The sequence below is a fragment of the Dipodomys merriami genome, unplaced genomic scaffold, assembly GCF_024711535.1.
Source record: "Dipodomys merriami isolate MVZ:Mamm:240054 unplaced genomic scaffold, mDipMer1.0.p SCAF_65, whole genome shotgun sequence".
Lineage (NCBI taxonomy): Eukaryota > Metazoa > Chordata > Mammalia > Rodentia > Heteromyidae > Dipodomys > Dipodomys merriami.
Genome location: NW_027206235.1, coordinates 6,803,044 through 6,875,132, shown reverse-complemented (window position 1 = coordinate 6,875,132; position 72,089 = coordinate 6,803,044). Strand labels below are relative to the sequence as shown.

Genomic DNA, 72,089 nt, shown 5'->3' with positions numbered 1-72,089 from the left:
CCATCAAAGCTGACCATTTAGAAGGAAAAGAGATTTAAAAAGAAACAAAGTAGAGAGTATTGACAGCAGGTTAGACCATGCAGAAGATCTAATCTCAGGGATTGAAGACAGCGTAGATATTATAGAGAAAGAACAAACAACCATAAAAGACAAGTCCTAGAAATATGATAGATCTATCCAACACCTGGAAGACACCATCAGAAGGCCTAACTTAAGGATAGTCGGTGTAGAGGAGCACCTAGAAATAGAAGTTAATGGTCTAGGAAATTTGTTTAACAGGATCCTAGCAGAGAACTTCCCAAACATACAAAAAGATAGCACTATTCAGATACAAGAAGCTTATAGAACCCCAAATAGACCAGACCAGAATAGGACATCCCACCATCACATTATAATCCACACAGGATCAACTCAGACCAAGGAAAAGATCCTTAAAGCTGTCAAGGAGAAACGGTTAACCACTTATAAAGGGAAATCACTTAGAATCACCTCAGATTTCTCAGCAGAGACAATCAAAGCAAGAAGAGCCTGGAATGATGTATGCCATGCCCTAATAACAAACAACTATCAACAAAGAATACTGTACCCAGCTAAACTCTCCTTCATAACTGAAGGCCAAATAAAAACCTTCCATAGCAAAGAAAAATTGAAACAATACATCTCCACCAAACCAGCCATACAAAAGATTCTTAAAGATGTCCTACACATAGAAAACCAACAAGACCACAATAAAGGCCAAGAAACTGCACCCAAACTGAGAATCCAAGAACCATAGGAAGAACCCAGTTTTCGCAGCCCCCAAGAAGGTGGATAACATGGCAGGAACTCCCAAATACCTCTCAGTCCTATCTCTTAACGTTATCGGACTGAACTCTCCAATTAAGCGACATAGAATGTCTAGTTGGATTAAAAAACAAGACCCTTCTATCTGCTGCCTGCAGGAGTCACATCTTGCCCGTAAAAACAAACACATTTTCAATGTTAAAGGCTGGAACAAAATCTACCAAGCAAACGGCCCCCATAAACAGGCGGGAGTTGCAATCCTAATATCAGATAAAATAGACTTCAAATTAAAATTCGTGAGAAGAGATAAAGAAGGTCGCTACATACTAATTAAAGGATCCCTCCTTCAGGAGGATATTACAATTCTAAATATCTATTCGCCAAACAAGGGAGCACCCAAATTTATCAAAGAAACACTACTTTCCCTCAAATCCCATATAGATCCAAAGACATTAAATGTTGGGGATTTTAACACACCACTCTCCCCACTAGATAGATCAACTCAGCAAAAACTCAACAGAGAAACAGCAGATCTAAACAGCTGCATAGATCAACTAGACTTAACAGACATTTACCGAACATTTCACCCAGCAGCATCAGAATACACGTTTTCTTCAGCAGCACATGGAACGTTTTCTAAAATAGACCACATTTTAGGCCACACAGCAAACTTTTCTAAATTCAGAAACATTGAAGTAATACCTTGCATTCTCTCTGAGGACAAGGGAATAAAATTAGAACTCAACACCAAAAGCCACCAAAGAAAGTCCGGTATCACATAGAGGCTGAACAACACACTGCTGAATCATGAGTGGGTCATGGAAGAGATTAGAAAGGAAATTTAAATGTTCTTGCTATTCAACAAAAATGAACACACAAATTGCCAGCTCCTCTGGGACACAGCAAAGGCAGTACTCAGAGGCAAGTTTAAAGCTCTGAGCTCCTACATCAACAAATTGGAAAGATCTGAATCTAACAATTTAATGACACATCTTAACCTCCTTGAAAAAGAGCAGCAAGATAAACCCCAATCCTGTAGACGGAAAGAAATGATTAAAATTAAATCAGAATTAAATGAATTAGAATCCAAAAAAGCTATACAAAGAATCAATAAAACAAAGAGTTGGTTCTTCGAAAAACTTAACAAAATGGACAGACCCTTTGCAAGTCTTATAAGGAAAAGAAGAGAACACACCCAAATTAATAAACTAAGAGATGAGAATGAAAACATCACCAGGGAAACAACCAAGACTTAGAACATTATAAAGGAATACTTCTCAAAACTTTATACTAATAATTTTGAGAACTTGAAAAAAATGGAGCTTTTCCTAGCAAATATTGATATGACAAAACTAAACCAAGATGAGTTAAACTATCTTAACAGGCCGATATCAAGCTTTGAAATAGAAACAGCAATAAGAGACCTCACAGCTAAGAAAAGTCCAGGACCAGATGGTTTTACAGCGGAATGTTACAAGGCCTGCTCACACCAATACTCCTCCAGCTCTTCAATGAAATTGAAAGAGAAAGCTCACTACCGAACACATTCCATGAAGCCATCAAAACACTCATCCCAAAACCAGGCAGGGACTCATCAAAGAAAGAGAACTATAGACCAATTTCTTTGATGAACTTTGATGCAAAACTTCTCAACAAAATTTTGGCCAATCGACTTCAACAATTCATCTATAAATCAGACACCACGATCAAACAGGATTCATTTCAAGGATGCAAAGCTGGTTCAATATACGCAAATCAATTAATACTATTCATCACATAAACAGGAGCAAGGATAAGAACCACATGGTTATCTCAATAGACGCAGAAAAAGCATTCAACAATATCCAACACCCCTTTATGATGAAGGTTTTGGAAAAATTAGGAATCCATGGAACATTCCTCAATACAATAAAGGCTGTATATGACAAACCTACAGCCAGCATTATACTCAATGGTGAAAAACTACAGCCATTTCCTCTTAACTCAGGAACAAGAAAAGGATGCCAATCTCTCCACTTCTCTGCTATCTGGTATTAGAATGCCTAGCCACAGCAATAAGACAAGATGCAGACATAAATGTGATCCAAAGAGGGAAAGAAGAAATAAAACTCTCCCTCTTTGCAGATGACATGATCTTGTATTTAAAGAATCCCATAGAGTCCACTCCCAAATTACTCAAGTTCATTCAAAACTTTGGCATAGTAGCAGGTTATAAAATTAACCCCCCAAAATCAATGGCTTTTCTGTATGCCAACAATGAGAAAAGTGGGGCTGAAATTAGGAAATCAAATCCATTTGTAATAGCCCCACAGAAAATAAAATACCTAGGAATTAACTTAACCAAAGAAGTGAAGGACTTCTATGATGAAAACTTTAAAACCTTGGAAAAGGAAATCAACACAGAACTTAAAAAATGGCAAAACTTCCCATTCTCCTGGATTGGAAAGAATAACATCGTGAAAATGGCAATACTTCCCAAGGCTATCTTCAAATTCAAAGCAATACCTATCAAAATTCCAACCTCATTCTTCAAGGAAATAGAAGAGGCAATCCAAAAATTCATATGAAACAATAAAAGACCCCAAATAACAAAAATGCTACTCAACGGAAAGAACACTGCTGGAGGAATATCAATACCAAATTTCATACTCTACTATAAAGCCATAGTAATCAAAACAGCTGGGTATTGGCATAAGAAGAGACCTCAGGACCAATGGAATAGAATTGAAATCCCAGAAATGAACCTACAGACCTATAGCCATCTAATCTTCGATAAAGGAGCTAAAACAATAGAATGGAAGAAAGACAGCCTCTTCAGTAAATGGTGCTGGCAATATTGGTTAACTACATGTAGAAAACTAAAGCTCGATCCTTATATTTCACCCTGCACCAGAATAAACTCCAAATGGATCAAAGACCTTGAAGTCAAAGCAGACACTCTGAAAACATTACAGGATGGAATAGGAGAAACCCCAGGTCTCCTTGGTTCAGGCCGAAATTTTCTGAATAGAGACCTGGAAACACAACAAATCAAAGAAAGGTTGGACAAATGGGATTGCATATAGTTGCAGAGCTTCTGCAGGGCCAAACAATGGACAAGGGTCTCATATCTAAAATATACTTGGAACTCAAAAAATTAAACCCTCCAACAACAAATCCTCAAAGAAAAAACTGCCCAATAAATATGTGGGTGAAAGCCTGAAAGAGAAACTTCTCTGTAGAAGAAAGAAGCATGGCCAATAGACACATGAAGAAATGTTCAACATCCCTAGCCATAAAAGAAATGCAAATCAAAACAACTTTGAGATATCTCCTCACTCCAGTTAGAATGGCAAAAATCAAGAACTCTAACAACAACAGATGCTGGAGGGGATGTGGACAGAAAGGAACCTTACTTCATTGTTGGTGAGAATGTAAACTTGTTCAACCACTTTGGAAAGCAGTATGGAGTTTCTTCAAATGACTTCATATAGAGCTCTCCTATGACCCAGCAATCCCACTTTTGGGCATTTTCCCAAATGTTTACAAACAAGACCACACTAAAGTTACCAGCACAACTATGTTTATTGCAGCATTATTTACCATAGCTAAGATATGGAACCAACCTAGATGCCCCTCAGTAGATGAATGGATCAAGAAAATGTTGTATATATACAAAATGGTATTTTATGCATCCATCAGAAAGAATGACATTGTCCCATTTGTTAGGAATTGGTAAAACTTGGAAAACATTATATTAAGTGAAGTAAGCCAGGCCCAAAGAAACATAGGTCCCATGGTTTCCTTTATTTGCAATATCTAGTATATGTATGAGTCAAGCGGAAAAGGTCAGATAATGTGATGTCAGGAAAATGAACCTTTAGATATGTATTTTAATGTTTTTTTTCTATCATGCATGTGTTTCCAACGCATTTATAAGATTATCTCTTTGTTGCATTGTATGTCCCTTCCCCACAGTATAAACCCTGTTTCACTATATTTGATGTCAGTATAACTTGTGGAGGAGATGGGGAAAAACCAGTTGTTTAAGGATACAGGTGGACCTGTTGCAACAATGAGAAGTACAAGTTGTCATGTCCAAAACGAGCTTTACAACGTCGGTGTGGTGGGGTAGATAGGGGGTAAGGAGAAGGATTGGGATTGGGTGGGGGAGGGGAAGGCTGGGAAGGGATGTTAAGTGTAAACAAAGGAGGAGGCTGCAATGCTTGGTAAGAAATGTCCGCATTATCCTGCCCATGTAATTGTAACCCCTCTGTACAGTATGTTCACATATAAAATAAAATAAAATAAATGTACTCACTATCTTGCCCATGTAATTGTCACCCCTCAGTACAGTATTTTCACAATAAATAAAAAGAATCTGTGGTATATATACACAAAAAAAATTCTTTAGTACATTTGACTTGTATGCACTGAAGCAAAGTACACTGACAATGTTGAACATTGTGGCTTCTTGTCTGTTGATCTTATAGTAAAAGATACAGCCCCTACCCTGATGTACTGTTAGTATAAGAGTGATGTGTTGAGTAATAAATAAGTAGTGCAGACTTTTTCTAGAAAAATTTGGTAGTATAGCAGCACTTCTATACTATTTCTGTCATGGAGGAGATGGGATAAGTACTGGTTTTTGGAGAAAGTCACAGTCAGGTGATATGAACTAAATGCTACAGAGGGTAGAACAAGCCAAGTACAGAAGTGAGCATCTAGAAGGAATTTAGGTAGACACACTTGAGTGACTGTCCGACTAAGTGATGGATTAAGACAGGCAGAGCTCAGGTTGTGAGATCCCAAGATGCTAGGTTTAGTCATTTGAAGTCTGCAGAGAATGAGGGAGACAATAACAAGGTCTCAAGGAGGAAAGCATGTCTGTGTCAGTCTCACTTAGGAATCAGTCTCAGTAGTCGCAAAGGCATTGGAGTCAGGGCCAGGTTCATGGTAGTGAGAATAGAGGCGATAAAATATGATGTATAAAGCAGAGTCCAAATCAAGTTGGAGATGCCATGAAGTAAGGAAGAGGCAAGAGCAGCCTGTCTCGTGCCTTTAATTCCCTCTTACTCCCTTGTCACATTGTCTTCTGATCATTCTGCAGTGCTTGCTAGCAGAGGCACCAACAGATGCTTAACTCATGTCAAAAGAGAGTCATGGGAGAAATCTCACAAATCTACCCGGGGGCTTTTGTTTGCCAAACAGCAATCATGCTAGGAACTGATTTTTGCAGTATGACATTGTCCAGGAGCTCTTTCCTGAGAATATAATTTTTTTAATAATTGTATTGTTATTATTAAGTTGTTAAGGGGTTATCATTTCATGAAAACGTCATTTATGCACTCAGTTATCAGGACAGAGCTAACTGGTCCCCAGAAGATATGTGTGGACTCTGCCCTCCTGAACAATAGATGGGAGCAGCTGTAGTGTTTGGATTGATTTTTGTGGCCCTTCTCCAAGCATTCTGTTCCATCCACTTCACACTGATCATTTCTGTCTAGGTGGAGTGAAGCCTGAAGGCCATGGAGATGACCATAAAATATTCAACATGGAGTTTACCTGTGACCACTGCCAGGGTCACAGGCCGAAGAATGAACTGCAATGTGTGTGATGACTTTGATCTTTGATATGGATGCTATGCAGCAAGGAAATATTCCTATGGGTATGTCTCAGATGACTTGCACACACTTCACATCTTCTTGATGTATATCTTTGCTTAGTAAGAAGCCTGCTGTTCAGGCACCAGTGGCTCATGCCTGTAATCCTAACTACTCTGGAGACTAAGATCTGAGGATCATGGTTAGAAGCCAGACCTGGCAGGGAAGTCCATGAGACTCTTAATTCCAAAAAAAATCTAGAACTATGGCTCAAGTGGTAGAGTACTAGCTTTGAGCAAAAAGGCCCAGGCCTGTGCTGGCTGCTGGTGGCTCACATCTACAATCCTAGTTATTCAAGGAGAATGAGATCTGAAGATCATGGTTCAAAGCCAGCCCAGGAGGAAAGTCCGTGAGACTCTTACCTCAATTTCTCAAGAAAAAGCCAGAAGCGGTGCTGTGGCTCAAGTGATAGAGGGCTAGCATTGAGCAAAAGGAACTGAGACAGTGCCCCAGGCTGACAAAAAGAAAAACGAAAGAAAGGAAAAAAGCCCAGGTCTTGAATTCAAACCCCATGACCAGCACACATATGTGCACACAAACACACACACACACACACACACACACACACACACACACACACACACACACACACATGCACGCACATGCACTAGACTTTTTTTTAAAAAGCCAAGTTCTGACCTCCACTGTCAGTTCACTTTTTCTGGGGTCTCCTATAATCCACATACCCGCACTGCACCAGTTGCTAGTGAAAAATTGTGTTTAACATGCAAATATGTTCGAAGGTGCCCCATCCTTCTTCCAGAAGCCTGTAATTTGGGTAAGCAGGCCTCAGACAAGAGTCTCACAAATTAGAGAACAGCCAGGGACATTGACTCCTGGAATACAAATCCTGAATCATTCATTCATACAACTATTCATCTTATATTTTCTGTATACCAGGCTTGGGACAAGGAGCTAGAAGAAAGAACAGTGAACCAAAAAGAAAGTCCCTGCTCTCAAGAGCCAAGAATCAACAAATAATACCAACTTTAGTATTAGGCCACGCATGGTCACATAAAGTCTATTAGGAGACAGAGGAAAAGAGGATCATGATTTGAGGCTAACTCGGGCAAAAAGCTAATGAGATTGCATCTCCAACAATAAGGTTGCTATCATGGTACACATTTGTGATCACAGTTATGTAAGAGGCTTTTAGGTAGGAAGATCACATCAGCAAAAGATGTGAGAAAAACTAAAAAAAGAGATCTGGGGATATGGCTCAAATGGAAAAGCCCAGCAAGCATGAAGCTCTGGGTTCAAATACCAAATACTGCAAAAAATAATAATAATTAAAAAATATAGCTCTGTGGTTTCTTTTTTTCCCCCAATGATAAGAATCATACCCAGGGCCTCACATGCTACACATGTATTCTACCACTTAGTTATACACTAAACCCTTCCTTTATTAAAGTAAGTTTTTGTTTTTAAAAAAATTTAAACCTAGCCAAAACTAGAGAGACCAGTTCACTGTCCCAATACCCAGATTCAGCAATTAGGAAGATTTTGTTATATGTTCTTAAGTTTATTTGAGTCTTTTTCCTCCATAAAGTTTTTTTTGTTTTGCTTTGCTTTTTTTGGGGGGGGGTACGGTTGTGGGGCCTGAACTCTGGGCCTGAGCACTGGCCCTCAGCTCTTCAGCTTAAGGCTAGCACTCTATCACTTGAACCACAGCACCACTTCCAGCTTTTTTCTTTTTGCTTATGTGGTGCTGAGGAATCGATCCTAGGGCCTCAGGCATGCAAGGCAAGTGCTCTACCACTGAGCCACCTTCCCAGCCCTTTGCTTTGCTTTTTTAAGAGAAGGTCTCATTATGTTGCCCAGTTCAACCTTGAACTCAAAATCCTCCCGCTTGAGCCTTCCAAGAACATAATTCCTTTCACCCTAGTCTCCCAAGTGCTGGGACTACAGGCTTACGCTGCTACACCTAGCTTGTTAAAAGATTTTAAACAAATTTAATATCTTAAATCATTTTGTGCTGTGTACTTTATATTTACCTCTAAGTTATGAGCATTATCTCATATTACCAAAACACTATTTGCACATCTTGTAAAATTCACAATAAGGAGTTTTTACTTAGCCTGATTTCCACAGGCAGTTTTCTATGGGGTTATGAAATCCAGAAATGGTATGCCAGTGTTGGTTCTTTGTTTCCAAGGTGCAAATCCATATCTCCCCTTAAATTTTCAATAACAACAACTTACAGGTATTAATGTTCAGTGGCAGCCAAGCCTGGGTTCCTGTTTGGAGTGACAAATCATAATAATGCCTTGCCTTTGCAGCCATTTTCCTACCCATAGCATCACAGCCTATCCCATGGTGACCATCCAGATCAGTGGCCACCAGAGGCTCATCCAGCCATATATCCACAACTACTCCTGGCTGCTCTATGCTGCCTTGGCTCTCTATAGTGCCCATGTGACCAGCACAGAGGACATGGATGGGGAAAAACTGGGTCCTCAGGCCTGCAGCAGTGTCGCCATCCTTCCGAGCCAGTGCATGCAGCTCGTCGGGGACTGTCTGGTGAAGGCTCACCAGGGCAAAGGAGATTGTTCTTTATGCACAGAGTAGACCCCAGCTAGTGGTGGAGGCAAAGCCCAGGCATCAGTGAAAGATGATGCTAGTCTCAGAAGCAGCAGGGTCTTGTGGCCTACAAGAGTGATTCACCCCAGCCTAGAATTTAAATCTCAGGCTCACTTGAGAGGACTATTGGTATAAAGTAACATTTAGTTTCTCAAAATGTTTACATGATGTTACAAAAATAATAAGTAGAATTCTTGAAGTCTGTGGATAGAATATTTAGTACTTGAATGTTCATAACTTTGCTTAGGAAAGCCAGATAGATATTGTTAACATAGAGGGCAAATCTATTTCCATATGCCAGATAAGAGTTATCTATAAAGTAATTTAGCAGGCTTTGGTGTTGCACATCTGTAATCCCCACATCCCAGAGGGAGCTTCTCCTTTTCTATTTCTAAATACCCTATGTGGTTAAAATGTATCCTTCCTCCAATCTATTTAGCAAACACTGAAACTGCCCTGGAAAGGACTGAAAAACCCCTGGTAAGTATTGTACTATAGGAATGCCTATTGCAGGTAACCATAATTCCACAATCAAACACTGGAATCCAGGGATTAAAAAAAAATCTTCACTAGCTATACAACAGAAAAGGACCTCATATCTAAAATATACTTAGAGATCCAAACATACCCCCAAAACAAATCCTCAAAAAACAACCACCCCATTAATAAGTGGACTAAAGAATTAAAAAGAACTTCTCTGAAGGGGAAATAAAAATGGGCAATAGACACATGAAAAAATGTTCAACATCTCTGGCCATGAAAGAAATGCAAATCAAAACTACATTGAGATTCTACCTCACCCCAGTTAGCATGGACCATTATCAAGAAAACTAATTTGAACAGATCCTGGAGAGGGTGTGGCCAAAAGAGAACACTACTACACTGTTGGTGGGAATGTAAACTTGTTCAACCACTCTGGAAAGCAGTATGGAGGTTTCTTAAAATACTAAACATGGAGCTCCCCTATGATCCAGCAATCCCACTCCTGGACATTTACCCAAAAGACCATAAACAGCACCTATGTTTACTACATCATTATTTACCATTGCTCAGATACTGAATCAACCAAGATGCCCCTCAGTAGATTCATGGATCAAGAAAATGTAGTATATATACACAATGGAATTCTATGCTTCCATCATAAAAAATGGCATCGCTCCATTTCCATTTCCAAATGGAAAGACATGGAAGCAATCATATGAAGTGAACTAAGTCAGACCCAAAGAACATAGTCTCCATGGTTTCTCTCATTTTTAATAGTTAGTGTGTATCTAGGATAATCCTAGCAGAGGGTCGCAATAGCTCAATAGCTATGTACATATGATGCTAATCAAAATGAACTCCAAGATATGGAAATGAGGGTTTTGTTTTGTTTGTCATTTTAGTGTACTGTTTGCAGTTATTTCTTTTTTCTTTCATTTTTCCCCCCTTTGGTTTATTCCATATGGTCACTGTCTTTGATTTCATTACCCTTTGTCTTGTATATAAGTTTACCTGATTTTGTGAAGGTAAGGGAACCATAGAAACAGTGGGACAAGGGTAAACCAATGCAACATTACATGCTATGTTGGAAATGAACTTTACAACTTGGGAGGAGGGAAAGCAGGAGAAAACAAGAGAGAGAATAACACTGTTTGAAAGAAATGTACTCATTACTTTACTTATATAACTAACTCCTCTGTACATCACCACGAAAATAAAATAAATAAATTTAATTAAAAAAATAAAAATGTACTTGTAGAGTTGGGTGCCAGTGGCTCATGCCCATAATCCTAGCTAATCAGGGAGGCTGAGATCTGAGGATTTAGGTTCAAATCCAGCCAGGCAGGAAAGTCCATAAAACTCTATATCTCCAAATAATCACCAAAAACCCACAAGTGGAGCTGAGGCTCAAATGGCAGAGTACTATTCTTGAGTGGTCAAGCTAAGGGAGAGTGCCTAGGCCCTGAGTTCAAGCCCCAATTCTGACACAAAAAAATGATGAATCATGGTTGGGCGCCGGTTGCTTACACCTGTAATCCTAGCTACTCAGGAGGCTGAGATCTGAGGATCACAGTTCAAAGTCTGCCTGGCCAGGAATGTCTGTGAGACTCTTATCTCCAGTAAACGACTGGAAAACTGGAAGTGCTCCTGTGGCTCAAGTGGTAGAACGCTTGCCTTGAGTTGAAGACCTCAGGGACAGCACCCAAGCCCAGAGTTCAAGCCCCATGACTAACAACAACAAAAAAAGATGAATCTGTGTGAAAGTCAGGCTTGGTGGCCATATCTTTTAGGAGACTGTAATAGGGAGGATTGCAGTTCTAGGCCAGCCTGACAGAATAGTTTTCTAAGGAAGTGGGCTGTAGTGGAAAATACTTGTAATTCCAGCAACAATAGGAATCCTAAAGTAAAATCTCAGCTCAAACACATACCTGGGTGGAAAATGAGAGTCTAGACTTGAGGTAACCATTGAAAAATGGTATGCTCCAGCAGTAAGGACACCTGTCTTGTCAGTACCAGGCCCTGAATTCAAATGATGGTATTATGAGAAAAGAAAGTATTAGCCATGCTTTGAGGCAAATAAAGTATCTCCAGACATAGTGGTCTTCAGATATTTTTTTCACTTGAGATATAAAGAAATGGCAACTAATAATGGTTTTTATTAAAACATGTTGGAGGGAGAAGCAAGTTCTAAAACAGGGTTTAAAACATGACACATAAAAATGGTCTCCCTTCTTATGTTCTGATGGCTAATGTCTTCAAGGTTTGTATACTCAGCACATTGGCTTCTTGTCATGTATTACCTTCTTCTTTGGAGGTGAATAGAACTACAGTACTCTTTTTAGAAGTCATTAGAATAAATCTGAATATATAGTTCAGAAAACAATTCACTTTCAGGGCTGGAAAGGTGGCTCAGTGTTAGAGCACTTGCCTTGCATGCATGAGGCCCTGGTGGCAATTCCTCAGCACCACATAACCAAAAAGAAAAAGCCGGAAGTGGTACTGTGGCTCAAGTGGTAGAGTGCTAGCCTTGAGCTGAAGAGATGAGGGACAGTGCCCAGGTCCAGAGTTCAGGCCACACGACAGGACCTTCCCCCCCAAAAAAAGAATTAACTTTCAAGAACAGCTAACATTTTAAAAAATTAACATATTGGCATATATAGTTTGTGCCAAGGAGTTTTCCAGTTTAAAGAGCTGACTGTGATCAAGTTTTGTGAACTGACAAGTCCTTCGTACACTACTTAAAGATAATAAAAAAATATTTCAAAAATCCCCCCACAAGGTCTCCCTTAACTCAAGAACAATGGATATTTAAACGTTACAGAACTCTAGACTAGGAAAACAGAAACCTGAATTTGAGACCTGATTGTAGCATGTTATCTTTTGATCTTGATAAGATCCATTCATCTCTTTAAATATCAGTGAATGAATCTCATAAATTCAAATAATAACACCTGCTTTGCCCCACTTCTCTAAATTGTCACGTGCCTATTGTAAGATGATAACATTTAAAGAAACTGAAACCGAAAAATCTTGCCAAAAGTAAATATTCTATAGATTTGTGGAATAGGAGAAACCCTAGGTCTCCTTGGCTCAGGCTGAAATTTTCTGAATAGAGACCCGGAAACACAACAAATCAAAGAAAGGTTGGACAAATGGGATGCATAAAGTTGCAGAGTTTCTGCAGGGCAAAGGACATAGCTAGCAAGATCAATAGAAAGCCCACGGATTGGGAGAAGATCTTTACTAGCCATACAACAGACATGGTCTCATATCTAAAATATACTTGGAACTCAAAAAATTAAACTCCCCAACAACAAATCCTCAAAGAAACAACTTCCAAATAAATAAGTGGGCGAAAGACTTAAAGAGAAACTTCTCTGAAGAAGAAAGAAGGATGGTCAATAGACACATGAAGAAATGTTCAACATCCCTAGCCATAAAAGAAATGCAAATCAAAACAACATTGAGATATCACCTCACTCCAGTTAGAATGGCAAAAATCAAGAACTCTAACAACAACAGATGCTGGAGGGGATGTGGACAGAAAGGAACCTTACTTCATTGTTGGTGGGAATGTAAACTTGTTCAACCACTTTGGAAAGCAGTATGGAGGTTCCTCAAAAGACTTCACATAGATCTCCCCTATGACCCAACAATCCCACGTTTGGGATTTACCCAAATGTTTACAAACAAGACCACACTAAAGCTACCAGCACAACTATGTTTATTGCAGCATTATTTACCATAGTTAAGATATGGAACCAACCCAGATGCCCCTCAGTAGATGAATGGATCAAGAAAATGTGGTATATATACAAAATGGAATTCTATGCCTCCATCAGAGAGAATGACATTGCCCCATTTGTTAGGAAATGGAAAAAATTATACTAAGTGAAGCAAGCCAGGCCCAAAGAAACATAGGTCCCATGGTTTCCTTATTTGTAATATCTATTAGATGTATGAGTCAAGTGGAAAAGGTCAGATAATGTGATGTCAGGAAAATGAACCTTTAGATATGTATTTTAATATTTTTTTTCTTTTATGCATGTGTTTCTAACGCATTTATAAGATTATCTCTTTGTTGCTTTGTATGTCCATCCCCCACAGTATAACCCCTGCTTTCACTATATTTGATGTCAGTATAACATGTGGAGGAGATGGGGGAAAACCAGTTGTTTAAGGATACAGGTGGACCTGTTGCAACAATGAGAAGTACAAGTTGTCATGTCCAAAACGAACTTTACAAAGTCGGTGCGGGGGGGGGGGAGGGGTGGAAGGAGAAGGATTAGGATTGGGATTTGGGGGGGAGGGGGGAGGCTGGGAAGGGATGTGAAGGGTAAACAAAGGAGGAGGCTTCAATGCTTGGTAAGAAATGTACGCATTATCCTGCCCATGTAATTGTAACTCCTCAGTACAGTATGTTCACAAATAAAATAAAATTAAATTTAAAAAATATATATAAGGCATGAGTTTTCTATTTTCCATATTCTAATGTATCAATGACAAACTATGAATGTGACTGAAAGCACGAAAGTGGAGATTCATGGCTCAGGGAAGGACCTTCCCCTGAGTGCTAACCAAATCATACTCCATCAACACGCTTTGGCAAGATGCTCTACACATCATTTTAGTGAGAGTTTTTCATTATTCTTTTTGCTTTTAGCATCTGTTTAACTTACGTTTCTCCCATAAGTTCCTTAATTAAATAATACATTCCTGCTTGCATAAGAAAACTGAAATGACAAGAAAAGTAACTCTGAGATATTGAATCTACTTATGGCAAAATAGAAATCATTCAGAGAACATCAGAAAGAAGTGAGAAAAATAAACAATGCAATAATACTAGGAGAACAAAAGAATAGACAGAAACTAAAAAGAAGGTGGGGCCAGTTGTTTTGTTTGTATAGTAACTAGAGAAATCAGCTAATAAAAGCAAATGAAGATGATCTCTGGTAGCTCATGCCTATAATCCCAGATACTCAGGATCAGAGGGATGAAGTTCAAAGCTTCACCGGGCAGATAAATCTGAGACTCTTATGTTTAATTAACCACCAGAAGACCAGAAGTGGAGATTCAGCTCAAGTGATGTGGCACCAGCCTTGAGTGAAAAAAATCTAAGCTAAAGAATAAAAGCCAAACAATAGTAGAAGTCCATGATTTTGAGCCCCAATACACACACACACACACACACACACACACACACACACACACACACACACACACTCACACACACACATCAACTGAGAAAGAACAAAGGTGAAAATAAACTACTTTAGAAAACTGCAATCATTGGCTAGAATAGCCAATGTTTCCAAGGAAAAATAACTGAAAACAAGTCTTGGGGACCAAAATTTTTTTAAAAATCTAAATAGAGTCTCACATTTTAAGGCTTAAGAAAAAAAGCCCATGCACCGCCTCAATCCTATAAGGCAGGGCAGTTGTCAGGCTCTTATCTCCAATTAACCACCAGATAACCAGAAGTGGCGCTGTGGCTTAAGTGATAGGGCACTAGCCTTAAGCTGAAGAACTCAGTGACAGTGCCCACGCCCATAGTTCAAGCCCCAATGACTGATGAAAACAAAACAAAAAAAAGAAGAAACCTCAAAATGCTGTTGTTCCTATTCTCTACTCTTTATTCATAGCCTCCCTACATGCCTGGTGGGTACATTTATTTTTGGTCACTAGACACCAATCAAGTAATTCAGCTGCTGAATTCCACTAGCTGTCCTTTCATTGGCTTCACTGCTGATCATATTGATCTAGAGATAGTGTCAGATCTCCAGGTTGAGGATTTAGTCAACCCCCCAAAAGAAACTATATATATTATATATATACATATATATATACATATACATGTACATATATGCACCAATACACACACACACACACACACACACACACACACACACACACACACACACACACACACACACACACAACGCTATTTGCAAGCCTCAGGTTATGATAACTAATTTCAGCCAAACAACTATAAATTGTGGTTTCATTGATTTATCGTTTGGCTGCTTTGCTAGAGCAACCCACAGTACTTGAGTATACACCTCACTTATGATTACATATTTATAAGAAAGGATATGACAAATGAACAGCCAAATTTAATATGGAGTGCCTGAGGCAAGCTATAGTAGAAGGGCCGGGAGCTTCCATATCATTTTTCAGTATGCTCCCATCCAGGAACATCCACACAGCCATCTAGAATCTCCCTAGCAAACACTCTGTAAATTAAAGAGGCAGGGTTCACTAAGTCATAGGCTATTAGTAATCAACTCTATGTTCAACTCCTCCCACCTCCAGAGTTCAAAGTATGAAGCTGAAAGTGAAATAGGCAACTTGAAAGATGCTTTTGCTGGAACATCTGAATTAACTAAACTCCCTCAACTTTGTATCTGTGCACTATGATTGGAGTTATTCCCTGCTGCAGTCACTTTACCATGCCCACCTTGCAATCTAGGAAATAGAACATTCACTGTTAAGTGTCGTGTGGAAGGCAAACTACTCCACAAGACACCCAAAAGCAAGATTCCCCAATGAGAATGAGATAACAATTCTCCAGAACTTCTCCAGAGACCTTGCTGGTGACTCAAGTCTTGGGTTAATTCTGCATTCCCCTGCCACTAGTTCTCTTTTTAACCTGAAGCCAACCTCTTTTCCTCCTAAAGATGCCTGATGATACACTTAAGTGCTTTCTTCTCATGGCTGCTATATAATAAGTATCTTTTCTCTGGTCTTCTTCATTTCTCTTTACTTGGAATATCGAACATAATTTGGGACTTCTAAATTTGGAAGAGGGAGCCTTTAGAAGACTTGAACCCCTCCCAGAAGTCATTCATTAGCATAAAAAACACTTATGAGCTGGGGATCAGTGGCTCACAGTTCCTGTTATCCTAGCCACTTAGGGGGCTGAGATCTGAGGATCAGCCTGGGCAGGAAAGTTTGTGACACTTTTATCTGCAATAAACCAGGATAAAACTGAAAGTGGCATTGTGGCTCAAAGTGCTAGAGTGCCAGCTAGCCTTGAGTGAAAAAGCTCAGGGACAACACCCAAGCCATGAGTTCAAGCCCCACAACTGACAAAAACAAAAACAAAAACAAACAAAAAATCAAGACACTCATCACTCCAGAGTCTTCAAAGGCTTAAGGAAATGATTATAATATCTAAGTACATAATTCATAATATCATACATGGTTGAATAGAAATATCTGGATTTATTAGACACCTCATTTCAGGAAAGAATAATAATTGGAAGAAGTAAAAAAAAATAATAGGAAAATTGCAAGTTAAAGTAATGTGCTAGTTATAAAGGTTTCCTGCAGGATACGAGTGACAGAATAGGCTAAACATTAGGACTCAAACAGACGTAAGTAATGAAGCCTCTTCCTCTTCTCTATTGAGCTATACTCATTCCTGAGACTAATGCTTTTGAAAAATTCACTTTATTCAATGACACCTTTTTAGAAAATTCACAGAATCGTTAATAGCTAGATACTTCAGGGTTTATTTGGCCATGGACTTGAATCCATTACACAGTATTACAGCTGAGGGCCAGTGGCTCACATCTGTAATGCCACACACTCAGAGGCTGAGATCTGAGGACCAAGGCTCAAAACTAGCCAGGCAGAGAAGTCAGTGAGACTCTTATCTTCAATTAAACATGAAAAAGCCAGAAGTCAAGCTGTCGCTCAGGTGTTAAGAGTGACAGCCTGGAGCAAAAATGCTAAGGGATGGTGCGCGGGCTCTAAGCTCAAGCTTGAGTACCAGCACAAAACAAAACAAAAGACAATAGCATTAAAGCCAACTAGGTGCCAAGCTTTACTAAAACACATCTAGAAGTAATATATTCACTACTTCCTGAAGAAACATAAGCTACACCTGGTGAATTCTGAATATGAGAAAAATCTTCCCTGGGTTTCAAGGTTGCTGCCCATCTAAGTGTTGTATTCTTTACTTTCTCATTCTAATATATTGAGCAAATATGAATAGAGACATCACATACTAATCTTCTAGAAACTCATCTCCCTGTTGGTCCTCATAGTAGTAACAAGAGTTCCTCATCAAGTTCCATGTACTGACATCACCACAAGTCCTGGTTTCTGTAACAAGCATGCTCCTTTCATTTTTCATCAGGAAGTAGTAAAGTAGGAATGGGATAAAGACATCCCTCAGCTTCCCAGTGTCGATGCAATTAACAAGAATTTGAGATCCAGGACCTCCCCCCCAAAATCTGTATTAATAGCTGAGAGAGAGAGAGAGAGAGAGAGAGAGAGAGAGAGAGAGAGAGAGAGAGAGAGAGAGAGAGAGAGAGAGAGAGAGAGAGAGAGAGAGAGAGAGAGAGAGAGAGAGAGAGAGAGAGAGCGACTCTAACAAAGTAGTTCAGCAACCACTTATTTTAGTGTAATAGGATAAAGTGCAGAAAACTAGGACAGGGAAATGAGAGTAAAGAAGACTCCAAATGTAGGTTAGTGTCTAGAGAATTTATCTGGGGGATATCATGTTGAATTCCTATCTACACACCTGCTCATCACCTAGCAACTCTTAATCATTAGAGACAATATGTTCTGGGTAGGTTTATTACATAAAACACAGCCAAAATGTTTCTTAATATACAGAAGCTGAAGATGTGGTCTCAGCTCATGAAAAACACATCAGCAAAATAGGTGCAAATTTCAGAACTTCAACTTTCAAAACTAGTCCTTCAATTTCCTGGCTATTAAAAGATTTGGCAGTTTCTTCCTATAAGTCTGTAAGGAAGCCAACTTGTCCTTTATTGTATTCTTCCTACTCTAATAACTTCCTAACATCTAAAAGGGGTGGTGAACATCAGGCTGGTGGGATATATTACATGTCTGAAATCATCTGGTACATGGCTGCCCAAGCCATCACATATATAGATAATTCTGGTTGGCCTGCAAATTCTGGATGTTACAAATATCCAAATGTGTTTGTGACTTTAACTAAGTATCACTATCCCACAATACTGTGAAATTTGTGAAATTTATATAATCACAATAAAAAATTGCAAAAAAAAGAAAGAAAGGAAAAGAACTGTCTGGATCTCCAATTCTAATGTTCAAGTTATTTTGTATATGTATGTGTTTCTGTTTCTCTCTCTCTCTCTCTTTTTCTGAGTGTGTGTGTGTGTGTGTGTGTGTGTGTGTGTGTGTGTGTGTGTGTGTGTGTGTGTGTGTGTGTGTGTGTGTGTGTGATGTCTCCCCTGGGATTTTAAGCTCATGGAAGGCAGGAAGCATTCTTAGTTATGCCAACCCTGTCAGAACTTATCACATATTTTTACATGCAGGAGCCTGAGAATGGAGCATACAAGGTAGAGGCCAGCCAACATAGAAATGTTCAGGGACTCTATCTCAGTGGAAGAACCATGGTACATTAGTGCACATCCATCATATTAGGAAGAGTAAGAATCATGAAGTAGGAGGATCCCAAATATAACCATTGCCCAAAAGGGCTTGTCATGTGCTTGAATGCCTGCCTACCATGTGCAAGGCCCTGAGTTTGAACTGTCAAAAAGGAAAACACTTGTGTGTGTGTGTGTGTGTGTGTGTGTGTGTGTGTGTGTGTGTGTGTAAGTGTGTGTGTATTTGTGTGTGTGTGTGATGCTTCACTTGGACTTTAGGCTCATGGAAGGCAGTTAGAATTTTTGGTTCTATTGTCACTCCCATGGCTTAACATGGTTTTACATTTAGAAAGGACAGTTAAATTTTCCACTACCATGTAACAAGCCCAAGCAAAATTTAGTGAGTTAAAACAACAGCAGGAAACATCAGTTCTCATGGTTCTGACTTTTGAGTTGTCGTTAGCTGCTCAGTTTAGCATCTGCTGAGGTCACATCTTCTAGGGTCTGCTGTGTTGCTGGCCAATTTGACTATGGTGGCATGACTTCTCTTTTTTCCTCTTCTCCCCCTCCTCCTCCTCCTTTTCTTACTTTCCTTTTCCTCCTCCTCCTCTTCCCTTCCCCTCCCTTCCTTCTTCCCTCCCTCTACCTTTCTTCTTCTCTCTACATCTCTTCTCTCTTCATTTAGCCTTCTAACCAAAAGCCTTTACATTCTGACCATTAGCATTCAAGAGCAAAACTAGAAGCTGCCATATTTTTTTACAAGTTACACTCAAAATGTCACAGCTTTGTTTCTGTCAATTTCTACTGGTCACAGAAAGATTAAAAAAATATACAAATGGCTTTCAACTGAAAATAAGGTGTCCTACTCTTGAAAAGGTGATGGTGTCACAATCATGTTGGATCCTCAGCTTCCAACTCTCCACACAGAAATTCCAGGCACAGGCTGGCAAGGTGGCTTCATGGTAGAGTGCTTGCATAGCATGCATGAAACCCTGGGTTCCATTCATCCATACCACATAAACAGAAAAAGCCAGAAGTGGTGCTGTGGCTCATGTGTAGAATGCTAGCCTTGAGCAAAAAGAAGCTCAAGGACAGCATCTAGGCCCTGAGTTCAAGCCCCAGGACAGGCAAAAAAAATCCAGATCCACTCATAAAAAGCAATTCAGGGCTTCACACGCATATGAGGTTGATAGGGAATTTTGACCCACACAACTTGCAGCCAAGATAAGTTGATACACCCAACCTGCCTGATGACAAAATGGGGGCAGGAGGCTGCAAAAGAAAGAAAAACGGGGAAGTAAGAAGGACAAAAGAATGAGAAAGTAAGACAGTAAATCTTTGGCATTTCAACCTCACACAAAACACAAAAGAGACCCATAAATCAGAAAGCCATCCAATTCTCAATTTAACCTGAGGCCAAACTCTGTAAGGAGGAAGACAGAACAAGACATAGGAAGACAGCTGAAGACTGTTCAAGATGGCAGATTTAGGATGAAATGCTGTCTTGCCAGTGGCATAGACATGCTTCCTGCCTGCTCTCTTTCTTTATCACATTCTCTTCCAATCATTTTTTTTTATCATACTTACATACGTTTGCATCTTGCCTGAATTGTTAATTAGTTAGCTGCCCTAAAGTTTCTGGTAACAACTTTGGTGAGTTAGCCTGGAAGTTAGGAATGAAGTAAGTATGTGTCTTTTTCTATCTTGGACTCAAGAATTTCACAAAGTGGAAGTTCTGGCATGGATTTGTTTTAGTGTACCAGGATAAACCAGGAAGAAAGAAAAAGAATATTGCTTCTTCTAACACAGGAAATGGGAGCTCCAGACTCAATGGTTTCGCCTGTTTGTATAGCTTTCTACTTTCTGAGCTAGTGGAACATAGGTAAAGTTCTCTAGCAAATCCTAATCCTTAGATAGTTCCTGGGTGGGTGAGACCTAACCAAAACACCAGTAAACCTCAAAACTTCTTTTGCCAGACAGGGCCTCTCTTTCATTTGGTTCCATTCATTCCTTGAATTTCCAGCTGTTTTCTATTTCAAACGGAGAAGGCAGATGTAGAGAGTCCCATTTCTGTGTGTGTGTGTGTGTGTGTGTGTGTGTGTGTGTGTGTGTGTGTGTGTGTGTGTGTGTGTGTATGTGTGTGTGTGTGTGTGTGTGTGTGTGTGTGTTTGGGCAACCAGGTAGCAGAGAACATAATGGACTGCTTGGCAGTACCTGTCAGAGGCTACTATAAATACAAATAGCAGCGAACAAAGCAAGACTGTAACTTTCTACCCACTAACAAGTTAGACATGTATGGATATTAGGTGGGTGAGCAACTATTTCTCTTCATCTCCCAGCTCTGATTAATTTTGAAAGAGCAAGCATAAAGTAACTCCATTTAGTAAGTAATCTCTTCTTACTCCTCTCCATAGTTTTCCATTTTCAGGACTAAAATTGTTCTGGGTGGTCTCAATGTCTGTTGCTGGGATAGGTTGTCGTAGTTGGCATTGACTGGGTTTGAACTCAAGGTCTGGGCACTTTTCCTGAGCACTTCTGCTCAAGGCTAATGCTCTATCACCAAAGAGTTCCTTGGAGGTGAGATTCTCTTGAGCTATGTCTCCAGACTGGCTCTTGGCTGATTAGCTGGGAAATACAGTTTTAGACAGATTCTTTGTGCCCAGGATGGCTTTGAACTTTGGCAAAAAGAGTCTTTGCCATAAAAGCCCTTTATATTTCCAATTCAAGAAACAAGGAGATCAATGAGATTGAGGATACCTATAACTTGTTAATAATTAACTAACAATTTAAAACCCAGTAGATATTTTAAATTACAACTGATTGACATTCTAAGTACTGGCCCTTGCCTCTGTGCAGCTTGTTAAAAGTCATATAGCATTTAACCTTTAACAAATATACAGACCCTTTCTTGGGCTATAGCAGTATATCTTGTTTAACATTTTGGTTTGTAAACGCGTTTTTCTGGTTGACTGAGGAGCCTGATCTGTAGTGGTCCCAAAAATGCCTGCCCCTGTAGGCCTTTAGACAAATCTCACTAGGGACCTAGTCTCAGGTCACAACCACTTTTCCTTAACATATAAATGAATGTGGCTGGGCCAGCTCAAAAGTCACTGCCATTTAGGACTTTGAAGCAGATACAGGGCGTTTGGGATTTCAATTATTCCTCACATTTTACAACTTTAGCTTTTAAAACCCAGTACCATAGATGACTGGCAAGTCCCTGCCAAGTCAGACAGACATGGGCATTAGGCATGCCGACAAATTATCTTCCCATGACTTCTGGACTCTGATCAAGCTTTGAAGGGCCACGCAGAAGTGACTCCAGGATCTGATACCATCTCTGCCATCCAAAGAGCAGTGGCTTACTACCTCTGCATGTTCCAACATTCCCGGGGTTCCAGGAATGCCTTTCTCCGTGGTGGCATAAATACTTGTTTAGTAGTTTCCTTCATTGCTTGCTGGACTTGAACTCAGGGTTTGAGTATTGTCCCTCAGCTCTCCAGATCAAGAAATCCCAACCAACTTCGCTTTTGAGCACTCTGCTGGGAGATTTGAGATGACAATCTCACAGGCACCTTTCTCTGCACAGCCTGGCTTCACACCACTTTTCAGCTTAATTGGCTTTACTTATGGCCACATTTACCCCAAGTAAAAGCATCAAAGATGGGCACCGTAAGGAGATTTAAAAGCATGGTCTTACCTGGAATTTATTCAGGGCCAACATTACATCTGACAAACGTGTCCTCTGTCCTTTATTGTGGGCCTTTTGGAAACTGTTATAAAAAACCTATAATGGCAAAGTAGGTTAAACAATCCTTTTGGTAATCCTAATTTTTATTTTCTACTTTGAAATCAACCTTTAGTATAATTTTTCCTTTTAAACTTTACTTTGTCTGGGAGACCTGCCATTCCCCACAATGTCACAAATTTCTGACAATGGGGAGGACATTTGTAAACTTTTTTGAAAAGTCAGTTTACTTTGAATTTAAATTCCTCATTGAAACACTGGGCAACACTCTTTACCTCTTTTTTTATTTTAATTTTCATTTTTTGTGAACATACTGTACAGAGGGGTTACAATTACATGGGCAAGATAATGAGTATATTTCTTATCAAGCATTGCAGCCTCCTCTTTTGTTTACCCTTCACATCCCTTCCGAGCCTCCCCCTGCCCCCCCCCAAACACACACACCCGCACCAAAGTTTTAAAGTTCATTTTCGACATGACAACTTCTATTTCTCATAGTTGCAACAGGTCCACCTGTATCCTTAAATCACTTGTTTTTCCCCATCTCCTCCACAAATTATACCAACATCAAATATAGTGAAAGCAGGGGTTATACTGTGGGGGATAGACATACAAAGCAACAAAGAAATAATCTTATAAATGCATTAGAAACAAATGCATGAAAGAAAAAAAACATTTAAATACATATCTATGGTTTCATTTTCCTAACATCACATTATCTGATATTTTCTGCTTGACTAATTCATATACTAGATATTGCAAATAAGGGAAATCATGGGACCTATGTTTCTGTGGGCCTGGCTTACTTCACTTAATATAATTTTTTCTAAGCCTTTCCATTTCCTAACAAATGGGGCAATGTCATTCTTTCTGATGAAGGCATAGAATTCCATTGTATATATATACCACATTTTCTTGATCCATTCATCTACCGAGGGGGTTCTGGGTTGGTTCCATATCTTAGCTATGGTAAATAATGCTGCAATAAACATAGTTGTGCTGGTAGCTTTAGTGTGGTCTTGTTTGTAAACATTTGGGAAAATGCCCAAAAGTGGGATTGCTGGGTCATAGGGGAGCTCTATGTGAAGTCCTTTGAGGAACCTCCATACTGCTTTCCAAAGTGGTTGAACAAGTTTACACTCCTACCAACAATGAAGTAATGTTCCCTTCTGTCCACATCCCCTCCAGCATCTGTTGTTGTTAGAGTTCTTGATTTTTGCCATTCTAACTGGGATGAGGTGGTATCTCAATGTTGTTTTGATTTGCATTTCTTTTATGGCTAGGGAGGTTTAGCATTTCTTCATGCGTCTATTGGCTATCCTTCTTTCTTCTTCAGAGAAGTTTCTCTTCAAGTCTTTCGCCCACTTATTTATTGGGCAGTTGTTTCTTTGAGGATTTGTTATTGGGGGATTTAATTTTTTGAGTTCCAAGTATATTTTAGATATGAGACCCTTGTCCATTGTATGGCTAGTGAAGATCTTCTCCCAGTCCGTGGGCTTTCTATTGATCTTGCTAACTATGTCCTTTGCCACGCAGAAGCTCTGCAAATTCATGCAATCCCATTTGTCCAACCTTTCTTTGATTTGTTGTGTTTCCGGGACGCTATTAGGAAAATTTGCACCTGCTCCAAGGAGACCTAGGATTTCTCCTATTCCATCCTGTAATGTTTTCAGAGTGTCTGCTTTGACTCCGAGGTCTTTGAGCCATTTGGAGTTGATTCTGGTGCAGGGTGATATATAAGGATCTAGCTTTAGTTTTCTACATGTAGTTAACCAATTTTGCCAGCACCATTTATTGAAGAGGCTGTCTTTCTTCCATTCTATTATTTTAGCTCCCTTATCAAAGATTAGTTGGCTATAGGTCTGTAGGTTCATTTCTGGGTTTTCAATTCTATTCCATTGGTCCTCAGATCTGTTCTCATGCCAGAACCAAGCTGTTTTGATTACTATGTCTTTATAATAGAATTTGAAATTTGGTATTGATATTCCACCAGCAGTGTTCTTTGCATTGAGGAGCGTTTTTGCTATTCGGGTTCTTTTTTTGTTCCATATGAATTTTTGGATTGCCTCTTCAATTTCCTTGAAGAATGAGTTTGGAATTTTGATAGGTATCGTATTGAATTTGTAGCCATCTTCCTATAATAATCCCCCATTTACCTCTTGGCTGAACGTTTAAACTGCCCATTTTTTTCTACAGTGTGAGTTACATTTAGGAAATCAACAGTTTATTTTAATGCAATAGCTCTGTACCAAGAATCTAGACTTAGTATCTCTTGCCCTTTAGAGATAAGTCAACTTAGATTTTTTGTTCACACACCCCTTATGGTGTAAGATGGTGGTGATTAACATTACAGAAACAAATTTCTTAACTGGCTTTTTTTTTATTCTTTTTGTACCCCAAATTCGCAGTCTTTTCATCATGTGTGTTTCAGCATGGCTGGAGTCTAGGCAAGGTATTGGCATCTCCCAGTGTGTATGGACTGTCCCATCTCTTGCTGGTTACCTGCAAAATTCTATATGCATTGGTTAAAGACCACTGGTGAAAGACCACACTGGCTTTTGCAGGCTGGTGTCACTGGTTTAGGCAGTTGTGACAACTTTGTTCTGTTACATGGGTATTTCCAATGCATAGGAGCAAACTGCATCTTGATGCATTGTGGTCCCTTGATCTTATAGGGAATTGATCATTGCACAGGGGACAAAACAGAGAATTAAAACCTGAGCCTTAGTTTACCAGTCATGGTCAGAGGTACAATATTTAATCTTAGCATAGATAGACATAAGAAATAACATAAATCACAGCCAACTTAATTACCAATTTCATTGACTTGGAAAGGAAACCAGCTTTTCTAACTCCTTTCCCATGGTCTTTTAAAACTGCCTTTTTAAAAAAATTTTGGCTTATAGTCATGTCACAAAGCAATTCAGATTAAACAACAGCTTCCACTGACAAAAGATTTTTAGCAAGCAGAAAAGTTGGTAACTTTGGAACCATTACTATTTACATATTTTACATATAGAAAGACAGAGATGTTTGTGCACAGATTATAGAGCATATTAAATGCTAAAATTTGCCATTTAAAACTTTTGGAATTTTAGCAGTAATACGTTGCCTAATCATGGTAGAACCACATAGTTCACAACAAAAAATTTCCAACAACAAGGAACTTGTACTAAACAGGAATCAAGACATGAACAGACATATAGCATGACATAATGGCCCCTATCCTGGTCAGGTAAGGGGGGATGTTTATGGGACCCAAAAAACAGGCAAAGAAATTTATTCTGAAAGCAATATTCACGCCCCACCACCTCTTCACTCAGCTTCCCTCAGAGCACCTTGACTAGTTCCCTCTGCACCGACACCCCTGTCATGTTACCCCAGGGACCACAAGGATCGTTTTTGTCTGTATTTTACCCTGCCAAATATATAGCACAGTCCTTCCTCTTTCTGCTTAGCTCTATAATCCCATGGATATCTGTAAGTATTCAAGCTAGCTTTTGTCCATCATTTTTTCCATGAGTCTGGTTTTTTTAATTGCTACAGAATTAAATTTAGCAAAACCATAACATAATTTGTTATAGAACTAGAAATTTGGAACTAGAAAAAGTAATATTCTCCTCTTGAGAAATTCACTTTCACCTTCCATAACAGTGAGAAAACACAGACTCTCCACAATATCCACACTAGTGTTTTATTACTGAGAAGAACAGTAGCATGGTCAACAAGTGAAAAATTCACAAGAGACTCAGTAGTAATTAAATATAAACAGCATGTAGTAAAATCATTTTGGCATTACTCATCCAAATCCAAATGCTTAAGAATCATGTATTTATTTTTCCACCAAAGAAACTAGTAATAATAAAAGTTTTACAATTTCTAGTAATAGTAATAGTGACAGTGTTATAATGCATACATAGACCACACATATACTGGAAGACTTTTGGGGAGCAGTGGAGAAATTGATGCTCTCATGTCCTTGGGTTAAAGCATGACAGTACTTCCCCATCTAGCACTAACAAAACTCTCTGGATGATCTGAGTTCAATCTCCAAGTTCCAGAGCTCATATTTCTGAGAAATGTTTATAAAATTTCCTTGAACATCCATTTATTAATATAAAAGACACAAGTCAACAATTTCACTATCTTAATTCTTTGTCAAGCCTGTAAATAATTGATACCCATTCCTTTGGTCCAACCCCTGAATAATATGAAGGGGCATCATCCCTACTCTACACAATGAGAGGATGAGAAATATTGGCTCAGTGAGTGGTTTCCCCTTACACCTAGCTTAATTCTGACATGAAGGATTTCTGTATAATTTACAGAGGTTTCTGCCAAAGGTTTCCCTATGTTGGGTTTCTTTTTTGTGTGAGTGCTCTAATGCTGGCTGAAGGTTCATTTCTGCTTGAAAGACGTCCTCTAATGTTCAGTTGACATTCTATCTTGTCTCTAGGTCTCTGAAATCTATAGAGAAACCTCTGAAACTTCTGGCTAAATATTGGTCTACATTTAGTATACTCATATTTTCTCTCCTTATTATGTTCTTGGATGTACTGAGGACTGACTTCACATTAAAAATTGCATATTTGTTAGACCTGTTAGTTTTCTTTTCTCCTATGTGATTCAGTTCTCTGATGAACACTGTGCTATGCTGTCGAAATGGGGTTTTCTACATTGGTATTATTCATTCCTTGTCTTTCTTCTGTGTGCTCTATAAACACTCATTCATGCATGATTACTAAGTGAAGGACCTTTTTGATACTTGTTTCTTATTTTATTTTATTTTATTTGTGAACATACTGTACAGAGGGGTTACAATTACATGGGCAGGATAATGCATACATTTCTTACCAAGCATTGCAGCCTCCTCCTTTGTTTACCCTTCACATCCCTTCCCAGCCTCCCCCCTCCCCACCCCACCGAATCCCAATCCTCCCCCCTCCCCGCACCGACGTTGTAAAGCTCGTTTTGGACATGACAACTTGTACTTCTCATTGTTGCAACAGGTCCACCTGTTGATACTTGTTTCATTCATAATGTTTTTCTCCTGTGTGCTTTCTGTTGAAAATTTAACTATGACTTCTTGAAAACTTTCCATATTTTTTTATTAATAAGATTTTGTTTCCGTGTTCATTCAATTTGGAACCATGAGGTATGTCTTCTGGCTAAAAGGTTGCACATTTGCTACATTCACAAGGCTTCTATCAGGTTTTGGTTCTATCATGCAAATTTATTTTTCTTTCAGGTGAGACTTTCCATAGTTATCACATTCCTTAGGTTCCTCATGTGTGTGGATTCTCTTATGCTTCCTGAGGTATGAACTCCAAATGAAGGACTTTCCACATTTGTTACATTCATAAAGTTTTTCTCCTGTGTGTGTTCTCTGATGGAGATTAAGTTATGAATTAAATCTGAAATACTTTCCACATTTGTTACATTCATAAGTGTTCTCTCCTTTGTGTGTTCTCTGATGATCTAAATGTGAAATACTTCCACATTTGATATATTCATAAGGTTTCTCTCCTGTGTGTTCTCTGGTGAACAATAAGGTGTGACTTATGTCAGAAATATTTTCCACATTTTGTAGATTCATAATTTTTCTCTCCTGTGTGTATTCTCTGATGAGCAGTAAGTTGTGACTTCACTCTGAAATACTTTCCACAGTGGTTACATTTATAAGGTTTCTCTCCTGTGTGTGTTCTCTGATGAACAGTAAGGTGTGACTTATGGGTAAAAGACTTTTCACACACATTACATTCATAACGTTTTTCTTCTGTGTGTATTCTCTGATTGAGTGTAAGGTACGATCTAAGTCTGAAATACTTTCCACATTTGTTACATTTATAAGGTTGCTCTCCTGTGTGTGTTCTCTGATGAACAGTACGGTATGACTTATGGGTGAAAGACTTTCCACACACATTACATTCATAAGATTTCTCTCCTGTGTGTGTTCTCTGATGGACAGTAAGGTGTGACTTACGTCTGAAATATTTTCCACATTTTGTACATTCATAATGTTTCTCTCTTGTGTGTATTCTGTGATGAGCAGTAAGCTGTGACTTTACTGTGAAATACTTTCCATATTGGTCACATTTATAAGGTTTTTCTCCTGTTTGTGTTCTCTGATGAACAGTAAGGTGTGACTTATGGGTGAAAGACTTTTCACACCCATTACATTCATAAGGTTTTTCTCCTGTGTGTGTTCGCTGATGGAGAGTAAGGCATGATCTAAGTCTGAAATACTTTCCACATTTGTTACATTTATAAGGTTTCTCTCCTGTGTGTGTTCTCTGATGAACAGTAAGGTATGACTTATAGGTGAAAGACTTTTCACACACATTACATTCATAAGGTTTCTCCCCTGTATGTTTTCTCTGATGGAGAGTAAGGTGTGATTTTGATCTGAAATACTTTCCACATTTGTTACACTCATAAGTGTGTGTATTTTCTGATGGACAGTAAGGTCTGACTTCTGTCTGTAATACTTTCCACATTTGTTACATTCAAATAGTTTTTCTCCTGTGTTTGTTCTCTGATGAAGATGAAGGTGTGCATTACAGGTAAAAAAAAATTTCTACGTTTGTTACATTCATAAGGTTTCTCTCCTGTATGAGTTCTCTGATGTACAGTAAGGTCTGACTTCTGTCTGAAATACTTTCCACATTTGTCACGTACATAAGATTTCTCTCCTGTGTGTATTCTCTGATGCAAAGTGATGTATGACTTCATTCTGAATGATTTTCCACATTTGTTGCATTCATCAAACTTCTGTTCTGTGTCAGTTCTGTGATGCCTCCTGAGACCTGACTTTTGAGTGGAAAATTCCCTACATTCTTCATATTCATAGGGTTTCTCTTCTGGTGTTGTTTGAGGTTGGTCAGAACTTAGTTCTGATGTCTTAGAGATTGATTTTGCATATTGCTTAATACTCATCAGGCTTCTCTGGATATTTCCTCTCAGGTTTTGTAAGGTATAAATCCTTACTAAATGATTTCTCACATTCACTACCAGACTCATTGTAGGAGAGCGTGTTCTGACACTGAATGAACTCATCCCTCCTCATTCTTAAGGAGTTCTCATCATTCCTATTCAGATCTGTCTTCTGTTTTGAGGTCAAGTTAGAAGTTGTCACTAATCTCACTCTTTGCTCTATTGTCTATTTGTGACAACTACGTCATACAGACATTCATCTGGACCTTCCTGGTAAGTCTCAGTCACATGCTCCATTTTTTTTAATATCTAAAATGAGTCATATAAAGAAGAAAAAAAACATACATAAGATCCAAATACTCCTTAATGAAAAGACATTTTTCCCATCTTAACTGTTACAAATTTTAAAATATTAAAGTAGAATTGATTTTTGAGAAATAAATTTCTTTCATCACAATGTATTGATTAAGAAAGTAATGCTGTTCCTTTTTTGTCATGGAGCCTGAACTCCAGTCCTGGTGTTGTCCTTCAGCTCTTCAGCTCAATGCTAGCTTTCTACCACGTGAGCCACAACACCACTCCCAATTGTTTCTGCTTATGTGGTGCTGAAGAATCGAACCCAGAGCCTTAGGCATGCAAGGCAAATACACTACCACTGAGCTACTATAATCAAGAACTCTAATAAGATGTTAGAGGGGATATGGACAGAAGGAAACCCTACTGCATTGTTGGTGGGAGTGTAAACTTGTCCAACCACTTGGAAAGTAGAATGGATACTCCTCAAAAGACTCCACATAGAGCTCCCCTATAACCCAGCAATTCCATATCTAGGTATTTACGCAAATGATCACAAACAAGACCATACTAAGGCTACCAGCACAATTATCTTTATTGCCGCATTATTTACCATAACTGAGATAAGGAACCAACACAAATGCCCCTCAGTAGATGAATGGATCAAGAAAATGTGGTATATATACACAATGGAATTCCATGCATTCATTGGAAAGAATGATATGGCTCCATTTGTTAGGAAATGGAAAGACTTGGGATAATTATATTAAATGAAGGAAGCCAGGCCCAAAGAAACATAGGTCCCATGGTTCCCCTTATTTGCAATAACTAATATATGTCTGAGACAAGCAGAAATGGTCAATAAGTTGATGTTAGGCAAAATGAACCCTAAGATAAGGACCCAAATGTTTTTGTTTCTTTCTTGCTATAGTTTCTAACTATATTTATAAGATATTTCTTTGTTGCTTTTATGTCCCTCCCCCACGGTATAACCCCTGTTTTTACTGTATTTGATGTAGGTATAATTTGTGGAGGGGAAGGAGGACCCATTCCAACAATGAGATGTACAAGACGTTATGTCGAAAAACGAACTTTACAACTTTGGCGAGGGGGGAGGGTGGGGGGAATGATGGGAAGAGATGGTAACGGGAAACAAAGGAGGAGGCAAAAATGCTTGATAAGAAATGTACTCATTACCTTGCCCATGTAGTTGTAAGTTCTCTGTAGAGTATTTTCACAATAAAAAAAGAGTAAAACTGGTAGTTTATGATGGAAATTTTTTTTCTGTGTTTCAGGTTTTTCTTCTTTTTTATGTCAAAGGAATTATTTACACAATTTACTAAACTATTTACTGGTAGACTTTTAACCTGTATATTTTAATATTTAGCATTCCTCTTTTTTCCCAAAAACTGTTTTGATTGATCTTATTTTCTTAAAACAATTTTATATTGTGCTACTTTACTTCTCAAACATTAGGAGAAGAGTATTATCTAACTTTGGAGATTGTAACATTTTTATACAAACCTTTGTCTTTCACCTAAGAATAAGGTTTTATAACCACATTTCTTCAGTTATAAGTTCTCACTGTGAATTATTTTAAGTATCTTTGGAAATTTTAAAATTTGTTCCCCTCCATCTTAGACAGAAACTCATCAGACTTTTATTTTTTTTAATTAATTAATTTATTTATTTTTTGGTCGGTCGTGGGGCTTGAACTCTGGGCCTGGGTGCTGTCCCTCAGTTCTTCAGCTCAAGGCGAGTACTCTACCACTTGAGCTACAGCGCCACTTCCAGTTTTCTGGTGGTTTATTGGAGATAGGAGTCTCACAGTCTCTCCTGCCCGGGCTGGCTTTGAACCGCGATCCTCAGATCTCAGCCTCCTGAGTAGCTAGGATTACAGGCGTGAACCACCAGCGCCCAGCTCATCAGACTTTTAAACCCTCAGACTCATGAATTAAAGCCACATCAGCTCACCACCTAGTTAATCATTCTCTCTAGACTGAAAGCTTTGGTTCTGTATCTTGGCCTCTACCTTCCTTATCCTTATCAGAGGATAGCAGCCTTGGCATAGTCATTTGCTATACCTGCCTAGTCCTAGTTTCAAAGAAAACTAAATCGCATTTTTGACATTTCTAATTTTCTTTTTTCAAAACAATTTCCACAAAGAGAAAGAATTGCTAACTTTACCTTTACTGCCATACACAGTTCAGTGGGCATCTACAAGCATTTTTGATTCACAAGTCTAATACAAAGATCACCTAGTTCTCTGCCACACATGGGACTCAGGGGAACTAGGAATATTATTGGTCAGTACAGAGCAAGATGAATTTATCAATTTGGTTCTGGATCCAAGATCACTATGCAAGATGCCTTAACTCACCTGGTAAATTCTTGTCTGAGGCTTCTGCCATATATGGCTTTTCATCTTGCTCCAGCTTGATAATCAATTGAGGTTTAGGACCGGTGTGCCCTGTTAATAAGAGTGAAGAACTATTGCTCATGCTGTGTCAAAATTGTTGTAAGATTTCAGATATCCTGTTAACAAGGTTGGTCCCAAATCTTCTTTCATTTCTCCCTGGCTCCATGGTTGACTTTCCACGAGGCTTGATTTAATTTTGCAGGTTGTGTGACTTGAACGCAATTCTGTTTCTCAAGGTTAGCATTCTATTAGTTTGAGTCCTAACTCCACTTCCAGTTTAAGAGTGGTTATCTTGACATAAGAATCTCTTGGAGATTTCACTGGCAGTTTTTGCTTCAAACTGAAAGCCTCAGATTTCAGACTCCTAAGAATTACAGGCATGAACCACTGCATCTAGTACTAGGTTTGGATTATAAATAAGTACTCCCTCTAAACTAGTGATTTCCAGTACATATTTCCAATAGTGATAAATAGGTATGTATGTATGTAAGTATGTATGTATGTATTTTCTAGATTGAATATCCACCCACAATAATCATCTCAAGTTTGGGAAGACAGTCTTCTCTTTACGGAAGAAATTTTGGAATTTTTTAATTAATTTTTTAAAATATTTTGTGAACAAACTGTACAGAGGGGTTACAATGACATGGGCAAGATAATGAGTACATTTCTTATCATGCATTGCAGCCTCCTCCTTTGTTTACCCTTCACATACCTTCCGAGCCTCCCCCAGCGCCCCCAACCAATTCTCCCCCCGCACACCCCTCCCCCCCAAACCAAAGTTGAAAATTCGTTTTCGACATGAAAACTTGTACTTCTCATTGTTGCAATGGATCAACCTGTATCCTTAAACGACTTGTTTTTCCCCATCTCCTCCATAAATTATACCGACATCAAATATAGTGGAAACAGGGGTTATACTGTAGGGGACGGACATACAAAGCAACAAAGAAATAATCTTATAAATGCGTTAGAAACAAATGAATGAAAGAAAAAAAAATATTTAAATACATATCTATGGGTTCATTTTCTTAACATCACATTATCTGACCTTTTCTGCTTGACTCATACATATACTAGATATTGCAAGTAAGGGATACCATGGGACCTAAGTTTCTTTGGGCCTGGCTTACTTCACTTAATATAATGTTTTCCAAGCCTTTCCATTTCCTAAAAATTGGGCAATGTCATTCTTTCTGATGGAGGCATAGAATTCCATTGTGTATATATATCACATTTTCTTGATCCATTCATCTACTAAGGGGCAGCTGGTTGGTTCCATCTGGGTTGGTTCCATATCTTAGCTATGGTAAATAATGCTGCAATAAACATAGTTGTACTGGTAGCTTTAGTGTGGTCTTGTTTGTAATCATTTGTTTACAAACATTTGTTTGTAAACAATCCCCCAAAAGTGGGATTGCTGGTTCATAGGGGAGCTCTATTTGAAGTCTTTTGAGGAACCTCCATACTGCTGTCCAAAGTGGTTGAACAAGTTTACACTCCCACCAACAATGAAGTAAGGTTCCCTTCTGTCCACATCCCCTCCAGCATCTGTTGTTGTTAGAGTTCTTGATTTTGCCATTCTAACTGGGATGAGGTGGTATCTCAATGTTGTTTTGATTTGCATTTCTTTTGTGGCAAGGGAGGTTGAGCATTTCTTCATGTGTCTATTGGCCATCCTTACTTCTTCTTCAGAGAAGTTTCTCTTCAAGTCTTTAGCCCACTTATTTATTGGGCAGTTGTTTCTTTGAGGATTTGTTGTTGGGGGATTTAATTTTTTGAGTTCCAAGTATATTTTAGATATGAGACCTTTGTCCATTGTATGGCTAGTGAAGATCTTCTTCCAATTCTTGGGTTTCTATTGATCTTGCTAGCTATGTCCTTTGCCATGCAGAAGCTCTACAACTTCATGCAATCCCATTTGTCCAACCTTTCTTTGATTTGTTGTGCTTCCGGTTCTCTATTAAGAAAATATCCGCCTGCTCCAAGGAGACCTAGGGTTTCTCCTATTCCATCCTGTAATGTTTTCAGAGTGTCTGCTTTGACTCCGAGGTCTTTGAGCCTTTTGGAGTTGATTCTGGTGCAGGGTGATATATAAGGATCTAGCTTTAGTTTTCTACAAGTAATTAACCAATTTTTCCAGCACCATTTATTGAAGAGGCTGTCTTTCTTCCATTCTATTATTTTAGCTCCCTTATCGAATATTAGTTGGCTATAGGTCTAGAGGTTCTTTCTGGGTTTTCAATTCTATTCCTTTGGTCCTGAGTTCTGTTCTTATGCCAGTACCAAGCTGTTTTGATTACTATGGCTTTATAGTAGAGTTTGAAATTTGGTATTGATATTCCTCCACCAATGTTCTTTCCATTGAGGAGCGTTTTTTCTATTTGGGTCTTTTATTGTTCCATGTGAATGTTTGGATTGCCTCTTCTATTTCCTTGCAGGATAAGGTTGGAATTTTGATAGGGATTCATCAAAGAAAGAGAACTATGAACCCATTTCTTTGATGAACATTGATGAAAACTTCTCACCAAAATTTTTGCCAATCGACTTCAACAATTCATCCAAAAAATTATAAAATACGATCAAACAGGATTCATTTCAGGGATGCAAAGCTGGTTCAATATACGCAAATTCAATTAATATTATTCATCACATAAACAGGAGCAAGGATAAGAACCACATGGTTATCTCAATAGACGCAGAAAAAGCATTCGACAAGATCCAACACCCCTTTATGATGAAGGTTTTGGAAAAATTAGGAATCCATGGAACATTCCTCAATACAATAAAGGCTGTTTATGACAAACCTATAGCCAGAATTATACTTAATGGTGAAAAACTAAAACCATTTCCTCTGAACTCAGGAACAAGACAAGGATGTCCACTCTCTCCACTTCTCTTCAATCTAGTATTAGAATGCCTAGCTACAGCAATAAGACAAGATGTAGACATAAAGGAGATCCAAATAGGGAAAGAAGAAATAAAACTCTCCCTCTTTGCAGATGACATGATCTTGTAGTTAAAGAATCCCATAGACTCCACTCCCAAATTACTCAAGCTGATTCAAACTTTGGCAAAGTAGCAGGGTATAAAATTAACCCCCCAAAATCAATGGCTTTTCAGTATTTCAACAATGAGAAAAGTGTGACTGAAAGGAAATCAACTCCATTTGTAATAGCCTCACAAAAAATAAAATACCTAGGAATAAACTTAACCAAAGAAGTGAAGGACCTCTATGATGAAAACTTTAAAATCTTGAAAAACGAAATCAAAACAGAACTTAGAAAATGGCAAAACCACCCATGCTCCTCGATTTAGAAGATTAACATCGTGAAAATGGCAATACTTCCCAAGGCTATCTACAAATTCAATGGGATACCTATAAGTTTGGAACTTTTGTCAAACTGCTTTTTTTAATTCTTGAACAATGAAAATAAAATTGCCTCAGAATGTACATAATCTACCTGAAGATTTCATTCCAAACAAATGACATTCCCACAGACTGGAATTTTACATCCAAATAGCATTGAAATTTCGATAAATATTCACATAGCTACTGAAAACAAATCATTTTCCTGGCACCAATGGTTCATGCCTATATTCCTTGCTACTCATTAGGCTGAGATCTGAGGATTGCCATACAAAGCCAGCCCTAGTAAGAAAGCTGTGAGATACTTATCTCCAAATTAACCACCAGAAAGCTTGAAGAGGAGCTGTTGCTCAAGTGATAGAGTGCTCACCTTGAACTGAAGAGCTGAGGCACTGCACCAACGCCCAGAGGTCAAGCCCCACTTAACTTTTCAAGTTAATGTGTTATTTTTGGCTCACCTAAGGACACCAGCATTCTATAGGTTTCTAGCATCACATCTCTATACAGGGTACTCTGAGAAATATCTAATTCCTGCCACTCCTCACAGCTAAATTCCACAGCCACATTATCAAATGACACCAGATTCTCTAAGGGCACATTCTATCAATTTATTATCCCTGAATCATGAGAACACCAAAGCTAGACTTTCATTCTTCTACATGTATGCTTTTGTATTACAGATTGTGGTTGGTACTTTCTGTGTTATGTATAAAATGAGAGAAAATATAATCAAAGTAGAAACATTTGCCTCCATATTAACTTGGTAATTACACATACAAAGTTTTTCTAATACATCAGAACACACTTCTGGTTCCAGCAATAAAGACAAGAAAACAGTTCTAAGAAGCTAATAACCTAGCAAGACAACAATAAGTATGAGTCTGAAAGTGTGTTTTTAGCTTATTTTGGTAATATTTACTACATATCTGGGTAACAATGAAGTAAACAAATATGTTTTCTGTATTTTCATATTCTGCCTCATTAACAATATTATTTAGATTTTCTATTAAATAGTGCTCTCATAAACAGTCACAACATAGTCATTACATCATATGGAATACATAACACATTAGTAGATCTATGAAAAGCACAGCATCCAGGTGAATGTTAAAAGGAATAAAATTACTCAAAAAATAGTAAATGAATGATTTGGCTCTCATAAGATTTGACTAAGTTCTCACAATAAAATACCCAATGTTAATCATTTTTGTTATTAAATTTCTAGATATAAAATATGGTCATAGATATCCATATGTTTCCTTCATATGTAAAAACGAACTTCCAGCATGAACATTTCTGAACATCGACTACTTCCTACCACATCAAATACTTACTTATTACCATAAAATGTTTCTTAATCAGCTTTGCATTTTAGTAGGCCTTAATGGAAGGATGGATGTAAATGGATAAAGGCTTAAGGAATGCTCAAGATGATCCCCCAAAATGTGAAATATGACCACCACAAGAAGGATAGAGAAAAAAAAACTATGAATTGGCACATGATCTAAAAAATATAGAAGTTTTAAAAATTGGAATTAAATATGGCACTAATTTGATGTACAGTGTCTAAAAGGAATACAGTCATTCTTGACAATATCAGAGGTGAATGATGACTAACACACAAAAAGAAAATATATTTATAAAGTGTTGAAAGAAAATAGACTTCAATACACAATCCATCGGGCAAAGGGCCTCTTCTAACAATATAGATTGAAGGTATTCCTAGGGAAAGATAATGCATCATTTACCCATCTTCATTTTAAGTGCTATAAAAATTATTCTGTGGGACTGGGAAGGTGGCTGGCTCAGTGATAGAGGGCTTGCCTTGCATGCCTGTGGCCCAGGGTTCGATTCCTCAGCACCACATAAGCAAAAAAGGAAAAACCGGAAGTGGCACTGTGGCTCAACTGGTAGAGCCCTAGACTTGAGCTGAAGAGCTGAGGGACAGGGCTCAGGGCCAGAATCCAGGCCCAACAATCAGATAAAAAGAATTATTCTACATCAAGAGAAAAATTAAAATTGCTAACGTAGATCTACACAGACGACAAGATTATTATTTTATTATTTATTTCTATGAAGAGAAGATTCTGATGCATGGCTTAGAGAAAAGGCAATTGACATAGTCAGGAAAGAACCTGTGTGATTATGTCCGAGATTTTCCTGCTCAAAACATTATACATGGAATGAAAAAAGCACAAAGTCTTCTTATGGGAGAAAAATCTTCGATGTCTCCAGTAGAGTATTAAATGCTCCGCTGAAGATGACTCCACAATCCATTAGTTGGTAGACAGTATTCTAGGTTAATATACATGCAGAATTCATAAAAACTAAGGTTCCTAAAAATAATTGAATATTAAAACAAAAATCCACCACTTTAATACCACTAGTTATTAAGGAAATACGTTGTATGAATTATTTTTCTATTCATTAAAATGGATCCTAAGACTCCATTGAGCTTTTGGACTCTTATTCATTTATATATTTAAACTCCATGGAGAGAATATAGGTTATAACCCAATTCTATCTCACCCAAAATTATACAGGGAAATGTATAATACTTATTACTTTTATTATAATATTTCAGTAATGGTTTTCAAATGGCACATTTCCCTGCATCCAAATACTTGAAGCACCCTTGAGCAATAACTTGAAATTTGTCATTTAACCTGCTTAACATAATCAGTAAAGATTATGTAAATACAGGTTTGAGAATTCCCAAATGCTCATATTCCTAAACAATTCTATGAAGAATTGTGGCCATCCTCCATGAGATAAAGGGCTTAATAAAGATGAAACATGAAATATTAGTCATAGGAGTGACAGAACACCAACCACCCAATCACAGCCAAAGAACCAGAAGATTAAAATCTTATGTTGCACAAATAATACTAACACAAAATTCTAAGCTGAGGACACCCTAAAATGCAGACTTATAAAAATAAAAAATAATTTAAATATCCATATGCTTTTCTTATATTTATTGTTTAGATTATACACAGGAATGCTACTATCCAGAGGTTTTTTTCTTATTTTTTTTTACATAACTACGTGGAATAGAATTCTTAATATAAAATAACATAAACTTTACAGTGATATGTACGAAATATGAAAATCTACTCTGTAAATTTCAGTTCGGTTGTATGTGCTAAGAAACAATATGAATTACTTAAAAGCAACATTTGTACATTCATTTTGGATTGTTCCACAAGAATGATTTCATACTTTTAAAAAGTTACAAAGAAATTTCTGTAGGCTAATTATCCATATTCCAATACTCAAAATCAAAAGTGTTGTAGATTTCAGGGTGGGATATTTTCTTTTTGTTTTGGGATTTAGAGTATCCTCCTTAAATTTAAAGTTTTCTATTCCATATTATTTTTTTTACAAACATAATCTATATTTAATAGAGTTTATTGTGTAACTGGGCTCTGGTGGCTCATGGTTGTAATCTTAGCTAATCAGAAGGCTGAGATCTGAGCACCACAGATTGAAGCCAGCTGGGGCAGGAAAGTGTAAGAGACTCTAATCTCCAATAAACTACTAAAATACCTAGAAGTGGAGATGTGGTTTAAGTGGTAGAACATTAGGCTGGAACAAAAGAAGCTCAGGGTCAATGTCCAGTGCTTGAGTCCAAGAACCAGGTCTAGCACACAAAAAAGAGCATTTTATTTTATTGTATTTAAATTCTATTGAACAATTTCTTTGGAATACAGATTTAGGCAGTCTCTCATTTTAAATGATGTAAATTAGGCTCATTTATCTAGTGGAAAAATTGTAACATGTCAAGAACAGATAAGATAGAGAATACCCATGCTAGTAACATTTTAAGCTAAGAAACTCCGTAGGAAGTGCAAAGGATAAAAAGGGATCAACATGTTTCACTAACATCTTTTAAAGGAATGTTCAAGCTTTATTGACTTCAATTTCCATGAAGAATTTCTTAAGTGAAATAATACTTTTTCGAGCAGATTGAGACAAAATAGAGAACATTACCTAAAACCAAGAAATTCTGAAAAACCAAAACTGATTAGGAAGCATAGAATTTACAGTTAATGCTATCCAATGTCATATGGGCAGATTTTCCACTCCTCAAAGGAGAAAAAAAACACTTTTGTTTTTGAGATGAGGAGAGAATGCGGAATATGGGAGGTGTTTGGTGGTTACATTAGTATTTTTGTTGTTATGATAAACTTTGCAATTTAACTCGGTAAAAGCCTATTACCTGCCAAAAGTGACTAAGGAACAATTTTCTAATAATGTACAATTTTCTTAGAGGAGATTCAAACTCAAAAAAATGATTTACATGAAAAATAATAGAGAAAGTAGTTGAAAAGTCCATTCAAAAATGTTTTATTCCACTCAAATGAACTTAATACATGTGTTCTTTACAATTATGCTTGGATTGTTCATGAAAATTTCAAAAGATATTAAACAAAGCAGGCCATCATCTTATTTCCCTGTTAACTAGTTTTTTTATTTTGCAACACATGTGTTTGAGGCACATAGCAAAAAAGAAAAAAATCACAGAAGGAAAAAGAATCTAAAAACAAGTTAAATACATAGAGTTTTTTTATTGTGAAAATACTGTACAGAGGGGTTCAATTACATGGGCAAGATAATGAGTACATTTCTTATCAAGCATTGTAGCCTCCTCTTTTGTTTCCCCTTCCTATTCCTTCCCATCCTCCTCCCAGCCCCCCAACCCAATCCTGCTCCCTCCCACCAAAGTTGTAAAGTTCATTTTTCCACATAACATCTTCCACATAACCTCTCATTGTTGCAATGTATCCACCTGTATCCCTATTTAAACAATTTTTTTTCCCTTCCCCTCTACAAATTATACCAACCTCAAATACAGTGAAAGCAGGGGATATACTATGGGGTAGGGACATACAAAGCAACAAAGAAATGATCTTTTAAATGTGTTAGAAACAATCATCTGAAAGAAAAAAAAACATTTGAATACATATCTTAGGGTTCATTTCCCTAACATCAACTTATCTGACCTTTTCTGCTTGACTCAGACATATACTAGTTATTGCAAATAAGGGAAACGATGGGACCTAAGTTTCTTTGGGCTTAATATAATTTTTAATATAATAACTTAACATAATTTTTTCCAAGTCTTTTCATTTCCTAAACATAGGGTTTCTTTGTTTATGGCTTTGCTGAATATACATGAATTGTCAATACCAAGCAGTTCATTTTTACTACACCTTTACTTTTACATCAGTTCTTAGGTTGTCTAAAACATTGAAATACAAATAAAACGTGTAGCAAAAATAATTTGAGCAAACAGCAGGTAATTTCACAAATAATGGAATGTGAACCATTTCTGCCCTTAATTGGGTTACAACTTTGTCTGAAAGAACACTTCTGGTGCTGTAGTCAAATGTGTGCTCACTGAAATAGATTCTTCCACAGAAATACATGATTGCACCTTGGAATAGCCATGGAATATTTGAGCCACAGCCCTACAAGTGCTCCAAAACTTTATAATACCCACAATAACCACACCTTGACTGGAACCAATTTCCCTCTTAATCTCCACCAGGACAAATCAATATGTAGGAAGATTTCTTCGCTTAGACATGGAATCAGTTTCAACACTGGCTCTTGTGAAGTCACCATGAACCAAAGCACATGCCAAACATTTATACCTTGTTTAAAAATTCCACATCATCATACTGGCCATCTCATGATGAAAACGGATAACTCACTAAATGTTAACGGGCTTTACTCTTCTAATAAGAAACAAACTAACAGAAAACACATGGGAAATACAGAAATTAAAATAGAAGTAACATAACCCACATAAAGTATAAAGTTCAGCAATGATTTCATCAAAAGCTGTCTTTTCAAGAAAAGAAACTTCCTCTGTGGAGTTCAGAATCTCATAATTGAACACTGAGAATTTAGGGGCCAGACACAATCTGATAGGATGCATTGGTTGCATTTCCTTTTTGCTGACTTAAAAAACTTCTTGGTATGCTTGGTGTGCCTGATTCACAATTCATGTCATTACCAGCAGCAACCTCAGCCATGATGTGATAGAAGTTTTTCTTTATTTTCAAATAGAAAACTTTTCTCTTTGCTTGTGGAGCACTAGGGGTCAAGAACTTTTCCAAAAGAGATAGTATATCATTGCAGATATCTCTTAGCTTGTTCTCAATTCTTCCTGTGTTCTCACACGATTTGCTGCTTTTTCTCAGAACTTTCTGTCTTTTGCTCAATACTTGAAACTACACTCCAAGATGACCTATGGGTTCCAATAAGCAGCTGAGAGAAGATTCCTTTCCTCATTAGGTAATTCAGCTTCTTGCTCCTTTCCAGACTTGATGCAGGCTGCCATATCACCATATTGCTCAGCTTGCTTGGCCACTTTGGCCCTATGGCACCATCTCATTTCTATCCATGACTGCATGTCCTGTGTCCTGAATAGGTGGTGGAGGAAAGACAGGGGGTCATTGGTCTCTGGACGATGGCAGAAGCAGCGGTGAGGCTGAGATTTTGTCCCTGGATCTCACAGCTCACAGGCTCCAGCCCCTCTGCAGCCCCATTGGGCTTCTTCACATTCAATTTTATTGTTATTCCATGTGACGAATATCCGTAATTCTCCCTGAAAATTTCAAAATTAAAGTACATTTTGCTTGCTGCTCATTTTTTGTCATGTTAAAATGATTTCATATGCAGCATTATAGTAACGTGTGATTGTGGGTTTTATTTTTTGAAACAATATGGCCTATGGCAGTGTGTATGGTGCCAGGTGTTCAATGTGCACAATCTAGGATGACCTCGCACCATGATGATATGATGAGCAAAACCTTGCCTTCTACTCCAAGTGTCACTCAGAGTCAAGAGTTTCACAATTTTGAACAGTTGGGACATGATCAAGTTTCTGTCTAAATTCCTGAGAAATGGGAAAAAGGAGCTATTGGTATGGAGCTATCTTCATACAGAGTTTCTGAATGCTACTTTTACACATGAGACTGCTCAATGTTACTTGATATATATTCCTCATCTTTTAAAAAATTCTGCAATATTTTACTGTTGTTTAAATGTGCAAGAAAATTCCATTAAATTACTTTTTTTTATTTAAGTTCTGAGATAAAACCACTTTTTAAAACATCTTTCTAGGGCTTGGAATGTGGTTCATTGGTAGAGTGCTTGTCTTGCATGCATGAGGCCATGGGTTTGACTCAGCATCACATGAACAGAAAAAGCCAGAAGCAGTACTGTGGAACAAATAGTAGAGCATGAGCCTTGAGATGAACAGCTGAAGGACAACACCCAGGCCCAGAGTTCATGCCCCACGATCTACAAAAATATATATGCATATTTTTAATTTAAAATATCAAGACACATTTAATAAAAAGCAAAGTTGCTGTTCAGACAAAAATTGCTGTTATCAGCCAAGAGAGAAATAAGCCAGGAAGGTTTGATTACCAGAGGAGACATACCATGGTACCTGGCTCCTGTCATCCTGGAGGTGGGAGGTAAGACTTTTTCCACTTTAGGATTACAGTAGCCAGAGGAGGTTGCAGAGATATTTAAAGGTACCAGAGTCAACAGGTGTCATGGGTTCTTTTGGCTACTTCCTGCTGGGGAGGTGAAGGAGTCACTGGAGCTGGGGATATTAGGGTCCAGCAGGGCAATGTAAATGATGTCTCCAGTTGCCTGTAGTATTAGGATAGCCATGACTTGCTCCCAGGTGGTGTCCTGGGTTGGGACTGTTAACCTGTTAAAGGAGACTTTTGGATAGATCAGGCAAAAAGATGACAAGGTACCAAGGTCAGTTAACATGAATGGCATAGGATAACACACATTAGCCATGGGCCAGAAAAGTAATATTTGAAGCATAAGCCCCTACTAAGGGAAGTAGGGAGAAAGGGGGTGTCTAGTGTCTTTAGGACAACTAGGTAAGGGAGAAGAAAATGCACTAGTTGAGAATACCAGTCAGAGGCTACTATAAATACAAATAGCAAGTAACAAAAACAAGACTGGAACTTTCTGTCCAGATAGAAGATAGGCAGGTATGGACATTTAGGTGGGCAAGCAACTGTTTCTCTTGTTCTTCCAGTTCTGATTAATTTTGAAAAGGCAAGCATAAAGTGACTCCATTTAGGATGTCATCTCCTCTTATTGCTCTCCATGGTTTTCCATTGTCAGGACTAATTTTGTCCTAGATGGTGCAGGGCGGGGGTAGTGGAAGGGGGTGTCTTAGAGTCTGTTGCTCGGAGAGCTTCTCCTACTTGGCATTGTCTGGTTTGAACTCAAGGTCTGGGCACTCTCCCTGAGCACTTCTGCAAGGCTAGTACTCTACCACCTAAGAGAGTTGCTTGGAGGTGAGATTCTTTTGAGCCATGCCTCCAGACTGGCACATGGCTGATTAGCTGGGAAATTGAGTTTTAGAGAGATTCTTTGTGTTTAGGATAGCTTTGAACTGTGGCAAAAGGAATCTTTGTCACAAAAGCCCTTTTTATTTCCAATAAAAGCAACAAGGAAATCAACGAGATTGAGGTTACCTATAACTTGTAAACAATTGACTAACAATTATTTGCCAGGGTTTTGTAGTAAATCCCAGTAGATGTTTATAAACTCCATCTGATTGGCATTCTAAGTACCACCCCTTGCATCTGGGCAGCCTGTTTAAAGTCACTTATATACAACATTTAACCTTTAACAGATGTACAGACACTTTTTTAGGCTCTAGCATCATATCTTTTTTAACATTTTGGTTTGTAAAAATTTTTTCTGGTTGGATGAGGAGCCTGATCTGTAATGGTTGCAGCAATGTCTGCCTCTGTAGGCAGTTAGATCTAAATGGGGACCTAATCTCAAGTCCACACAACTTTCTTTCCTTAGCAGATGAATTAATGTGGATGGGCCAGCTCAAAACTCACTGCCAATTGGGACTTTGAGCTGATACAGGTGGGTTGGGATTTAAATTATCCCTCATATTTTACATCTTTAGCTTTCACTAAACACTATCATAGATGACTGGGAAGTCCATGCTGAGTTAGCCAGACATGGGCATTAAGCATGCCTACAAACTCTCTTCCCATGACCTCTGTACTCTGTTCAAGCTTTGAAGAGACAAGCACAAGTGACTTCAGGATCTGATACCATCTCTGCCATCCAATGAGCAGTGGCTTACTGCCTCTGCATATTCCAACATTTTCAGGGTTCCAGGAATGCCTTTGTCTATGCTGGAATAAATGCATCTTTGACAGTTTCCTTGGTCGGTTGGTGGACTTGAACTCAGGGTTTGAGCATTGTCCCTCAAATCTCCAGATCAAGGCTAGTACTTTGCCACTTTGAACTCCAAACCAACTCGGCTTTTGAACACTCTGCTAGCAGATTAAAGATGACAATCTCACAGGGACCTTTCTCTGCCCAGCCTAGCTTGACACCAGTGTTCAGATTAATGAATCTTTACTTGTGGGCATATTTACTCCAACTAAAAGCTGAAAGATGGTCATTGGAAGTGGATTTATAAGCATGGTCTTACCTTGAACTTATTAAGGGCCAAAATTCCATGTGACAAACTTGTCCTATGTCCTTTACTGTGGGCCTTTTGGAAACTATTACAAAAATCCTATCATGGCAAACTAGGTTGAACAATAATTTGGTTATCCTAATTTATCTTTTCTACTTTGAAATAAACTTTAGGATAATTTTCCCTTTTAAACTTTTCTTTGTCTGGGAGCCCTGCCACTACCCACAACTTACCAAATTTTTCACAAAGGGTAGGCCATTTTTAATTCCTTTTTTAAAGTAAGTTTAATTTGCTTTTAAATGCTTCATTGAAACACTGGGCAACAGCCTTTACCTCTTGGCTTAAAGTTTAAACATAGTCTATGTACCTATGTATGCATTAGACAGCCACAAGGATCATTTTTACCTGTATTTTACCCTGCAAAATATCTAGCAGATTCCTGTTTTTGCTTATCTCTGTAAGTATTCTCCAAGTTCTTGTTCCTCATTTTTTGAAAGTCTAGCTTTTTAAAATTGCTACACAATTAAATTTAGCAAAACCATAACTTAATTGTGATTTTTTTACACCCATCTTCATGGAACTGGAAAAAGCAATATTAGTGAGAAATTCACTTTCAGCCTCCATAACAGTGAGAAAACACAGGCTCTCCACATTATCCACACTAGTGTTTTAATTATAACTCACTCAGAACAACATCATAATGGACTAAAAGTGAATCAGTCACAATTGACGCATCATCAATAATTAATTAAATATAAAAAGAAAGTACTAAAGTCATTTTTGGGTTACTCATACAAAGCCAAATGCTTATGAATCATGTTTTCATTTCCCCACCGAAGAAAATAGAAATGGAGCTGTGATTCAAGTGGTACTTGAGTAAAAGTACTTAACAGAGTGGCTAGGCTTTGAGTTCAAGCTATAAGACATCTACCCACACAAAAAGAAAATGTATTCCCAAATACGTGCTCTTTCATATTTTCTGAATGTTTCATGAACATGGGGATGAAAGATGATGAGAGAGATTTTAATCCTGTACACATTATGTAATCAATCAGGAGTGTTATCTTCCAACAGATATTCCATTCAAAAACTGAAATGGAATAGTAATAATGTTATAATGTATGGACCACACATATAATGGAAGACTTTTGGGGGAGCAGTAGAGAAGTCAGTGCTCTCATGTCCTTGGCTTCAAGCATGATAGTCTTTCCCCATCTATCACTACCAAACCACTTTTGATGATCTCAGTCAAATATCAAAGGTCCAGAGCTCTTATTTCTGAGAAGAGTTTATTAAATTTCCCCCAACAGCCATTCCTTAATATAAAAGACACAAATCAACAACTTCACTATCTTAATTATTTGTCAAGCCTGGAAGTAATTTATACCTATCACTTTTGTCCAATCTTTGAAGGTGAAAGTACATCATCCCTACACAATACAATGAAAGGATGAGAAATATTGGCTCAGTGGGTGGTTTTCCATTACACCTAGTTTAATTCTGCAATAAAGGGTTGCTGTATAAATCCCAGAGGTTTCTGTCAAAGGTTTTCCTACATTGGGTTTCATTTTCTGTGAGTGTTCCAATGCTGACTGAAGGGTGATTTCTGCTTGAAAGACATCCTCTAATTTTCACTAGACACTCTGTCATGTTGCCAGGTCTCTGAAACTGTAGAGACATGACTTCTGAATAAATAGTTGTCTACATTTATTATATTCACTTTTTATCTCCTGTTTATATTTTTGGATGCACTGAGGACTGACTTCACAGTAAAAGTCAATGCATATTTCTTATATTTGATAGTTTCTTTTCTCCTATGAGAGTCATTTCTCTGATGAACACTGAGGTATGACTTCAAAGTAAGATTTTCTACATTGATATTATCCATAAGTTTTCATTCTTGTGTGAGCTCTATAAACACTCATTCATGCATGACTTCCTACTGAAGGACTTTTTTGATACTGTTACATTCATAAAGTTTCTCTCCTGTGTGTTTGCTGATGAAAATTTAAGTATGATTTCTTCTTGAAAAAAATTCCACATATTTTATTCATAAGATTTTTCTCTGTGTGCATTCAAGGTTGAACACTGAGGTATTCCTTCTATGTGAAAGACTGCACATTTGCTATAATCACAAGTCTTATATCCTGTTTGGGTTCTCTGATACAAGCTGATTTTTCTTCCAGGTGAAAGATTTTCCGTATTTACCAAATTCCTAAGTTTTCTCATCTTTGTGTATTCTTTTATGCCTGCTGATCTGTGAACTCCATATGAAGGACTTGCCACACTTGTTACATTCATATGGTTTCTCTCCTGTGTGTGTTCTCTGATGGACAGTAAGGTGTGACTTACATAGAAAATACTTTCCACATTTGGTACATTCATAAGGTTTCTCTCCTGTGTGTGTACTCTGATGAATAGTAAGGTCTGATTTCTGGGTAAAAGTCTTTGCACACACATTACATTTTTAAGTTTTCTCTCCTGTGTGTGTTCTCTGATGATGACAAAGGTGTGTCCTCTGAGGAAAACACTTTCCACATTTGTTATGTTCATAAGGTTTTTCTCCTGTGTGTATTCTCTGATGGACAGTAAGGTGTAACTTACGTCTGATATACTTTCCAAATTTGTTACATTCATAAGGTTTCTCTCCTGTGTGTGTTCTCTGATGGGCAGTAAGTTGTAACTTCTATCTGTAATACTTTCTACATTTTTTACATTCATAAAGTTTCTCTCCTGTGTGGGTTCTCTGATGGACACTAAGCTTTGACTTACATCTGAAATACTTTCCATATTCATTATATTCATAAGGTTTCTGTTCTGTGTCAGTTCTCTGGTGCTTTCTGGGTCCTAACTTCAGAGTGGAAATTTTCCTACATTCTTCATATTCATAGAGTTTCTCTTCTTGTGGTGTTTTAGGTTGGCAAGTCAGTTCTGACTTCTTAGAGATATATTTTGCACATTGGTTAAACTCATCAGGCTCCTCTGGATATTTCCTCTGAGGTTTTGTAAGGTGTAAATCCTTACTGATTGAACGCTCAATTCACTACATGTATGAGGATTCTTTCCTGTGTGTCTTTTCTGATTCATAGTTTCTGTAGACCTTAAGTGGAATGTTTTTCCGCATATAGTGCTCTCAGGTGTTTTCCTCCCTCCCTGACAAATTTCTTGGGCAAGGAGTGAAGACTTAACATATTCTTCTCTATATTCATTATGGTTATAAGCAGGATCTCTGACACAAACCTAATTATGTGGAAAGAACATGGTCTCTGAGTTTAAAATCTTCCCTACTCCATATTCAAAATACTGACGCTTATTTGGACCCTCATAATTTTGACTAAAAGGCTCCAAATATCTAAGGGATTGTTTATCTATAGGTGACAGAACAGGCGTATATGCAGCAGGCATCTCACCAGACTCGCAATAGGGGAAAATGTTCTGATGTTGAATGAACTCTACAGTCCTCACCCTTAAGGAGTTCTCGTCATTCCTATTCAGCTCTGGCTTCTGTTTTGAGGCCAAGTTAGAAGTTGTTAGTAATCCCACTCTTTGCTCCACTCTGTTACTATCCATGACAGCCACTTCACACACACACATTGATCTGAACCTTCCTGGTACGTTTTAATCAAATCCTCCATTTCTTGAACATCTAAAATGAGTCATGAAAAAAAGACAAAAACATAAATCAAATCCTTAATGTAAAGGTAAAGACATATTTCCCATACTGTTAGAGATTTTAAGATATTCAAATAGGTTTTGATTTATAGAGAGATACATTTTGTTCTCCATAATGTATTGATTAAGAAACCAATACTAATATTTTATGATGGAAAATGCTTTTTCTGTTTCAGTTTTCTCATCTTTTTCATATCAGAGGAATTATTTACACAAATTTCTAAACTATTTAGTGATAGCATGTTAGGCTACATACTGTCGTATTTAGTATTTTTGTTTTTTTCTGAAATACTGTTTTGTTTTTTTAGGGTTATAATTGCTTTTTGTTTTTCGCGCGGGAGGGTTCCGGTTGTGGGTCCTGAACTCTGGGCCTGGGCGCTGTTCCTTAGCTCTTCAGCTCAAGGCTAGCGCGCTACCACTTGAGCCATAGCACCACTTTTGGCTTTTTTTTTTCTGCTTATGTGGTGCTGAGGAATCGAACCCAGGGCCTCATGCATGCAAGGCAAGCGCTCTACCACTGAGCCACCTTCCCAACTACTCTACTTCTCAAACATTAGGAGAAGGGTATTTTCTAATTTTGGAGATTGTACCTTTTTTTTACACAAGCCTTTTGCCATTCACCTGAGGGTAAGGTTTTATACACCATCTCTTCAGTTCTAACTTACCACAATGAATTATTTTAAGTATCTTAGTAATTTTAAAATTTGTTTCTCTCCTTTTTAGACAATGTTTCATCAAAATTTATTCCTGCCCCTCAAACCTATGGAAGCCCAAAGATTCTCCAGCTCACCACCTAGTTAATCATTCTCTCTAGACTAAAACTTTGATTCTGTATCCCGGCCTCTCCACACCTTATCCTTATCAGAGGATAGCAGTCTTGGCCTACTCATATCCTATATCTGCCTTGTCCTAGTTTCAAAGAAAATGAAATCTCATCTTTGACATTTCTAATTTTCTTTTTTTGTCAGAACAATTTGCACACAGAGAAAGAATTGCTAAATTTAACTTTATGGCCACACACAGTTCAGTATGTATCTGCATGCATTTTTGATTCACAAATCCAACACAAAGAATCACCAAGTTCTCTGCAACACATGGGACTCGGGGGAATTAGGAATATTATTGGTCAGTACAGAGCAAGATGAATTTACCAACTCAGTTCTGGATCCAAGATCACTATGCAAGATGCTTTAACTCACCTGTGAAATTATTTTTTTTTATTGTGAAAATACTGTACAGAGGTGCTACAATTCATGGGCAAGATAATGAGTACATTTCTTATCAAGCATTGTTGCCTCCTCCTTTGTTTCCCGTTCCCATCCCTTCCCATCTCCCCACCGGCTCCCCTTCCCTAACCTCCCCCCCCCCGTTCTTTCCCCCAACCCCAAAGTTGAAAAGTTCGTTTTTAGACATAACGACTTGTACATCTCATTTTTGCAATGGGTCCACCTATATCCCTATTTAAACGATGTGTTTTTTCCCTTTCCCTCCACAAATTATATCAACATAAAAATACAGTGCAGGCAGGGGTTATACCATGGGGGAGGGACATACAAAGGAACAAAAAAAATCTTATAAATATGTTAGAAACAATTGCATGAAAGAAAAAAAAATGAATACTTATCTTGGGTTGATTCCCCTAACTTCAACTTATCTGACCTTTTCTCCTTGACTCAGACATATACTAGTTATTGCAAAAATAGAAACCATGGGGCCTATGTTTCTTTGGGCCTGCCTTACTTCACTTAATATAATTTTTTTCCAAGTCTTTCCATTTCCTAACAAATGTGGCAATATCATTCTTTCTGATAAAGGCGTAGAATTCCATTGTGTATAGATACCACATTTTCTTATCCATTTTTCTACTGAGGGGCATCTGGGTTGGTCCCATATCTAAGCTATGGTAAATATACTTGTGCTGGTAGCTTTAGTGTGGTCTTGTTTGTGATCATTTGGGTAAATGTCCAAAAGTGGGTTTGCTGGGCCATAGGGGAGTGTTATGTGGAATCATTTGAGGAACCTCCATACTGCTTTCCAAAGTGGTTGAACAGGTTTACACTCCCACGAAGAATGCAGTAATATTCCCTTCTGTCCGCATCTCCTCCAGCACCTGTTGTTATTAGACCTGTGAAATTCTAGTCTGAGGCTTCTCCCATATATGGCTCATCATCTTCCTCCAGCTTGACAATCAATTGAGGTTTAGGAACACAGTGCCCTGTTAATAAGAAAGAGTGGAGACCTATTGTTCATTCTGTGTCAAAATAGCTGTAAGATCTCAGATATTCTGTTTATCAAGTTGCTCCAAATCTTCTTTCTTATTTCTCACTGGCTCCATGGTTGACTTTCCCCCAGCATTGGTTTAAACTTTGCAGGTTGTGTGGCTTGAACTCAGTTCTTTTTCTCCAGGCTAAGATTCTATTAGTTTGAGTCTAGCTACACTTCCAGTTTATGAGTGCTTAATTTGAGATACGTGTCTCATGGAGTCTTTAGTAGCATTACTGTCTTCAAAATGAAAACCTCAGATTTCAGACTCCTAAGGAGCCTGGATTACAGGCGTGAACCACTGCACACACACACACACAACATATATAAATACACATGTATTTATATAAATATATAATTTTATATATACATATATAAATACAAATGTATTTATAAATTATAAATTTATATTATAAATTATAATATATATTTATATAATAAATATATATTATATTATAATATAAATTATAATTATAAATTTATAATTTATAAATACATTTGTATTTATATATGTATATATGTGTATAATTTTATATATACAGATATAAATACATATGTATTTATATATATGTGTGTGTGTGTGTGTGTGTGTGTGTGTGTGTGTGTGTGTGTGTGCATTTTCTAGATTGTATATCCACCCATGATAATCATCTCAATTTTGTGGAAACAGTCTCCTTTTAGGGAACATAGTTTGGAACTTTTGTCAAACTGCTGATTTGAATTCTTGAAGAATGAGAATTAAATTGCCTTGGAATGTATATAATCCACCTGAAGCTTTCCTTAGAAACAAATGACACTTCACACAGACTGGAATCTTACATCTAAATAGCATTGAAAGTCCAATAAATATTCACATATCTACTAAAAACAAATCATTTCTGGGCAGCAGTGGTTCACGCCTGTAATTCTAGCTACTCAGTAATCTGAGATCTGAAGATCATGGTACAAAGCCAGCCCTGGCAAGAAAGCTGTGAGACACTTATCTCCACCACACTTCCATCGTGAATCATGACTTGTATAGCTTACTTTCATCAATGCCTACTGACCTCCTAAGATCCACTTTTTTACCCTATTTCCTTCAAGTTCTCTGGCTTTCCCCCACCCTCCAGAAGATATTCATGTGAATACACTATACATATTTAAACCTTTTTTGCTATTCCTGGGGCTTGAACTGGGGGCCAGTCCTGGGTACCTTTCCTGATCTTGATTTGGTCAAGGCTACCACTCTACCACTTAAGCCCAAATGCCATTTCCTAATTTTTCTGAGGAACTGAACTTAGGGCTTCATGTATGGTAGGCAAATACTCTACCACTTAGCCATATTCCCAACCCCAATGCATTTGTTTTCATTTCCAATATGTAGTAAGAAAATGGCTACATTTAATATTCTATAAATCACAATGGTAGAATACATTTCTTTGAGATCCATTGTAATTTCCCCTGTGTTTATTTCACTCATAAAATATTACAAATATATTTTTAAATTTTCTTGTATTTATCATGTATTTTTATTTCTCATATTGAGTTCTACAAATTTGTAGATTAAAGATATTATAATTGCATGGCCCTTTAAAGATGGATTCGCATACTTTGCTTTTCACCATAAAACTTTTATTATCAAATTGTATGATATGTCAGTTATTATCAATGGTCTGTATCTGTGGTCATATATTTTGGTCTGATGTTCATATCCTTACATATTATCGCTATTTGTATTTTTCATTATTAGTTTTTGCTTATGCTATCTTTTTTTTAAATTTTTACTTCTCTCAGAAAGAGAGAAAAATAGAGAAAAAAATCTCGTGAGGACAACTAGAGAAAATACAGAGGGCTTTCCAGGAACACCATATCCTATATCATTAACTATTATCAAGTTTTATGTAGTCAGGGACCAGGAAGCAGGCCAAGAAGTATGTATGGAGAGTAATTTAATTACATATAGTTACTCAGTCATCTATAACAGTTGAAGCTGTGTGTGAGAGCACACTATTTCATAAACACTGGTAAAACTCTGCAACATAATCCAACATTACTCATAAAGAGGTGATCTCTGACAAGTTGCTGGCAAATGTTCATTTTCCATGACAAGTGACCTTCTCAATGTCACTGAATCACATAACAAGTGTAACTACTTATTCTCACATCAGAAATACTGGAAGCAAGTCTTCCCTCAATTTAGACAGACTGTAACATGTTATAATCTACTCATTCTAAAAACCATCCTTTAAAAAAAGAATGTGACAATACCGTACAGAGGAGATGCAATTACATGGGCAAGATAATGAGTACATTGTGAACCCCAAGATAAGTATTCAAATGCTTTTTTTTTCTTTCATGCAATTGTTTCTAACATATTTATAAGATGATTTCTATGTTGCTTTGTATGTCCTTCCCCCCATGGTATAACCCCTGCTTTCACTGTCTTTGATGTTGGTATAATTTGCGGAGGGAAAGGGTAAAAACAAACGTTTACCTAGGGATACAGGTGGACCCATTGCAACAATAAGTTGTACAAGTTGTTTTCTCGAAAATCGAACTCTAAAAATCATCTTTATCTGATTTAGAAACATGTTCCTAAAGCAGAATCACTTTTTCTGTTTTTAAATCATAGACACCATAAGCTTGCTAAAATGGAATTTGGAAAATGAGAAATAAAAATCAACTCACCACAGATCCTCTCATTCTTTCTTGTTGTTGATAATGAACAGAAGATTCTGGAAGCCTGTCTTAGAGAAAAGGCAACTGACATAGTCAGGAAAGAACCTGTGTGATTATGCTCCAGATTTTCCTGCTCAAAACATACATGGAGTGAAAAAACACAAAAGCCTTCTTATGGGACAAGAATCTTTTATATCTCAAGTAGAGTATGAAATACTCACCTGAAGTTGACTCCACAGTCCATTAGTTGATAAACAGACAGTATAAAAGCAATTCATTTCTAGGTTAATACACACACAAAATTCATTAAAACTAAGGTTCCTAAAAATAATTGAATAATTGAAACAAAAATCCACACCTTCAATAACACTAGTTATTAATACTTAGAGTTGTATGAATTAATTTTCTATTCGTTAAAATGGATTCTAGGACTCCATTGAGCTTTTGTACTCTATCTTATTCATTTACATATTTAAATTTCATGGAGAGCATATAGGTTATAACTCAATACTTTTTCACCCGTAATTATACAGGAAAATTAATACAATACATTTTACTTGCATAATATTTCAGTAGTGGTTTTCAAATGAAATACTTCCCTGTATCCAAATACTCAGAGTACCCTTGTGCAATGACTTGAAATTTGCCTTTTAACCTGCTTCACATAATCAGTAAAGATTATGTAAATAGAGGTGTGAGAAGTCCCTAATGCTTACTTCCTAAACAATCATATGAAGAATTTTGGCCATCCTGATGAAGATAAAGGACTTAATGAAGATGTAACATGAAATACTACTCATAGGATTTACACTGTCCCAACCAACAACCACAGCCAAAGAACCAGAAGATTAAAATCTTAAGTTATACCAATAATACTAACATAAAATTCCAAGCTGATGACACGCCAAAATGCAGACCAATAAAAATTTAAAAATTACATATCTATATACTTTTCCTTGTATTTGTTGGTTGGCTTATTAAACAGGAAATGCTACTATCCATCCACACAGGTTTTTTTTTAAAACAACTGCATGGAATGGATACTCTTTATATAAAATAAAATGAACTTCATAGTGATATGCATGAAAAATGAAAATCTACTCTATAAACTTCACTTAGGTCCTTTCTGCTAAGAAACACAATAGGAATCATTTAAAAGCAACATCTGCAAATTCATATTGAGTTTTTCCACTTCACAAGAATGTTTTCTCTAAAAACTTACAAAGAAATTTTATTTTTTGGATCAGTCGTGGGGCTTGAACACTGGGCGCTGTCCCTGTGCTCTTCAGCTCAAGACGAGCGCTCTACCACTTCAGCCACAGCACCACTTCCAGTTTTCTAGTGGTTTTATTGGAGATAAGAGTCTCACGGAATTTTCTCCCTGGGCTGGCTTTGAACCGTGATCCTCAGATCTCAGCCTCCTGAGTAGCTAGGATTACAGGTGTGAGCCACCGGTGCCCAGCACAAAGTAATTTTTATACACTAATTATCCATATTCAAATACTCAAGACCAGGAGTGTTGTAGATTTCAGGATGGGATATTTTCTTTTTGTTTTCAGATTTGGACTACACTCCTTAAAATTTAAAGTGTTTTTTTCATATTATTTTATTAGAAATATAATGTGTATTTAAAAGAGTTTATTGTAATTGGGCTGAGTTGGCTTATGATTTTAATGTTAGCTACTCAGAAGTTTGATTTCTGAGCACCACAGATTGAAACCAGCTGGGGCAGGAAAATCTAAGTGACTCTGATCTCCAATAAACTACTAAAAATACCTGGAGGTGGAGATGTCGCTCAAATGGTAGAACATTAGGCTGGAAAAAAGAAGCTCAGGGTCAGTGTCCAGTGCTTGAGCCCAGGAACCAGGATTAGCGCACAAAAAAGTGCATTGTAGTGTATTTAAATTCTACTGAACAATTGTTTTGGAATACCTATTTCAACAATCTCTCATTTTAAGTGATGTAAAATAGGCTCAATATTCTAGTGGAGAAGTGGTAACTGGTTAAGAACAAATAAACTGGGGAATATCCATGCTAGTAACATTTTAATCTAGGAAAATCCATAGGAAGTGCAAAGGATAAAAGGGATCAATATGTTTCACTAAGATATTTTAAAGGAATGTTCAAGCTTCATTGACTTCAATTCCCATTAAGAAATTCTTAAGTGAAATAATACTTCTTTGAGCAGATTGACACAAAATGGAGAACACTAGCTAATATTTTGTTACACCTTCCATCTACAAAACATACAACTTTGAGCAAAACAAAGTACCTCAAGTTTCCTTCTGTAACAATCTGTGACCAACACTTTCTCAACTGCAGGTAAAAAAACAACGCTTTAAGGCTACTATCAGTATATCCACAGGTGAGACATTTGAGAGATCATGTACAAGAATTGATAGTGTGAACAGGCTGAATAAACTAGTAAGAACAGAGATAGATACTTTCAGTTGTGACAATTATTCCTCTCCTCCACAAACCACAACCCCATGTCCCTTCTGAGAACTAGGTTCTGTCTGATTCCTCAGGCAAGTTCATTTCCCCTCCTACTAGTTAGTGTTAAATTTCCAACAGCAGCTAGTGATTGGGAGTGTTAGAGGAAAGAGTACACCTGAGCCTTGTGCTCTAGGAAGTAGATTCAATTTTTGCTTAAGGCAAGAAAGTTGAAAACATTTTGTCCTTCCTTTGCCTTTCTGCCTCTGCTCTGTAGGGCTTGTCAAAGTTGACAAGGTATCCTCCTTCAAACATTGCTACGCTTCATTGCTTAACAGAAAGAGGAAAAAAACAGGACTATCACACACTACTGTAATATCTCATGTAGACCTGTTCCTACAAAGAAGGTCTTGTACAAACACGTGTGAACTAATGGCAGGAGGGCTAAGAAATCTAACATGGGAGGCACAGAACAGAGACACCTCGACATAAACAACACAGAAACCCAAAATACAAATGCCATATAAATGGAGTCAAAACAGGCCCACATTTCACAATTTCACTAAAAATGTTACCATGCTCATCTTCCTCCTGGGCAAAGTTTAATAAAGTCACATGGGTTAAGAGCAGTGTTTCATAGTCATGGAAATAGAAATGCACAGTTCCTTGTTTTCCTTATTCGAGAGAACTACCCATCTTGCTGTCAGAGCTTTGTGAGCCAGTTTCTGGCACCTGGAGGCACAAGTGCTTTGGCAGCACAAACTCTTGAACCCTGAACAAATCATCAGCCCCATACTGGAGGAATATGTGGAGGACAGACTCCTTCTTGGGTTCTGCATCCAGCTTGCAATTTCTACCTGACATTGGTTCTGCAGTCTGAGATCCCTTCATGTTACACCTCCCAAGCTCCACTGAAGAGAAAACTTCCAGCAGCAAGGCAACGAGAAAGGAACTGGAATTTACAGGCTGAAAATACCCACATGGGGTGGGGAGGCACATGTGCAGAAGGATCGTTGCCCTGCTTTTTAAAAAGAAAAAAAGAAAAACAAAAAACAAACTATGCACTTTCAAAGGATCTGTGCTGCAATACAGACTAAAATTTCCACAATGCACTGTGCCTCCCTGGAGGAGGTGGGCTTCCACAAGTGCTAGACCCTAGTTCCCAGGACTGCAAAGATGCATGGGGACCTTTTTCTCCCAAATGTGGGAACATAGGTGAGCTTTTTTTTCATGAAAAGCATTGTGTGCCTCCTGAAACATTGTTAGACCACTCAAAAAATGGAAATGTATTGGAAGCATGAGATAAGTTGGCTTTTTAATTTTTAGTTCTATTAATATAATTGAGGTTATGAGACTCTTGTGTGTTTATTTTTAACAGATAGTTTTTGTTGAATGTAAATTTTGTCTGTTCTTTACATTTTGTCATGGCCCTCTGGTCACTATAAAAAGATATTTGCAGCCACTAAACGGATTGTTGAATCGTTTTCCATGCTCTAATGTATACACAGCAATAAAGTAGTAGAATTGCGTGGTAGATATACTGCATAATCCTTGCACCAATTTAGATTTATAAAAAATCTAAACATTTCCCAGAAATGCCCAAATCCCATCTCTGAAACATTCAGGAGTTTTTGGCTATTTCCAAAATTTTCCCTTTTTAAATTTTTTTTCTTTTCTTTTCGTTGTTGTTTGTGTGGCTTGAACTTGGGGTGTCAGTATGATCATTTCTTTAATAATTTTTTCAGCTAGGTAGTGAAAAGCATCCTGTGTGGGGTGGGAGGAGCGGTCTTACATCATGGTACATCACTACCATTGCTGTTCAAAGACATAGTGGTTTGGGGAGATCCGGGGGAATGTGGGTGGGTGTGCAAGATTGAAGTGAAGGGTAGGTCAATGTGAAGCTTGATGGCTTTCCATCTGTTTTGCATGCCGTACTTGGTTTGAATTCCTACCTCTTCTATAATTCTAGGAGTTCCTCTCAGTAACTCAGTTACCTCAAACTTATCTGCCCAGATGTTACCCATTAGACTTTGGAATAAGTCTATTATCTCAGGTCCTGCATGTGGGAGCAGTCAGGGGCCTCTTCTAGAAAGCAGGCTTGTGCCATGAGCTCTGGCATTTGCAACACAGTCAGGAATAGTCAGGCATCATTGGGACAATAGAGTTCCTTTACTTATAATGCAGCTTTGACAGAGAATTCCTAAATTCTTCATGACAAGTTCTCTCAAAATATATGTGTAAACCTAATCTATACAGGTACAGTGGTACACCTATAGTCCAGCAACCTGTAAGGCTGCAAGGATCATTCAAGCTCAGGAGATGAAAGCCATTCTGGGTAACATAGGAAGATTGAGTCTCAAAGCAACACAAGTGCAACATTTCCCTACCAGAGGTTCCTGGTTTGATCCTCAGTACTAGAGAAAAAAAACTAACCCAAAGCATAGCATTTTTTACTAATAATACATCACTTTTAATGCTGAGTGTACTATTTCCAATTTTCCTTTCTAATCATCAAATGTGAATCTTCAATTTTATGAAACTGCTAGATGACGGTAGAGGAAGAACATGCTTAGTTTCTTAGCTCTGGGTAGAACCATGGGAGTAGAAAACAATTTTCAGGCGTTTCTAACCTCGTTCCAATGACATGGAGGATACGTTGCCAGTGCTCATTGATTTTGGTAAGCTTGTCATCATCTTGACAAGTCTCATATTGCTGCTGTCCTTATCAACTGCTATCCCATTTGCTCCAACTGGGACTTGATTGCACTGAGGAAGATACTTTCCTTAATACACTCCTGCAAGAGGAATTTAAAACAGGACGCTACATTGTTCTGCCAATTACTTTTTTCTTTTTTTTTCAATTCCAGCCCCCCAAATGCATTTCTTCTTTACCAAAAATATATGCATGCCTCTTTTTTTGTAATTGAAAAATTCTAATCATACTATGACTTAAATCAATTTTACAGGAAGGGGCTAAAAACTCAAGCAAGACCATGTAAGCATATTTACGATGTGTGTTTTTTTTTTAATTTTTATTTATTTTTATTGTGAAAATACTGTACAGAGGGGTTACAATTACATGGGCAAGATAATGAATACATTTCTTATCAAACATTGTAGCTTCCTCCTTTGTTTTCCTTTCCCAACCCTTCCCATCCTCCCCCACTCAATCCTCCCCTCCACCAAAGTTGTAAATTTATTACATTCTTAATGCAACAGCCTCTCTAATATCTCTACATTCTAACTTAATTGAGATCCTACAAGTGGATGGAACTCAGTTGCATTAACTATATGAATAACAGTCTTGTTCCTTACATCACATCTGGGTCCTAGTGACCACCTAAACGTAGCAAATTCATTGTAGTTTACCTCTGCCTTTGGTGGTAGCTAGAATCCTTCACATATCTGAGACATCAAGATACTTCAGGAGACACAATTCCCCTGCTCCTAACAGATTTTCCAAACCAGAGAAAGCAACTGCTCTCAATACATGCCCACCTACAAAGGGGTCATACTTTTCACCTCTTTGGACTCTTTTCTTTCCCTCAGATAGATGAAAAGTGGTTCTAAAATTCCTCAGTTCTTACAGGAAACACCTATGTAAGGGATTTTCACCAGTGGGAATAGGGTTCTAACTATGTCCACCTGAGAATGCCTGCTGGCACACTTTCTGAAATGTCACAACCTCTTCTTCAATGCTGAAGTCTGTTGTCTGTAGAACTGATTTCCATCTGGCACCAGGTATTTACATAGCTCCTTGTTTTCATCATTTAATTGAATCCATGTATTGAGTCTGTCTTCAATCTCTACTTTCCTGATAGTCATCTGCCTATAAAAATGTATTTGGCTGCTAAACATAGTCAACATACCATTCCCTCTTAAGAAAGGGCTGTGAATTTTATTTATTTTAGTCAGCATCATTAAGGATTTTAATATCTGTTTTTTTCTGTTATGAGCCTCAGGTTAGCATTCTCAAGGGTTGGTGATGTAACACCTGTAGAAGTGCAACAAAACTGACTTTTACTCATTGTAGATCTATTACTATCACGTTATATCAAACATGACAAACAAGAAAGTCTGAATATATTAAACACCACATAAATTTCTTCTGTTTTCATTCCTTTGGATATTGAGTTTTGAATGTTGATAACCTGCTAATTTAATTCTGACCCAACCCTTTCCCCTTTTCAACTATTCAAAAACTTACATTGTTAAGACAAATTTTCCTCTCATTTGATTTATGTATAATCCTCATCATGCTGTATATCAACTATTTGTAATACAATGCACCAAGAATAATAGAGCCATATACATGATAGAGTATTGAAAGAAAAGAATGAAAAACCTAAACCAATGTCCACCAATCACTTGATTCCACACTTCACATTGTACAGTATAGCTTTTGCATGGAAATCATAGAAATGTCAACCCAATCTAGTCTACTCTATACAGGGAGATGCAAAATATCCTAGGTGTCTTTACTTATAAGCAACTCTAGGAAGCAGGCTTCAGCACAGAATCATTCTCCTCCTAAGTTTAAATGAGTTAGTCTAATAAATTTGAGAATAAATAATGCAAACAACCAAAGGAATTCTGAAATCCTAAAAATCTTGAAATACAGTTAGTTAAAAAGGGGCTCCAGGAGGAAAGCAGCACTCTCACAGGTAGTCCCACTATGTGTCTCTGACCAAAAGAAGATCTAGGGGCACAGCCACACTAAACCTGAAGAGATTCACTCCAATCAAACCCTAAATATGTTGACTTTTCCTGCTACATGAGGATGATCCTAGTAGGCAAATAAGGAAAGCAAAAAGAGATATAGTGAACCTACCCTTGAGGTGCTCCTGCACCACAGGGCTTGGTGTGCCATGCCAGGATTTCCCAGCTGCATGCAGCCAGCCACAAGGCTTCCCACTGCCTCTGCTGCAACCAGCATGGCCCCCGCTGCCCACACCAGCCCACCAAACCAAGACCCACCCAATCCTTCTTGTGGCAGGACTCACCATGCTGCAGAGGATATCCTTAAGCTGCAGCAGATGCCACCCCCCAACCAGGACCTGCAAACACCCACACCCAACTCCATCCTGGCAGCCATAGCATAGCCATAGCATAGGTCGAGTGCACTACCAGCTACAGACCTTGTGAGTTACCCAATTGGGTCCAATCCCTGGAGGTGGCAATTCTCTGTGGGATCCCAAAGGCCTCTGACCCAAGCCCCATTCCATAATAGAGGGATGACATCAGAGCCCAACATGGACATAAGCTTCATTCCCAAGCCTCCCATGGCTAACTGGGAAAGCCTGGGAACACAGTTCCAGGCTTGCGATAGCAGTCTACAACCCTGAAACCCCCAAACTCCCTGCCACCAGTAGGCACACTCCCTCATCAAAAGGCCATCTGTTCACAATCAAGCCACAAGGAAAGTGGACTTTTGTAAGGCATACAAGGTTCTATCAGGAATCAGCTTTGAGGACTATGCAGAGACTCAAGCTCCCACAAACAACCCGAAAAACCCACTCTTTAGGATTTTTTCTTTGATTTTGTTTTGTGTGTTTGTTTTTATATTTTATCATTTGCTGTTTGTTTTATTTCTATGTATTACTTTTATGTATTGTATTTTAGGATTTGCAATTTCACTTACATCTTAGATTTTTCATTAGTATTTTGTGTTTTCTTCCACGTTCCAATTTCTTAATTTGTATTTTTTCCTCTCACTCTCCCCTTTTTATTTCCTTCCACATTATATTACTACTGCATCAGAGCTACCCTGTCTAGTTCTATACAAAAAGTAAGGCCTCCTTCTATGTGTGCAAACAATAATTACAGGAGTTATCTTAGATTAAGTGACTTCACAATAATATCTGAATAAAACTTTTTCTAATGTTAGCAACTCTCCCAAATATACTTATATATAATTCTTTCCTTATCTTCATCTAGATCCCTAAGCTATTCTCTACATAGCCTTTCTTTGAATTATTTTGTTCCTTACGCTCGGAAACAAGGTCTCTATTCTCCAACTACTACAAATACATCTCCTCTAAGCTGTTTTTACCCCACAACTATCATTATACTCAATTTCTCTTCTGAACTTAACTTTATATGTCTCCAATCCTAGCCCTCCTCTTCTCCATGTTCTCCAGTCCATAGATCCCTGTTTATATCTGATTCAATTTACAATTGGTTCTTTTTTGGCCATAAAATTGGTTCTATTTGATTATTTTGAGTACAAGGGACCCATCTTGTTAACTCTAAGGGGCAGACTATTTAACAGCCCAACCCAGATTGTCTCAAAAGTTACAATTGTACATAGTCTCATCCTCTGAGCCACAACATACCTCTCCAACCAAAGAAAAAGAGAACTAAATAGAAAAAACCCCACACATAACTCTGATACCCTCAGATCTATACATCTACAAGACACCTAGTTGGCTCCAATCCTAAAAGACTGTTCTCTTGTCTAACAGTGTGGTTCTTGTCTCCAAATGGGTAGACCTAACTGCAGAAACACAAGAAATATGTCCAATCAACTAACCCCTACACCACCTTCAAATCAACAAGCTACAGAGCAGTCCCAGAACAACCTAGAGGATAATGCTCAAGGTAGTTTAAAAACATGGCTGGTTCGGCTGGGTTGGTGGCTCAGTGCTAGGGTGCTTGCCTTGCATGCATGAGGCCCTGGGATTGATTCCTCAGCACCACAAAAGCAAAAAGAAAAAAAAGCTGGAAGTGGTGCTGTGGCACATGTGGTAGAGCATTAGCCTTTAGCTGTAGAGCTGAGGGATATTGCCGAGGCCCAGATTTCAGGCCCCACTATCAGACCCCCCCCAAAAAGCATGACTAATAAATATGCTGAATGAAAAATTGAACACCCTTCATAGGGCTATAAGAGAACATGATGAGGTCGACCAGATGCTAATAGATTACTTCATAGCATCCACAAATGAAAGGATAAAGGAACTCCAGCAGAGGGAAAAAGATTCTAACGAAAAGATAGAAACCCTGATAAAGGAGTGGAAAGAGAAGTCTGCAAGCCAACTCCAGGAGGTAAGGCAATCTATTCAAGAATTAAAAGAAAACCTTAATAAGAGCTGGCCACCATTAAGTAAGACCAGCAAGAAGGAGATAAACAGTAAAGTAAAAAACCTTGAAAGCTGAATGGAGGAGGCAGAAGAAAGATTCTTGGAGGCCAAAGCGTTTAGATTCCATAGAGAAAGAAGGCACAGATATTCATAACAAAACCAAGAATCATGACAGAACACTGCAGTAAATAGAGGATACACTCAGAAAGCCTAATTAGAGATTATTAGGTATACAAGTGGGCCCAGAGAAGGAAGCCAATGGACTAGGAAATATACTCAGCAGAATCCTAGCAGAGAACTTCCCAAATATATGATAGGACAGTCCCATCTAGATAGAAGTTTTTAGAACCCCAACTAGACCAGACAAGAACAGGTCATCCCACTACCATATGATAATCTATACCAAATATATACCAACTAAGGAAAGAATTCTTACAGATACCAGTGAGAAGAGAATAATCACATATAAAGGTAACCCAATCAGAATTACCTCAGACTTCTCAGCAGACACCATAAATGCAAAGATGGCCTGGAAAGTGGTATGCCATGCCCTAAGACAAATAACTACCAACCAAGAATAATCTACATAAGTAAGCTCTCATGCACAGCAGAAGGACAATAAAATCCTTCCAGAGCAAGGAAAATCTGAAGCAATATTTTGCTACAAAACCAGTTCTACAAAAAATCCTCAAAGACATTCAACACAAAGAAAACAAACAAGAACAGGTTATAGCCAATGAAGCAGTCCGCAAACAGAAAACTATGTAAAAACAACAAGAATAGACAAGGCACAGCTCCCCACCCCCAAATTATTAATGGACTTAACTCGCTAATTAAATGACATAGATTTTCCAGTTGGATCAAAAATCAAGAACCGTCTATCTGCTGTCTTCAAGAGACAGACCTTGTCCATAAAAATAAACATATTCTGAAAGTGAAAGGCTGGAATAAAATCTACCAAGCAAACAGCCCCTATAAACATGAGGGAATTGCAATTCTCATACCAGATGAAATAGACTTCAAATTAAAATCAATGAGAAAAGACAAAAAAGTCACTACATACTAATTAATAGATCTCTCCTTCAGGAGGATATTACGATTCTAAATATCTACTCATCATATAACAGAGCACCTAAATTTATCCAAGAAACACTACTTTTCCTTAAATGACACATAGATCCAAAAAACAATTATTGTTGTGGACTTTAACACACCACGACCCCGCTAGATAGATCAACCCAGCAAAAACTCAACACAAAAACCGCATCTTAACATCTGCATAAATCAAATAGACAACATTTACCAAATATTTTACCCCACAGCATCAGATTACACCTTCTTCTCAACAGCACATGGAACTTTCTGCGAAATAGACCACATTCTAGGCCACAAAGAAAATTTGTCTAATTTCAGAAACATTGAAATTATGCTCTGCATTCTTTCAGACTACAGGGAATAAAATTAGAATTCAACACCAAAAGCCACCAAAGGAAGTCCTTCCACACATGAAGGGTGAACAATGCACTGTTGAACCACCTATGGGTCATGGAAGAGATTCAAAAGAAAATTCAAATGTTCATGATAGTTAACAAAAATCAACACACAAACTCTCAGCTCCTCTGGGAAACAGAATAGCAGTACTCAGAGGCAAGTTTCTAGCTCTGAGTTCCTACGTTAACAAATTGGAGAGATCTTAAACCAATTTAATGAGGCAATTAAAGCTCCTTGAAAAAGAGCAACAAGCTAAGCCCCCAAAGAGTAGATGGAAACAAAGAATTAAAATTTAATCAGAATTAAATGAATTAGAGCCCAAAATCACTCTATGAGAAGAATTAACAAAACAGAGATGGTTATTTGAAAAAATTACTAAAATTGACAGACCCTTAGTAAATCTTACCAGAAAAAATAGAACACACCCAAATAAATTAACTAAGAGATGAGAATAGAAACATCACTAGAGAAAAAACCATGAGTCAGAATATAATAAGGAGATACTTCTCAAATCTTTATGCTAATAAGTTCAAGAGTCTGAAAAATATGGATGATTTTTAGCACTTATTAACATCCCCAAAATAAACCAAGATGACTTAAACAACTTAATAGACCCATATCAAGCATTGAAATAGAAACTACAATAAAAGTCCTCTCACCCAAGAAAAGCCCAGGACCAGATGTATTTACAGTGGAATTCTACAAAGCCTTCAAAGCAGACCTCACACCAATACTTCTCCAACTCTTCAATGAAGATGAAAATGAAGTGCACTGCAAAACCCTTTTGTATGAATCCAGCATAACCCTCATTCACAAACCTTGCAGGGACTCATCAAAGAAAGAGAACTATATACCCATTTCTCTGATATATATATATATATATATATATATATATATATATATATATATATATATATATATATATTTGAATTCTATGCCTCCATCAGAAAAGATTATGTTGCCCATTTGTTAGGAAATGAAAAGACTTGGAAAATATTATATTAAGTGAAGTAAGCCAGGATGCAAGAACCATAAGTCCAATATTTCCCTTATTTGCAATAACTAGTATATGTCTACAAAAACCAGAAATTGTCAAAAGCTATGTACATATGACCATATAAGATGATGTTAAGAGAAATGAACACAAGAAAGGGACACCAGTGTTTTCTTTTCCTACTTGCTATTGTTAACATACTTATAATGCATTATGTGATTCTTTTGTTTCTGTTGTATGTTCTTTCCCATAGTAAAACCCCTGTTTTCACTGGATCTGATTCCAGTGTCCTGCATCTTGTATATATATTTTATCATTTGTGCTGGGGAAGGTATATAATAAAATACTTAAATAAGGATACAGGTAGTACAAGACACTATGTTGAAAATGAACTTTACAATTTTAGGGTGGGGCGGGAGGAGTTGGGGAAGTGGTGAGGAAGGGATAGTAAAGGAAAATCAAAGGAGGATGTAACAATGCTCAATAGGAAATGTACTCATTACACTACTCATGTAACTGTCTCCCCTCCATACCCTGTTTTTAAATTGAAAAATATATAGGAAAAAATAGAATGGAAGAATCCTCTTCATTAAATAGTGCTAGCAAAATTGATTAAAAACTTCAAAAACTAAAGCTAGATCCTTACATAACACCTTGCAGCAGAAGCACCTCCAAATGAGTTAAAGACGTGGAAGCAAAAGCTCACAGTATAAAAACATTACAGGATGGAACATGAGAAACTCTAGGGTTCCTTGCCACAGGTTGAATTTTCTCATACAGACACAGAAACAGAAGAAATCAAAGAAAGATTGTACAAATGGTATTGCATGAAACCACATAGTTTCTTCATGTTAAAGGACATAGCCATCAAGATCAATATTAAGCCCACAAATTGGGTGAAGATCTTCAGTAGCCATACAACAGACAAGGGCTTCATATCTACTCCAGTGCTGACTACAGTTCGCATATTGTGCTGTGCCACTCTGGAGGAAGTGAGGTTGTTGCAAGGGTTCGACCAGTGTCAAACCCTAGGTTCCAGGAGTGTGTGTATGCATGGGGATATTGCTCTCCCAACTGCAGAAGCCGAGATTGCCAGAGCCTGCTGGCAATGAAAGTAATCCTGAATGAGGAGGTGAGGATGCAGAAAAATAAAGACATAAGACAAAGGATGGGGTCAGGAGGTCTGCAGCTCAAGACTGCAGCACCGTTTATTTTTAACTTTCCCTATTATATACTATTAGAAGTCAAGAGGTAACATCAGGTTACCATACTGCAGAAAAACAAGGAAAATTTTAATAAAAACAGAGTGTAGTAAAAATAAGACAAGGTCAACTGGCAGAAAGTAAAACAAACTCTGCAGATATAGCAAAGCAATCCCAGGCACCTGGTGTTTTTCATGAAAGCCAGTTCCTTGTATGTGCCTTCAAGTGAGCACAGAGGTCAAGATGACCTTAGAGCTTTACTGTCAGCTCCCAACATCTCCCCTGTCTGTGTTTGAAGAAGCGAACCCACCTGTCTTAGTTTGGGTGGATCACCTTGTCTGCCTTACCCATCATCGGGAACTTCTTCAGAGAGAAGTTGAATGCCCTGTCTTAGGTTGGTCAGACTGGCACCCCCTTTTACCCATCTGTAGCTGCAGTTCCTCTCGGGGGGGAATTCACTTATTTGGAGCTTGATCTTATGTAGCTGGCTGGCTAAACTCATAAGAGAGTTTTGCAGTGCACGTATAATACAAGAAAGCCATAGAAAAACCATTAATAAAAATAGACTGGCACCAAGGAATGTCATTAACAATCCTTTAACATTAGTCAGGGAAGGGATATAGTGTTGAAATTGTTCAAACAGCTCTTTAGCAATTTTAGCCACTTCAGAGTCCAGCGGTGGGGCTTGTTGTAATATAGCTATTTGCCTGTGAATTTGAAAAAGATCTAAAAACAAGTTATTATGGTGCCAAATACCATTGAGATATGCTACAACCTTTTTCCATGAGTGATTTGATTCATTATATATATGAGGGGTCACACAAATAAAATCAAACCTGGCATGACAGCGCACTCGCTGTAAAGTTTGCAGAGCGCGAACTTGTTCTCCTAAAGATAATACTGACTCATATAATGCTTCTAGTTTTTGTTCTACCTTGTCATCAATCTGACCTTGAAAGTGGAGAGCTTGTGTAGTATTATGAGCAAGCTGATTAAGATAATGGGCAGTTTGTACATTTCGAGTTAGTGCCTCAGCGGCAGCTAACGAAATAAAGGCCAGAACACCAGCTATAAGTAGCCCAACAAATCTACGAGGGCACATTAGTTCTTTCAAATGTTTCAACACCTGAATACCAGAATCTTCACACCAAGTTTCAGAACTATTTACAGGTACAGGAAGCACAACAAAAGGTGGTTGTCTAACAATAAGTATGGATTCAGTTATGCTGCTATATAAGCAATTAGTAAAAGAACATTTAGAACAGGTAACATTAAAATAATTAGCTCCTATAGAAATATTAAATGGTCCATACATAATGACATGGGGTGAGGATACACAACTCATAATATTTTTTAAAAGGGATTAATTGGGCCAGGTTATATTATTGAGTGCAGCCACCAGCATCCAAACATGATGTTGAGGATGCCCATTCATCCACCACAATCCAGGATTGAACTGATTAGTAAGATTAGCTCCAGACCAATCCATTAATTGAGAATTAGTTCCAGAAATATTGGTAACAACTGGCTGCACATGCCTGCACCTTATTGAATGAGGCTTTCCTGTAGATTCTACTATTTGTGAAGAATTAATGCAACGGGGTATCCTATAGGATAGAGTAGAATTTGCATAAACTAGGTGCCCAGTTGTCAAAGATGTCATCTGTATATTGAACATTTGATTTGTGTCTGTGATCCAAATTTTATGAGTTATGGATTGCATAAAAGTACAGTCTGGAATGGAGCTTTAAAAATTGGTGGTAAAGCATAAAGGATTCCAATACCTGAAGCTGAGAAATCTCCCATCTTGGTCTAATGGATGAAAGGATTGGGGGCTGTACCGTATGTTGATCCATTTACATTTATGAGTACTTCAACTCCCTCCAAGGTGGCTGGGTGCACAATCGGGGAATCCGGCATGTAAGCCCAATGTGTCAGCGTTTGTGTCATTTGAGTGAGCCTCCACATTCCTAACACAACGCTCAGGCAACCAGCGGGCATCATTTTCTTCCTGCGAGAAAACACAAACATGTCCTCGACCCCATGTTAAAACCTGATCGGGTCCGTGCCAAGCACCTGTTAAAGGATCCTTCCACTTAACTTGAGCCAAAGCTCTTTGCTCTCTTTTTTCCCAAAACGGCTCTTCTGTGGAAAGGCCATTAACAATTTAGTTTAAAAAATTTAGTACAAACAAAGCATAAGAAAGAATATTAACAAGAGAGAAGGGGTATAAATCCCTACCTTTTAATTTAAAATTTTGGTGTTTGAGCAAACCATTAGCTAGTTCAACAATTCCTTGACCTTGAGGATTATAGGGAATATCTGTAGTGTGAATAACCTGATAATATTTACAAAAATTTTGAAAAGCTTTTCCGACATATCCTGGACCATTGTCAGTTTTAATATATTTAGAAAGTCCCATAGTGGCAAAGCAATGCAGAGAGTGGGAAATACAATGTTTGCTAGTCTCCCCAGCCAGGGCAGTAGCCATAATAAAATTAGAATAAGTATCTATAGTAACATGGACAATGTGAAGCCATCCAAAGGATGAAATATGAGTAATATCCATTTACCACATGTGATTGGCAACTAAATCTCGAGGGTTAATTCCAATGGAGGGCTCTGGTAAGAAAGTAGTACAACTAGGGCAGATCTTCACAATTTGACGAGCCACCTCATGAGTGATTTGGAATTGTCCGCGTAAAGCACGACTGTTTTGATGATGGGTGGCATGTGATTGTTTTGCCAAATCAATTTGAGTAAGAAAAACCTGAGTAGCCTTGTCCGTAATAGCATTGCCCTTACTTAATGGACCAGGAAGCTTAGTATGGGCACGTATAAATCCAAAATAGCGTGGACAAGTGCGAGAGTGAAGAAGAAGCTGTATTTAGCGAAAAAGAGTTTAAATAGTGGAATTTGCTGTTCTGAGAAAGGGGACAGTCTCAATAACCTGAAGGGCTCAAATAACATAATGAGTATCTGAATATAAATTGAAAGCACTAGTAGCCAGAAGTGTAAGGGCCTATAAAACTGTTTGAAGCTCAACTTCCTGGGCTGAAGAAAGACCAGTATCCCAGGATGAATTATTCCCATCAATAGTAAGAGCGGCCATTCCATTAGAAGATCCATCTGTAAACACCAGGGCAGCCATAGAAAGAGGTGATAAAGATACCACCCGAGGATATATGAAAGTGTAAGAAGAGGCAAAATGAAGCAATTTGTTAGAGGGATGGCCATAGGGGAGGGCAAACCTGGTTGTAACAGCCCCATAAGTTCCATAGTAGCATTTACTCACCAGAGATCCTGAAGAAGTCTCCATTTTCCAGATTTTTTATGATAACAAAAATAGATGAATTCCATGGGGAAGTAGAAGGATTTATGTGGCCCAATTCCAGCTGTTCCTGCACCAGCTGCTGGGAAAGAATAATCTTTTCAATTGATAGGGGCCACTGATCCACCCACCCCGGAGTTTTTGATAACCATGTAATAGGATCGGTGTGAGGGGCAGGATGAGCAGCAGCCCCGCTAAAAAATATTCTAAACCTTGTCTATGGGGTCGAGGCTGTGGCTGAATGTGTTCTCGAATGCCTTGCTGACCAATCCCCAATCCCCCTGAAGGTAGTAGTCCTTGATTTAAAAGTTGTCCAGTGACTACATTATTTGGGCTAAGCAAATAAACCCCCATTTTTCCATAATATCTCTCCCCCACAAAGTAATGGGCAAGTGATCCAGCACATAAGACTGAAAAGTTCCAGAATGGCCCTCATCATCTTTCCAATTGAGAATAGCACTGCTTTGCTGTGGATCTGTAGCATGGCCAATTCCTTGTAAGGATGTAAGAGGCAGTAAAGGGCCAGTGAGAAGACCAATATTTTTTTGCTATTACAGATACATCTGCTCCAGTATCCAATATGCCTCGAAAAGGCTTTTGTTGAATATAATTTATAAGTTCAAGCCTTCCTTGTTTGCTATTTTCAATCCAGAATACAACCGAGGACCCCAAACGTTTTGCGCCTGTGGGGGCAGAAGTAACAGAATTTCCAACAGAGATCGAAGGAACTAGGACCAGCTGAGCAATTCTTTGCCCAGCAGAAATAGATATAACTCACTAGGCACTGAGGCCATGATTTTTATCTCTCCAGTATAGTATTGATCTATCACTCCTGGAGTAACATATAGGCCTCTCAATGCCAAGCTACTGCGGCCTAATAATATACTAACAGATCTTTTTGAAGGGGGCCAATTATGCCCGCAGGGAGAGCTTGAACTCCCACTTCAGGAGTCAATACTGTATAGGTGGAGGAACAGAGGTCCAATCCTGCACTTCCTGGGGTTGCTGTGAGGAGACTGGAAACCGTTTGTTGTTGTTGATGGTTGCTAGTGGGTAGGCTTGAAGCCTTGCAAAGGACAGGGCTGCCCCATTATTTGTTGAGGGGCCAGGGGCTGGCCCCTTTGCCAGTTTTCCTAAATAAGATGGCAGCACTATCAAAAGTAGATCTACAATCTCTAGCCCAATGTTTTCCCTTTTTACATTGGGGGCATTTCCTTAGTATAATTCCCTTTTTCTGATTAGGATATTGAGTTATTAGATGGCCTATTTAGCCACAAGAAAAAACGCTGCCAGGAGGTCCAGCAACTCGGGGACGTTTTCCTCCTTTTTTTGCTTCCTCAGGAAGTGCGGAGGAATTCAGTTATGGTTTGTCCCTGAAGTGCAGCAGCCAGTGTGAGGCCCTGCATATATGATGGGCCAATGTTGGCACAGAGCCGAATATAATCAGTTATTCCTCCTTTTTTCTAAATGGTCTAATGGCTGCTTGGCAAGCTGTATTAGCATTTTCATATGCCAATTGTTGTAGAAGAACCATACCGGCATCCCCATCTTCGATCAGATGGCCGGTTGCCTCTAGTAACTAAGAGACAAAATCTTGATAAAGTTCATCTGGTCCCTGTCTAATTTTAGAAAGATCCTCATTCTTACTAAAGTTAGGAAGCTTTTTTCAGGCAAGCCTAGCAGCGGCATTAACCTGAACATATGTGTCCAAAGGGTAATTTAACTGGGTATGGGTGTTATTATAAGCACCTTCCCCAGCAAGCTCTGCAAATGTAGTAGGTATATTATTAGCGCTATTAACCTCTGCTGTGGCCTGACACTGTTCCACAAATTCAGACTTCCACAACA

General features: G+C 38.0%; 1 pseudogene; it reads right to left on the bottom strand.

Moving 5' to 3' along the window:
• Nucleotides 1–27,837: 27,837 nt before the first annotated feature.
• LOC138815560 (zinc finger protein 658B-like) lies at nucleotides 27,838–61,080 on the bottom strand (annotated as a pseudogene).
• Between the last annotated feature and the right edge of the window lie 11,009 nt (nucleotides 61,081–72,089).